This window comes from Loxodonta africana, chromosome X, assembly GCF_030014295.1.
Source record: "Loxodonta africana isolate mLoxAfr1 chromosome X, mLoxAfr1.hap2, whole genome shotgun sequence".
NCBI lineage: Eukaryota > Metazoa > Chordata > Mammalia > Proboscidea > Elephantidae > Loxodonta > Loxodonta africana.
The window spans coordinates 122,275,010-122,347,098 of NC_087369.1; the positions used below are offsets into that span (position 1 = coordinate 122,275,010).

The window sequence follows — 72,089 nt, forward strand, 5'->3', positions numbered from 1 at the left end:
TAGAAATCCAAAAGATTAACAATAAAATTACAGAATTTGACAACGCAATAGAAAGTCAGAGGAGCAGACTCGAGCAATTAGAATGTAGACTGGGACTTCTGGAGGACCAGGGAAACAACACCAACATAGCTGAGAAAAAATCAGATAAAAGAATTAAAAAAAATGAAGAAACCCTAAGAATCATGTGGGACTCTATCAAGAAGGATAACTTGAGAGTGATTGGGGTCCCAGAACAGGGAGGGGGGACAGAAAACACAGAGAAAATAGTTGAAGAACTCCTGACACAAAACTTCCCTGACATCATGAAAGACGAAAGGATATCTATCCAAGATGCTCATTGAACCCCATTTAAGATTGATCCAAAAAGAAAAACACCAAGACATATTATCATCAAACTTGCCAAAACCAAAGACAAACAGAAAATTTTAAAAGCAGCCAGGGAGAAAAGAAAGGATTCCTTCAAGGGAGAATCAATAAGAATAAGTTCAGACTCAGCAGAAACCATGCAGGCAAGAAGGGAATGGGACGACATATACAGAGCACTGAACGAGAAAAACTGCCAACCAAGGATCCTATATCCAGCAAAACTCTCTCTAAAATATGAAGGCGAAATTAAGATATTTACAGATAAACACAAGTTTAGAGAATTTGCAAAAACTAAACCAAGACTGCAAGAAATGCTAAAGGAGATTGTTTGGCCGGATGACCAATAATATCAGGTACCAGCACAATACAAGGTCACAAAACAGAACGTCCTGATATCAACGCAACTCAAACAGGGAAAGCACAAAAACAAACAAATTAAGACTAATTCTAAAAAATAAATAAATAAACAAAATAATACACACAACAGGAAATCATGGAAATCAATAGCTAAACGATCAAAATAATCAAAAAGAGGGACTAAATATAGGAGGCATTGAACGGCCATATGGAGAGTGATACAAGGCGAAATAGAAGGATACAAGTTAGGGTTTTACTTAGAAAAATAGGGGTAAATAAAAAGGTAACCACAAAAAGGAATATCAATCCCATAACTCAAGAAAAAAGCCAAGAAAAACGTAACGACTCAATAAACACAAAGTTAAACATTATGAAAATGAGGATCTCACAAGCTACTAAGAAAAACGTCTCAGCACAAAAAAGCATGTGGAAAAATGAAATGGCCAACAACACACATGAAAAGGCATCAAAATGACAGCACTAAAAACTTACTTATCTATAATTACGCTGAATGTAAATGGACTAAATGCACCAATAAAGAGACAGAGAGTCACGGACTGGATAAAAAAACACGATCCATCTATATGCTGCCTACAAGAGACACACCTTAGACTTAGAGACACAAACAAACTCAAACTCAAAGGATGGAAAAAAATATATCAAGCAAACAATAAGCAAAAAAGAAGAGGAGTAGCAATATTAATTTCTGACAAAATAGACTTTAGACTTAAATCCACCACAAAGGATAAAGAAGGACACTATATAATGATAAAAGGGACAATTGATCAGGAAGACATAACCATATTAAATATTTACGCACCTAATGACAGGGCTGCAAGATACATAAATCAAATTTTAACAGAATTGAAAAGTGAGATAGACACCTCCACAATTATAGTAGGAGACTTCAATACACCACTTTCGGAGAAGGACAGGACATCCAGTAAGAAGCTCAACAGAGACACGGAAGACCTACTTACAACAATCAACCAACTTGACCTCATTGACTTATATAGAACTCTCCACCCAACTGCTGCAAAATATACTTTTTTTTCTAGCGCACATGGAACATTCTCTAGAATAGACCACATATTAGGGCATAAAACAAATTTTTCCAGAATCCAAAACATCGAAATATTACAAAGCATCTTCTCAGACCACAAGGCAATGAAGCTAGAAATCAATAACAGAAAAACTAGGGAAAAGAAATCAAATACTTGGAAACTGAACAATACCCTCCTGAAAAAAGACTGGGTTATACAAGACATCAAGGAGGGAATAAGGAAATTCTTAGAAAGCAACGAGAATGAAAATACTTCCTATCAAAACCTCTGGGACACAGCAAAGGCAGTGCTCAGAGGCCAATTTATATCGATAAATCCACACATACAAAAAGAAGAAAGAGCCAAAATCAGAGAACTGTCCCTACAACTTGAACAAATAGAAAGTGAGCAACAAAAGAATCCATCAGGCACCAGAAGAAAACAAATAATAAAAATTAGAGCTGAACTAAATGAATTAGAGAACAGAAAAACAATTGAAAGAATTAACAAAGCCAAAAGCTGGTTCTTTGAAAAAATTAACAAAATTGATAAACCATTGGCTAGACTGACTAAAGAAAAACAGGAAAGGAAACAAATAACCCGAATCAGAAACGAGAAGGACCACATCACAACAGAACCAAATGAAATCAAAAGAATCATATCAGATTACTACATAAAATTGTACTCTAACAAATTTGAAAACCTAGAAGAAATGGATAAATTCTTGGAACAATACTACTTACCTAAACTAACACATTCAGAAGTAGAACAACTAAATAGACCCATAACAAAAAAAGAGATTGAAACGGTAATCAAAAAACTCCCAACAAAAAAAAGTCCTGGCCCAGATGGCTTCACTGCAGAGTTCTACCAAACCTTCAGAGAAGACTTAACACCATTACTATTGAAGGTATTTCAAAGTATAGAAAAAGACGGAATACTACCCAACTCATTCTATGAAACTACCATCTCCCTGATACCAAAACCAGGTAAAGACATTACAAAAAAAGAAAATTTTAGACCTATATCCCTCATGAACATAGATGCAAAAATCCTCAACAAAATTCTAGCCAATAGAATCCAACAACACATCAAAAAAATAATACACCCTGATCAAGTGGGATTTATACCAGGTATGCAAGGCTGGTTTAATATCAGAAAAACCATTAATGTAATCCATCACATAAATAAAACAAAAGATAAAAACCACATGATCTTATCAATAGATGCAGAAAAGGCACTTGACAAAGTTCAACACCCATTTATGATAAAAACTCTAACCAAAATAGGAATTGAAGGAAAATTCCTCAACATAATAAAGGGCATATATGCAAAGCCAACGGCCAATATCACTCTAAATGGAGAGAACCTGAAAGCATTTCCCTTGAGAATGGGAACCAGACAAGGATGCCCTTTATCACCGCTCTTATTCAACATCGTACTTGAAGTCCTAGCCAGGGCAATTAGGCTAGACAAAGAAATAAAGGGTATCCAGATTGGTAAGGAGGAAGTAAAGCTATCACTATTTGCAGATGACATGATCGTATACATGGAAAACCCTAAGAAATCCTCCAGAAAACTACTGAAACTAATAGAAGAGTTTGGAAGAGTCTCAGGATATAAAATAAACATACAAAAATCACTTGGATTCCTCTACATCAACAAAAAGAACACAGAAGAGGAAATAACCAAATCAATACCATTCACAGTAGCCCCCAAGAAGATAAAATACTTAGGAATAAATCTTACCAAGGATGTAAAAGACCTATACAGAGAAAACTATAAAACTCTGCTACAAGAAATTCAAAAGGACACACTTAAGTGGAAAAACATACCCTGCTCATGGATAGGAAGACTTAACATAGTAAAAATGTCTATTCTACCAAAAGCCATTTATACATATAACGCACTTCCAATCCAAATACCAATGTCATACTTTAAGGGAATAGAGAAACAAATCACTAATTTCATATGGAAAGGAAAGAACCCCCGGATAAGCAAAACATTACTGAAAAAGAAGAAGAAAGTGGGAGGCCTCACCCTACCTGATTTCAGAACCTATTATATAGCTACAGTAGTCAAAACAGCCTGGTACTGGTACAACAACAGGCACATAGACCAATGGAACAGAATTGAGAATCCAGATATAAATCCATCCATGTATGAGCAGCTGATATTTGACAAAGGACCAGTGTCAGTCAATTGGGGAAATAATAGTCTTTTTAACAAATGGTGCTGGCATACCTGGATATCCATTTGCAAAAGAATGAAACAGGACCCATACCTCACACCATGCACAAAAACTAACTCCAAGTGGATCAAAGACCTAAACATAAAGACTAAAACGATAAAAATCATGGAAGAAAAAATAGGATCTACCCTAGGAGCCCTAATACAGGGCATAAACAGAATACAAAACATTACCAAAAATGATGAAGAGAAACCAGATAACTGGGAGCTCCTAAAAATCAAACACCTATGCTCATCTAAAGACTTCACCAAAAGAGTAAAAAGACCACCTACAGACTGGGAAAGAATATTCAGCTATGACATCTCAGACCAGCGCCTGATCTCTAAAATCTACATGATTCTGTCAAAACTCAACCACAAAAAGACAAACAACCCAATCAAGAAGTGGGCAAAGGATATGAACACACATTTCACTAAGGAAGATATTCAGGCAGCCAACAGATACATGAGAAAATGCTCTCGATCATTAGCCATTAGAGAAATGCAAATTAAAACTACGATGAGATTCCATCTGACACCAACTAGACTGGCATTAATTCAAAAAACACAAAATAATAAATGTTGGAGAGGCTGCAGAGAGATTGGAACTCTCATACACTGCTGGTGGGAATGTAAAATGGTACAACCACTTTGGAAATCTATCTGGCGTTATCTTAAACAGTTAGAAATAGAACTACCATACAACCCAGAAATCCCACTCCTCGGAATATACCCTAAAGATACAAGAGCCTTCACACAAACAGATATATGCACACCCATGTTTATTGCAGCTCTGTTTACAATAGCAAAAAGCTGGAAGCAACCAAGATGTCCATCAACGGACGAATGGGTAAATAAATTGTGGTATATTCACACAATGGAATACTACGCATCGATAAAGAACAGTGACGAATCTCTGAAACATTTCATAACGTGGAGGAATCTGGAAGGCATTATGCTGAGCGAAATGAGTCAGTTGCAAAAGGACAAATATTGTATAAGACCACTATTATAAGATCTTGAGAAATAGAAAAAATGGAGAAGAACACATACTTATGTGGTTACAAAGGGGGGAGGGAGGGAGGGAGGGAGAGGGCTTTTTATTGATCAATCTGTAGATGGGAACTGCTTTGGGTGAAGGGAAAGACAACACTCAAAACAAGGAAGGTCAGCCTAATTGGACAGGATTAAAAGTAAAGAGGTTTCCGAGATAAAAGGAAAGCTTCAAAGGTCAGCGAAGCAGGGGCTGGGGTCTGGGGAACTTGGTTTGAGGGGACTTCTAAGTCAATGGGAAAACAATTCTATTATGAAAACACTCTGCATCCCACTTTGAATTGTGGCGCCTGGGGTCCTAAATGCCAACAAGCGGCCATCTAAAATAAATTAATTGGTCTCAACCCACCGGGAGCAAAGGCAAAGGAAGAACACCAAGGTCACACGACAACTAAGAACCCAAGAGACAGAAAGGGCCACTTGAACCAGAGACCTACATCATCCTGAGGCCAGAAGAACTAGTTGGTGCCCGGCCACAATCGATGTCTCCCCTGTCAGGGAGCACAACAGACAACTCCTGAGGGAGCAGGAGACCAATGGGATACAGACCCCAAATTCTCATGAAAAGACCATACCTAATGGTATGATTGCGACTAGAGGAATCCCAGAGACAATGCTCCCCAGAACTTCTGATGGCACAGGACAGGAACCATCCCCGAAGACAAATCATCAGGCATGAAAAGGACTGGTCAGTGGCGGGGAGAGAGATGCTGATGAAGAGTGAGCTAATTAAATCAGGTGGACACGGGAGAGTGTGTTGGCAACTCTTGACTGGAGGGGGGATGGGAAGATAGAGAGAGAGGGAAGATGGCAAAATTGGCACGAAACGAGAGACTGTAAGGGCTGACTCAATAGGGGGAGAGCAAGTGGGAGAAGGGAGTAAGATGTATGTAAACCTACATGTGACAGACTGATTGGAATGGTAAATGTTCACTTGAAGCTTAATAAAAATTAAAAAAAAAAAAAAAAGAAAGAGAAAAAAAAAAGTTGAACATAGAACTAACATATGAACCAGCCGTCCCGCTTCTAGGTACATACCCAGAAGAAGTGAAAGTAGGAACGCAAACTGACCCCTATACACCAATGTTCATTGCATTACTTTTACACTAGCCAAAATGGGTAAACAGCTGAAATGACCATCAACAGATGAATGGATAAAGAGAACCTGGAACATGCATACAATGGATTGTTCCTCAGCCATAAAGAGAAATGAAGCCTTGAAAACATCACGCAGAGCTCAATAAAAAGGCAGTGGCAAAAAGACAAACACTGTATGATCTCACTTATATGAAATAAGCAAATATATAGAAACTAAAGATTATTAGTGATTACCGGGGGGAGAGGGAGGGGGAAAGGGGAGTGCTTTGCTTTGGGGGCACTGAGTTTATGTCAGTGGTAGAGGAGTAATTTGGAAAAGGATAGTGATAATGGTTACACTGCAAGAAGAATGCAATCATGTCACTGAGTTATACCTGTAGAAATTGCTGAATCGGTGAACGCTTTGGTGTGTATATTTTCACCAAAATAAAAGAAAGCCCTATGGATCACAACAACAAAACATCAGCAAGGAAGTAGAATAACTAAACATCATCATGAACCAACTGGATCTAACTGACATCTATAGAACACTCCACGCAACAGCAGCAGAATGCACGTTCTATTCAAATGCACATGGAACGTTCAGCAAGACAGACTACATCCTAGGTCATAAAACAATCCCTAATGAATTTAAAAAAGAATTGAGATCAGAGTGTTTTCTCTGACAAAAACAGTATTAAACTACAAATTAGTAATAGAAAGATAAGAGGAAAATCTCCCAGAACACGGAAGTTAAACAACAAATATCCACTTAATCATGGGTCAAAGAGCAGAATTTCCAGCTACTTCATATCCAGACAAGGGAATTGGGGCTATGGTCTCAGTGACTTTTATCCTCCCTTAGCTGGGTCCATAGCACGGCCTGGACCTCATGAAGGATTTGCTGCTCCCCAATCACGTTCACCTAGCTCAACAAGTCACTGGGATGGGGAATCAGGAGAGTGGCAGACCCTGAATCACGGGCCCGCCTTCTCCCCACCAAGTCCTGCCACATGACCCCATCACTGCCTCAGTAGCCTTACCTCAGGTTTCCATAGGAAAAAGGACATGCTCCTATCACCTCAGCAGAAGAAGCTCCATCCACAAGGCTGCTCCTCATGGCTGTTCCACTCTGTTCCCAAGGAAGTATGGCATTTTGACCCTCAGAGACCAACACAATTCAGGCTGGAAAAAGCAAGCGGGACCACATGTGTTTGCCAACTCTCCAGTGCCTTCCCAGAGCTGAGCAGGTGAAATGTAACTCCTGACCATGTCCTACAAGGCTCGGTGTCCTCTGGCCCCTGCCTTCCTTGCTCCTTTCATCTGGAGCACGGTCCCCTCCTGCACTCACTCTGCTACACTGCCCTTCCTCCTCCCAAATGTGCCAAGTTACTTCCCACCCCAGGGCCTTTGCACATGCTGCTCCGCCTGGGACATGGGAGGCTCTCCTGTCATGAGCTCTCTCTTGTTCACATTTGAGGTTGCAATCTGGGTGTAATTTTTCAGAGGAGTTTTCTGTGCTCCCACCAAAACCACTGCCATCCAGATTAGAACCCCAGTGCTATTCTGTCTCATAGGAAACCAAATTTTAGCCCGTGATGCTACTTGAGAAAATGTGCTTGACAAAAATGGGGAAGTTCAAGTAAAGCAGATGGCACACTGCCTGGGACATAGTGGGTACTTGCTCAGTCCCGGTACCAAACCCCCACTGGCCTGGCTCCCTTGTGCAATCCCCTTGGGCAGCTGAGGAGAGAAGAAAGGAAATGACTCACCTAAGTCCTGTCAGCGGTGAGTCCTCAGGCACTAGGACTCAGGCAGAGCTCCGGAGAACTTGCTCCGGTGTCCCTCCCTGTAGGCCCACAGTCACCGAGTGCCTCCTCTTTCAGCAGTTCCAAGAAGGTCAGGAGTCCCAGGTCATGTGCACACCTGATGTGAACCCACTAGGCCCAATGACGCCACAGGAAGGCACAATCATTCAATGGGGAAGAGTGAGCACTTTTCCCCACCAAAACTCCATCAGAAAACTCCTTTCATGCCACTCTCTACCTCAGACACGGCCCCGAGTCTGTTAACCTGATGTGCATGAGTGGTTTGTTCTCCATCTTGGAACATTTCCAAAATGCTATGACACAGTGATGATCTTAAGGTTAAAATAAAATCTCTGTTAAAGAAGGAAAAGAACAGAATGGGAAGGAAACAAACATTTGCTGCCTCTCTACATGTTCTCCCCACACATCTGGAGTGTGCCCCTTCCAAGCGGAAGTGTTAAGAGCCATTGAGGGGTTCCACCAGCACTCTGTTCCCCCTCATCGTCCTCTCCGGAAGACCCATCATCATGTTGTGTGCTTCTCTGGGAACCACAAGGACAACCCAGACACCCAATTCACGGGCACTCCTGATGTTAACTCTCCAAGAGGGGCCCTGAAGGGGTAACTAAAGACACACTGACTCTATGGAAATGGGGTGACAACTTTTCCCCTGTCCCATCTGCATTAGACAACTCTACCACACAGAAGTGGCACTGAATCTTATACACAAGGTGAGTTTACTTTCCTTCCTGCTGTTACGTTTCCAGAAGCTCTTTAGGACAGAGTTATACTGCTTAGGGCTAGATATACATTTCCGGTGGGCAGTTGAATATATGTCTTTGGAACCTAGGAGAAAGTTCTGAGATGACGACACGGTGTGTGGGCTTGCAGGGCCTGGCACAAAATAGACAATCCATTAAATATTTGTTAAATAAAGGCATAGGGCATGTAGAATACAGACTCATCAGCCTTTTTTCATCCTTACGTATTTCTCTAATTCTAGGGAAGATCATTCTGTAGAAACTGTATGAAATACTCCATTTTCAACCCAACAACCAAGGCACAGAGGTATTAAAAAACTTGCCCAAGATCACACAGCTAACGTACGGGAGAGGCAGAGCCTTAACCACGTCTGTATTGTGTTGAAGCCCATTGGTACTAACCTCGAAGATAGTTTACTATGCAACAGTGGATCTCTAGAGCCTCCCCCAGGACTGGGCACTCAGTGAATTCCTCCCGCCCTTAACAAGCTGTCCAGCATCCCCCAAAAAGGACAGGCAGGAAGCACTGGACTTCTTGTGGTCTTTGGTTGCAAGAATATCCTCACTACCTTCACCCTGTCACATCTGGTTTGGGACCTCATTGAAGAATGCCTGAGATCAGCAGTCCGGAGGGACTGGTTTAATTCTGGGATCCTCCAGGAATTTGCTCTAAGGCTCAAGCCAGGTCACTTAACTGCTCTTTGCATTTTATGTATAAACCAACAGAACTGCTTATATATGCCTAGACTTTGCCTTTCAAGCAGTCTCAGCTTTGTTGCCATGGAAACTAAGAGATGGAGTCAAAGAATTAAGATTTAAAATTTGGGCTTCCTTGAACTTGGAGAGGCAAACATAAATCGCATGCAATAACATTCCATGTTTTGCCTGTTGTTTCTTTGTTCATTTTTGCTTTTCAGTAGAAAGCGGTTTTATTTTCTCATTTGCACATTGAAATATAATAAATTATTACTGCATTGTGATGGTGTGATTTTTTTCAAGTTCACAGACCTCTGAAACATTTACACAATTCAACAGATGAATCAAAGGATTTGAATAGAACAAATAGCAAAGTTGATTTAAGACCTATAATTAGAACTTTGTTTCAGAAGAAGAAAGACCACACATTCTTCTTGTGCATCCATACAACATTTTTAAAAAAATCAGTTTCCTGGCCACAAAGAAAACATAAAAAGATTCCCCCCCCAAAAAAATTAAACAGGCTATACTCTGTAACTATAATTCAAAAATCATCAATACAACTACAGACACACAGATTTTATGGAAAAAAAAAGTCCTTGGTATAAAACAGGAAACCTGTACTTAAATTACAAATTATTTAGAGATTAATAAAAACAACCAGATTTCCTATCACAGCCCATAAGAAGTCATAGCCTTAATTGCTTTTCCTACTAAATATGAAAGAGAGAAAATAAACTAGTCATTCAATCCAAGAAAATAAAAAAGGAATGCTTTTAGAAAATAAAAGTAAAGCAGAAAGTAAATTCATTGAAACACCAAAATGAATAAGCCAATAAAACCAAGAACTGATTCTTTGAATAAATAAAAAACACTAACCTCTACCAAGCCGGATGGACTGAAAGGAGCAAGAAGAAAACCAAAACATACAACACAGAGAACACAAAGAAGGTGAAACCACAGATTACAGCTAAGATTAAAAGTCTTGTGAAATAATATAATTTGCAATTTGTGCCAATAGTATTTAAAATCTGCATGACAAAATATTTTTGAAAAAATTTAAATCACCAAATTTAAAATCAACAAGAGGTAGAAAAGCTAAACATGCCTATGTTCATAAAACATATTGAAAAATGGCTGAAAAAACTACTAATAAAATAAAACCTGCTATAGACTTTAACCACCAGTTTTCTGACAGTTTGTCGTACTGTGATGGCTTGCGTGTTGCTGTGATGCAGGAAGCTATGCCACCGGTATTTGAAATGCCAGCAGGGTTACCCATGGTGGACAGGTTTTAGCTGAGCTTCCAGACTAAGACAGACTAGGAAGAAGGGCCTGGCAGTCTACTTCTGAAAAAACTGGACAGTGAAAATCTTTTGAATAGAATCAAACCATTGTCGATATAGTGCTGAAAGATGAGCCCCTCTGGTTGGAAGGCATTCAAAAGATGACTGGGGAAGAGCTGCCTTCTCAAAGGAGAGTTGACCTAAATGCCGTGGATGGACTAAAGCTTTTGGGACCTTCATTTGCAGATGTGGCACAACTCAAGCTGAGAAGAAACAGCGCCAAACATCCATTAGTACTTAGAACACGAAATGTACAAAGTACGAATAGAGGAAAATTGGAAGTTGTCAAAAATGAAATGGAAGGCTTGAAGATGGATATCCTAGACATTAGCTAGCTGAAATGGACAAGTATTAGCTATTTTTAATCAAACAATCATATGGTCTACTATACTGGAAATGATAAATTGAAGAATGAAAAGAATATATCAAGATCTATCTTGAAGTACAGGATAATATCTATATGCCTACAAGGAAGGCCACTTAATATGACTAATATTAAATTTACACACCAACCAGTAATGTCAAAGATGAAGAAATTGAAGATTTTTACCAACTTCTGCAGTCTGAAATTGATCAAACATGCAGTCAAGATGCAACGATAATTAAGAGTGATTGGAAAGTGAAAGCTGGAAACAAAGAGGAAGGATCAGCAGTCGGAAAGTATGGCCTTGGTGATGAAATGACGCGTGGTAGAAATTTGCAAGACCAATGACTTATTCATTGGAAATACCTTTTTTCACTAAGTAAACGATGACTACACACATGGACCTCGCTGGATGAATATACAGGAATCAAATCAATTACATCTGTGGAAAGAGATGCTGGAGAAGCTAAGTATCATCAGTTAGAACAAGGCCAACTACAGAACAGACTATCAATTGCTCATATGCAAGTTCAAGTCGAAGCAGAAGAAAATGAAAACAAGTCCACAAGAGCCAAAGTATAACCTTGAGTATGCCGTTACCGTCGGGTCGATTCCGACTCGTAGGGATGACCCTAAAGGACAGAGTAGAACTGCCCCATTTGGTATCCAAGGAGAGGCTGGTGGATTTGAACTGCTGACCTTTTGGTTAGCAGCCGTAGCTCTTATCCACTATGCCACCAGGTTTTCTGACCCTCAGTATATGTCACCAGAATTTAGAAGCCATATCGAGAATAGGTTTGATGTATTGAACACTAATGACTGAAGACCAGAGAGTTGTGGAATGAAATCAAGGACATCAGATAGGAAAAAAGCAAAAGGCCATTAAAAAGACAGGAAAGAAAGAAAAGACCAAAATGGATGTCAAAAGAGACTCTGAAACTTGCTCTTCAGCATAGAATAGCTAAAGCAAATGGAAGATATGATGAAGTAAAAGAGATGAACAGAAGATTTCAATGGTCGGCTCGAGAAGACAAACTAAAGTGTTATACTGAAAAGTGCAAAGACCTGGAGTTAGAAAACCAAAAGGAGAAAACATTCTCAGCATTCTCAAGCTGAAAGAACTAAAGAAAAAATTCAAGCCTTGAATTGCAATACTGAGGGATTCTATGCGTAAAAAATGGAAGGACGCAGGAAGCACAAAAGAAGGTGGAAGGGATGCACAGAGACACTATATCAAAAAGAATTGATTGGCATTCAGCCATTCCAGGAGGTAGCATATGATCAAGACCCTATGGTACTGAAGGAAGAAGTCTAAGATGCACTGATGGCATTGGTGGAAAACAAGTCTCCAGGAATTGTCAGCATACTAATAGAGATGCTTCAACAAACAGATGCAAACCTCGAAGTATGCATTCATCTATGCCAAGAAATTTGGAACACAGTTACCTGGCCAAGAGACTGGAAGAGATCCTTGTTTGTTCCATTCCAAAGAAAGGTGATCCAACGGAATGCGGAAATAACAATAATAAAAACATTAATATCACATGCAATTAAAATTTTGCCAAAGATAATTAAAAAATGGTTGCAGCGGTACATCGACAAGGAACTGCTAGAAATTCAAGCCAGTTTCAGAAGAAGACATCGAACGAGGGATATCACTGCTGATGTCAGATGGAACTTGGCTGAAAGCAGAGAATACCAGAAATATGTTTACCTGTGCTTTATTGACTATGCAAAGGCATTCCATTGTGTGGATCATAACAAAGTATGGATAACATTGCGAAGATGGGAATTGAAGAACACTTAATTGTGGTCGTACAGAACCTATACATGGATCAAAAGGCAGTCATTCAAACAGAATAAGAGGATGCTGCATAGTTTTAAATGAGAAGGGGTATGTGTCAGGGTTGTATTGTTTTCACCATATTTATTCAACCTGTGTCCTGCGCAAATAATCTGAGAAGTTAGACTATATGAAGAAGAATAGGGCATGAGAATTGGAGGAAGACTCATCAACAACCTGCGTTATGGAGAAGACACAATCTTGCTTGCTGAAAGCGAAGAGGACTTGAAGCACTTACTGATGAAGATCAAAGACCACAGCCTTCAGTATGGATTACACCTCAACATAAAGAAAATAAAAATCCTCAGAACTGGACCAGTAAGCAGCATCATGATAAACAGAGAAAATATTGAAATTGTCAAGGATTTCATTTTATTCAGATCCGCAATCAACAGCCATGGAAGCAGCAGTCAAGAAATCGAAGATTGGGCAAATCTTCTAAAAATACCTCTTTAAACTGTTAAAAAAAAAAAAAAAGCGAAGATATCAGTTTGAGGACTAAGGAGCACCTCACCTAAGCCATGGTATTTTTGATCTCCTCATAATCGTGCAAAAGCTGGACAATGTATAAGGAAAAATGAAGAAGAATTGATGCCTTTGAAAGTTGGTGTTGACAAAGAATTTTGAATATACCATGGACTGCCAGAAGAAGGAACAAATCTGTCCTGGAAGAAGTACTGCCAGAATGCTCCTTGGAAGGGAGGATGGCAAGACTTTTTCTCGTGTACTTTGGGCACGTTATCACTAGGGACCTTTCCCTGGAGAAGGACATCATGATTGGTAAAGTAGAGGGTCAGCAAAAGAGAAGATCATCAAGGAGATGGATTGAAATTGTGGCTGAAAACATGAGCTCAAGCACAGCAACAATAATGAGGAAGGCGCAGGGCTGGGTAGGGTTGTACATAGAGTCACTGTGAGTTGGAACCAACTTGATAGCACCTAACAACAACAAGGAAGGAAGGCAGGGAGGTAAAGAGGGAGGAAAAAAGAAAGGAAGGAAGAAAAGAATCTCTATTGAAGTCAAGGGATTATTTTAATTGTGGACAAAATAGTTAAGAAAACCAAAATAATAAAAATACATTCTGTTGTTTACTCTAATTTATTGACAGAAAGAAAGACGGTGTGTTGAGTGCAAGGTGCACCATCAGCTCTTATTATTAAAAAGAAGTGTTTAACTGCTAGCTGAATGGTTGGCTGTTTGAACGCACCCAGAGTTGCCTAGGAAGATAGTCCCAGTGATCTGCTTCTGAAAGGTCACAGACTTGAACACCGTATGGAGCAGTTCTACTCTGCAATGTATGGGGTCACCGCGAGTCATAATCGACTGGAGCCAACTGACAACAACCAAATCGCCTTGATGAGGGAAGATTCTTCCTTGCCTACATACATACGTGGTTCACTTGGAGGACTGCTGTAAACTTTGGCTCACCTACATTGACATCTCTCCATTGGCGATGTTTTGTGATTTCTAGACTAATGTTGGTGCATGAAATTGGACTGTGCATCTTGCGCCAATAATAATTTTCATTCCTAAAGAAGTGTCACCTAACTAATATTTTCTTTGTGACTATATGCACATCTGTTTGTAGAACACGGTTCCCGATCAGGTCTTCTTTCTTACATTTATATTTTTATTACACAAGTGTTATCAATTCACCTAAGAAAAATTGAAATAAGTAAAAATAATTTTAAAAACCTCATTCCTTCCAGTAGTTACAGTTAGCCTTTTTTCTAAGTCATTCCTATTTTCCTCTTTGCATTTAAACCATTATTTCTCAAAAAGGAGATGATGCTTTAGTACATATAGATATGATTATTTTAAACTAATGTATAATATCTCATGTGATGGAAATATTGTAAATTATTTAACTAATATATTCATGTACATTTGGGATATTTCCATTTTCTGTTATTACAAACAATATTGCAATGAACATACACATATACCTTTGCTCACTTTTATGGATTTTTCTGTTGTATAAATAGAAAATAATTCATTTCTCATTCAAACGTATGGACATTTATATATTTTTAACGGATATTGGCAAATAACCATTCAAAGGGTTTATAGGAAATGATTCTCCTAACTGCAATAGTAGATGAGATTGACTGATTCTCTACAACAGTGGTTCTCAAATTACACCTCACATTAGAACTACCTAGGGAGCTTTTCAAAATATTTCAAGGCCCAAGTTCCTCTCCAGATTATTAAATCAGCATTTCTGGGAGCAGGGGCCTGAGTAGGAGTATTTTCTCAAAGTCCCCCAGGCGATCTTAATGCAACCCGGGCTGAGAATCACTTTTTATGTAGAAACACTTGCACAAACATGTGTGTCTGTGTGCATGTGTGTATGTGTGCAGACTTCTGGCTTTGGAAGAAAGAAAATAAAAGCCAGGGAGTCGAGAACCCTGGCACTAAAATCACAGCAAATAATAAAGTTGGGGCTTGTATTCAAAACGACTGTTTACTTTGGCCTGCCCTGTGGGTGACCTACTTCTTCAAAAGTGGAATTTATGTCAATTCTCAGGCTATATATTGGAAAGTTCTATCCAGGGCCTTCAATAAATCGTGCGAAGCCTGATTGAATCTTTTGAGTAACAATTTTTGGATCTCCTTCAACTGGAAAAAGTCAGTAGACACTGATATTGTCAGTGGTAGCGATATGCACAAAGGCAGTGTAGTCGTTAGACATAAAGTTCCTCTGAAAGACAGAAGTGGTCTCACAACTTTTAACAGGAGAAAACTTTTTCCAAATACACCCTTCCACAAAACCCCAAAACTAAGCTGCTTTGATTGAAGGTGGATGGAGCACACAGATCCAACCCACTGAGCCTCCTCCTGAACCTCTTCAGTGCCCTATAAGCCATTTCCAAGGAGTCCTAGGACTTGAAGGAACACAGATTGGAAACCACTGACCTGGAGCAGAGCCTCCCACTGGTATGCTGGGAATGGGTTACAGGTGTGCCAGATTGCTGCTTCCCGAGGTGCTCAGAGTGGTTGCCGTGGGGACTGGGGTGGCTAGAGGGGCTGGGGCGGCTGCGTTCAACGGGGAGCAGACCTGTCTGTTTACCCCAGTACAAGACTTATCATTTTCTATGTATGCCCTGATGTGGTCAAGGTTGGGCAACACTGATCTAGAGAGCAGAAATATCAAGTATATAAGCTGTGGCTATGAAGTAATGACCCTGGTGTCTTTTTTTGACTCAGAAACTGGTTTTAAAGGTGGTTTCTAATGTTTTGATTGTTTACAACTTAAGGGTATGGCTTCCTACGGGGACTATTGTATAGTGTTCATGTGCACTTACATTTTGATGTTTGTTGAGGAGTACAACCAATCTCATGACACACTGTCACATTTGGTAGACTACAGATGGTTCTTATAAAAGATTAATGCCTTCTATTCATAATAAGAACATTATTTTTTTATTATTCACAATAAGAATGGATGCCTTTGAATTATGGTTTTGGCAAAGAACATTGAATATCTCTGGGTGGCCAAAAGAACAAACCAAATTGTCTTGGAAGATGAACAGCCAGAAGGCTTCTTAGAAGGGAGGATGGAGAGACTTTGTCTTCTGTACGTTGCATGTGTTATTAGGAGGGACCGGTCTCTGGAGAAGGACATCATGCTTGGTAAGGGAGAGCGTCAGCGAAAAAGAAGAAGACCCTCAACGAGATGGACTGACACAGTGGCTGCAACAATGAACGGGCTCTAGTGTAACAATGATTGTGAGAATGGTGCAGGATCGGGCAGTGTTTGGTTCTGTTGTACATAGAGCCGCTATGGGTCAGCACGAACTGGACGGTTTGGTTTTGATTTGGTTATTTTGGGTGCTCCAACCCAAGAATCACTGCGTTTAGTTTGCTAAACGAGGTGTTAAACATACACAAGTGGCTGTCCCATTTTGCAAGTTTCTGAAGTAGTCCTCTCTTTCAGGGAAACCTTGGCAGTGGCTATTAAGAAGGGCATGAAACCTCTAGGAGAGAGGTGGGCAGAACACTTTCGGAAGACCTATTGACAGAGGACAGAAGAGCGCCCAGCTGAGAGTAGGCCTCTAGAGATAAGCTAAGGGGGCCCTAAGATCTCTCAAAGCAAAATTTGCATGTTGCTTGACTGAAGACTTTTATCAGCTCATGATTATGATCCTGCTCTGGAGCCTATTGTCCGGAATGACGACCAATCTCTTTAATCTGAAGAACTAGAAATACTTTTATATGATCTTCATAAAACTGTATCTGGGAAGCAGCTCAGCTCACTGCAAAACTTGCACTTGTCTCACAAATAACCCCCCATTCTTCGGTCTCATGTTGTACCTACCATTTGCTAGTCTACTGACTGTGGTTGTTGCTCGAGTGTTGGTCCCTAACAGAGTTCACGTCCTGAACTCTGTAACATCCTGTCAGCACGGTTAACTCCTCCTCTTCTTTCTTTAAATCTAGTTCACAAAATATAAAGTGGTACAAATTTTCTGGTTGTCAGTTTGTAATACTTCCACGGGCCTTAAGTTGGAAAGGGCAGCAGCAATAAGGGGGTTAGGGCTTAGAATTTAACCTTACTCAAAGAATCTAATCCTTGCTTGAGGTTCCTGAGAGAGAACGCCTGAAACCTTGAAATTTCCCTAATGGTTAAAGAGTCCTCAATAAGGACTCAAGACCTGGAAGGTTATACCAGAGAGGAGATTCAGGGCTGGGAAATGGCTAGGTCAGAGGGACTCCACCTCGTGATAATGACCTCAGGAAGACATGATCCGAGAATCTCACCTCATGATCACCTCCTGATATCAACCAACCTCAGGCGAGAGGGGCTGGTGTTTGCATTACGTAAGGAGACCACCAATAGGAGCTCTGGACACTAAATTTCCACCAGCTTCCTGGTTGGTGAAAAACATCTGCTCTCAGTGACGTGCCCTGTTTGGGACATGGAAACTCTATGTTGGAAACCTTCCCAGGCCTTGCCCTGTCTCTTCTTTGTGCTGATCCTGCTTTGTATTCTTTATTACAAAGCTGAGATCATAAGTATAGCGCTTGGTATGAGTTCTGTGAGTTGTTCTAAACACTCATCACCAACGGACTGATTAAATGTGGTATAGCCATATAAAAGACTTGTTTTTTTTTTGCAGCTGTTAGAAAGCATGGTGCATGACAACTCCAAATTTTCCTGACAGAAATTAAAGAAGGTCTAAAAAAAAGGGGGGAGATATATTTCGTTCATGGATCAGGAAACTCAATATTGTTAAGAAGACAGTTCTCCCCCAAATTCATCTATTGATTCAAATCTAATGCAACCAAGCACCCTGCACGTGTCTTTGTAGAAATTGACAAGCTGATTCTAAACTGCATATGGAAATGACGAGGTGAAATAGCCAAAATAACTTTGAAAAAGAAGAAAGAGGACTCACACTGTCTGGTTTCAAGACTTATTATGAAGGTACAGGAATGAAGACAGTGGGGCACTGGCATGGAGATAGACAAGTAGGTGAAAGGAACATAGGAAAGGGTCCAGAAATAGACCCTACATACATGGACAACTGATTTTTGACAAAGGTGCAAAGGCAGCCCGGTGGAGAAAGAAGAGTCTTTTAAGTAAATGTTGCTGGAACAATTGGATATCACCATGCAAAAAATGAACTTTGATTCATAACTCACACCATGTACAAAAATTAACTCAAAATGGGTCATAGACCTAAATGTCAAACCTAAAACTATAAAACTTTTAGAAGTAAATATGGACAAAAGATTTGCACACAGTCTTCACTGGAGATACATGGATGGCAAACATGCATATGAAAAGATGTTCAACATCATTACTCACTAGAGAAATGCAAATTACAACCACAATACCATATGGCTAAAACGAAAAAAGACTGACCACATCAGGTGTTAGCAGGGATGGAGAGGAATGGGAACCCTCACACACAGCTTGTGGTAATGTAACATGGCACAGCGACTTAGGAAAATGTAAAAGTGAAATGTATACCTACTATATGAGCCAGCCATTCCACTCCTTGGCATTCACCCAAGAGGAATAAAAGCATATGTCTACCAATGTTTACAGTACCTCTATTAATAATCTCCAAAAGCTGGAAACAACCCGAATGTCCTTCGACAGGAGAATAAACAAAATGTGGTATAACCACGGAATGGAATACTACTTGGCAATTTGAAGCAATGAACTATTAACACATACAACATGGATGAATGTCTAATAATTATGCTGAGTGCAAGAAGCCAGACACACCCCCTCCCCCCAAAAAAGAAAAAGAGTACACGCTGTATGAATCCATTGATATAAAATCATAGAAAATGAAAACTATGTGGATACAAAGAAGATCAATGGTGGGCGGGGGTGGGGGGAGGAGAAACAAAGGGAAGGTTGGGAGGGAGGGATTACCAAGGGGCATGAAGTAGCTGTTGAGGGGAGACAGATATGGTGACTATCTTGATTTTGGTGATGGTGACATGCATGAATACATATGTCAAAACTTACCAAATACATGCAGTTTAGTATCTGTCAGTTATACCTCAATGAAGCTATTAATAAAAAGCATGTGACAGATCTCTACAATAATGAATTAGGAAAATAATGACGAGGGAAAGGCAAGTTGCAGAATACCACTCTCCCATTTTTGCAAAAGAATAAATGTGTTCATATGTATACTAGAAAATATGCAAAGAAAAAATCGGAAGCCTACATACCAAAATATTACACGATTCAAAAATATGCTGTATAAGTACATTTATTGACATGGAAAGATTTTCACAATATACTGCTAGGGAAAAAGCATGTTACAAACAGTACTGAGAGCATGATTTCATTTAACTGTGTAAAAGTCTTAAAGCGTATAACCCGATACTTTCACACACAGAATCTTTCTCTTTAGCTCAGACCATGGGCTGTACTTCCTGCCATAAGACTTACAGAACTCAGCCACAGGCCAAACTCCTGGGAATACTTTCTGGGCCATACAGACTTCCAGAAATCACTATCTTGTGGGTTGAGACAGCTGCCATTCTAGGTCGACTGTCGCAGACACTGCTGGGCCAAACCCATCTATTCATCCCAGACTTTTCTCCTGACCTCCAGCCAGGTGGAGCCAAAAGCCTAACTGACATGGCCAGATTGGAGAAATTTAAATGTTAAGAATTGCAAGCCCGGCAGGGACATCATCCACAGCAGAATTGAGCCATTCAAACCAAATAGTCCCTGAGCTTTGAAGACCACCATGGGAAAAAGTGAAGGGGGACTGTAAGGTAGTGTGGTGAGAGTGGGTTTTGGTATCAGACAAAGATGGTTACCAGACAAAACAGCTATGCCACCTGCCAGCTGTGGGGATGTAGGAAAAAATTAAACCCCTCGGATTCTCATTGGAGAGTACCCAGATTAATGACTTACGATAAAAAGAAATACTAGTAGCCTATCCAACAGGATCATCGGGAGAAAGAGACAGAAAAAAAAAAAAAACCTGTAAATTGTGGTGCCAACAGTGTCTGACATAGAGTAGGCACTCGGGGAATGTTTCCCCTGTAAACCTCCTTCCTTTCTGTAAGAGATGACACTGACATAAACCAAATAGCCTGACAATATGAGAACTCCAAATGTGGTACCGAGATAAAAAATTAAATAAACTAACATGACATTTTGACTGAGACTCAAGTCCATTTATGTGTTGTAGAATGAGTTGTGTCATGCAGGTGGAATAGGGAAAATAGTTTTTCCTTTTACATTAAACAGTCTACACTGTAGCAATCCCTGCTCCCTTTAAGGATCAAGAGGGCACGTTTGGCTATGAGCATATATACGCTGTCGGTACTGGCGCTTATATTTCTGTGTGTATATGCCTTATTTCTAAAACTAGACTATAAACTCAAGGGTTTTTTTGTTATGTTTTGTTTTGTTTTGCTTTTCATTTTTTGCCATGTGAAGCCACAAATGGATCTATGTAGATACTAATGAACAAGCTAGCTTACTTCCAATGTTGGTTCACGATCTCCTTACGGAAAATGCTACACATCTCCCAAACTAGACAGGATGAAGATCAACAGGTATTTTCAGCTCAAGGGGTAATATTCATTTGATATCCAAATATGATCTAGCTCAAACCCAGAGGCTGTCACAAGTAACATCACGTTAAAGATGCAATTTATAATGTGCACATGGTGATAACCACAAGGCTCTTTGGGAACATACGGCCTATTAAAGTTTGGAGATTGTTCCAAGTTTTCTCTTTTATTTCTGGCTCATTTTACAATTTTTCAATAATCGTTTTAACTTCACGGAACACGGCCTTGAGTTCATTATAACTCACGGGATTAACAACTACAATCGATCCCCTTCTGATATGCTCCTTTATATTAACAAATATGGCCACGGCAGTAACAAGATTGGCTTTTGCCTCTTTCTGGTGAAAGATGAGTTTTAATGCTGACAATACCTCAATATTCATCATGTCTCTTGCTGCAATGGGATTTTCAGACATATTCAAAAGTACTTTCAAAACCAGATTTCTGGTTTTATGATTTCCCAGGGATAGCATACGGGAAAGCTCTGGAAGGTAAGCGGCAACAATGAAGTGATGGTCACGGTCAGCACTCAGCTGCCCTAATTCCTTTAATCCAGATCGCTGACCAGGTGAGTTCAAGGGAAAAGACACGGTTTCCTTACACATATGCACAACATGTATTATATTCCTGCGTTGTCTTTCCTCCACAGAAATGGGATTCAGAGTAATTTCAGCCTTTCTTGTCATGTCTGGGAATTGAAAATCGAGCAAGCTTTCAATAACAGTCAGCACACCCATCTCATTAATGAGCTCTTGGGCAAGGGGATGAACCTTGATGATACCCATTGCAATTTGAGCTATTTTATGAATGACAGGATCAGCATTTGACTTAAGTAAGCTAACAAGTTTTTCAAAGTCCTCAGAATTCAGGCGGCATTCCATTTTGCAAGGGCAAGGAAATGGCCTAATCCCATTCAGCTCCCTGATCCTGATCTGCCCTCTGATCTTCTCTATGGCCTGAGTGCAAGTCTCAGAATCAAATGGGTACGCGTCTATAGACTGTAGGCATACGGAAGTGCCCTCATGAAGACCGGCTTCTGCCGCAGGCAGGGAACCCGTGTTTTTCTCACCTGAGGACTGGGCAGTATATGAAAGAGGCCTTGTCCTCGACGGGACCTGGTATCTAGATGCCAACAATGCCGGAATTTCAGCAGGGGCGTTGGGCCAGATAGTTACCTCAGACCAGTCCTTGGGCCTATTTCTTTCATCAATTTCACACGTTACCCGGGGCTTAACTATCCTGTACACGGGTCTAGGATTAGGGTCAAAACTAATTTTATCTCCACCCCAGAACCACTTCCCAATAACGACTTCCCCCTCCTCCTCATTCTCCTCCTGTTCATAGTCCTCCCACTCCTCATCTTCGTCCTCCTCCCCCTCCTCCTCTGGCCTAGGCTTCCAGCTGGCCCCAGTAGCAGCCTCTATTCCCAACTCCTCAGTATTGATTGAGGCACCAATATCAGTTTCACCTTCGTCCTTAGCGTTCGTCTGATCACCACCAGCCTCTTCCCCATTCCAGAACCAGGAACCGATACTGGCCTCTTCCCCAGCCCAGAACCAGGCATCAGTATCAGTCTCATCTTTGTGTGTGGCCCCAGATGCAGCACTCTCCTCAGCCACACAAGAAAAACCAGATACCACAGCGGCCTCATCCTCAGCCCTGGGACCAAAGTCTGTATTCATCTCCTCCCCTGACCTGGCCCAGGATCTAGGCATGGCCTTAGCCACGCCTTTGACCAGAGCCGTAGGCTCTGACAGGGCTCTTGCCTTCATCTCAGTTACAACCTTAGCCTCAGACACTCCCTTCCTCTCTGCTACTGCATCTGTCTCAAACCCTGCCTTGGCCTTGACTATTCCAGTAGCCTCCCTCTCTCCTTCAGCCTTTATGCCAGTCCCCTTCCTAGTTTTAGCATGGGTTCCACTCTTATTCTCAGGCATGGCTGAAGTCTCGTTATGTAGCCCTATTCGGTATCGGCCTTAGAACTCAAAGTGTCTCAGGTCAGTGTCTTAACACTCTTTCACTGGGTCAGCCTATAGCCTTGGAAGCAACAGTCAGAGTCAATTGCTGGTTCAACGGTCACAGAGTCTGTGACACACAGCCTCTGTTAATGATACAGACAGAGGGCAGAGGCACACTCAGGCTGGAGGAAGATGACGGCTCCTGGGTGCAGACCTGCTCAGAGGGATGGTCTTCTGCCACTCCAAGGCCACCACAGCTACCACTGCAGATGGACCTGAGTTGGAAGAATGAAATGCGGCTCTGAGTCTCTTCCCACTGTACTGCTCTATGCACAAAGTCACAAAGACATGAAAGAAAGAGCAGAGACTGACTGTGTGGTACAAGTCGATCAGTAGAAAACCTGTGTCCTCATTTTATCCCTTCCACACTCTCACTACTCCCAAACGATACCCTGCCCAGGCCCTACACACTCTTTCCTCTGCATCAAACAGGAGCATGGACCATGGGAAAGCTTGCTGAGATGAGAGCAAGAGAGGCTAAGAAGCACCCAGCCCTTCTGACCCCATGCTGGTGTACACCACTCCCCTACAGGTCTACCCAGGCAGGCCTCGTTCTCACGTCAACTTGCACTGATGCGGTGCGATTTTCTCCTCCTTCCTTGCTTCCAAAGTAGACAGGCTGTACAGCAGATCTATGGGCAAAAACACAAAAGGGTGGTCTCTCAATCCAACAAACATCTGCCTTTCCAAATCTACAGCACTGGTTATGGAATATAGCCGACGTCCTTGGACCCTCTTGGCATCACTTCCTTCCCCATTTCCAACCCCAGTACCTACCAATTACTCTATAGGCATGATCCTGGTTCACCCAACCCCATTTCCTGTACACTAATGGCGAGGGCAGAGGTGTCTGGAAAGCTGGAAGTCAATGGTCCAAGATAGGATCTGGTCTCACCCGACTGCCAACAGCCAACCCCCACCCACAGTCAACAGGGTACTCATGTTCATACCGACTTTGGATCCAAGTTAATAGTTAGTCTTCTTTCTTAACGTCCAAGAGAACAGCTCCCTACAGACATCTATAGGAAAGGGACAGAGCTATTGATAGAAAGACAGGGCACAAAAAAGAAGAAACAGAGGGATTAGCAGATGACCCAACACCCATGACAAGGGGTATAACATTAGCTTTTCTATATTCAAGGCCATATTAAATGCCTACCACCTGTCTGGGTCTCCTCCAGTGATTCCCTAGCCATCTCCCCCCCAGACACACAGCCTGTCTGAATACCCCTCCCCCCAACTCTGAAGTCAGCCATTTCCCAGGAGAGGGCACACCTCTTTCATTGACAAAAGTATGAGGTGTAGGAGTGGGTAGTAGAACACGGGCAACTATATTTAGAAAGCATGCAGAGAAGATAGTGGGAACTATTATTTCAATAATAGCATTATGTGCCCCCTCACCTTCCCCATGTGCTTCATACCTAGATCCTACCTCACTTACCTATGCGAGCCTGCCCACACAGCGGGGGTCCTCAGAAGATGTCCACCTCCTTACCAAAGGAGAGCTTCCTCCTAGAGAATCAATACATAAAAAGCACTTGGCACATTATAAATTTTAGCCATTTTTATGCATTCTTATTGGCCATTAGTATTTTTACAGCCATGAAAATATATGATACAGGCTGATGTTTATTCACCAACAATGAAATTTGAGGTATTCTATAGGGTAGCTATGAGTTGGAATTGACTTGATGGTAATGAGTTTTTTTTTTTTTTTTGGTGAGTGAGACAAGAAGTTTACAAAACTCAGTGTAAGATGACATCTTATTTTTTATACATTAAATATAAATACATGCACACATGTATAAATATATAAATATCTGCATAAGAAAGCTTTTGGAAGAATGTGATCCTGAAGAAAACATTACCAGGGCTTATTTGTGGGTGGTATGTGTGGTGCAGTGAATTATAGCCATGTGCCACATAATGTCAGTTCGGGCAATGTCCAGCTGCATATAGGTCCATGGTCCCATAAGATTATATAGCACCAGGAGGAGGAGCCTGTGGCCCTTCCTGGATTGGAAGGCTACTGGAGGCAGCGAGTGGGTCTGCTGCTACGCTCACGTGAGTTGGCCAATGGGGTCCATGAAATGGACAGATATGGGGGTGCTGCAGCAATACAGAGATGGGCTGAATCTAGACACATCCCTCTTGCACCCTCTGAGGCACAAAATGCCAATAAGGACTGCTCTGTCTGCCAGCATGGAAGACAGAGGTTGCAGATACCTATGGGGCAGATTTCCTGGGGGGAAGGCCCTGCACATAGCTGGCAAGTTTGTTATATTGGACCAATGACACTGGTTTCATCAGGTGGCTACAAATGGGTCCTCACAGGAATAGATAGATACTTACTCTGGACTGGGTTTTGCATATCCTGTGACAGATGCAAATGCCAAAAACACCATTAAGGGATTGGAACAAAAGATACCGTTTCAAGAAACACACTTTACAGCCCACAGGGTGTAGCAACGGGCCAAGAAACATCATAGTAAATGGACATACCATGTTGCACACCACTCTCAGAGTAATGGTTTGATAGAGAATTGGAATGGGCAACTCAAACATTTGTTATCTAAAACAGAGGGAGATAAAGGCATGAAGGGCTGGCTCACATGCTTTCATGAGTATGTGCTCACAGTTAACATGTGGAGGGCAAAGGGTGGATCACCACTGGACAGATTGCTACGATTCTCTGGGGGATCTGGGGAAGAGGGATTGGGGGAGGACGCTGGTGCCACTGTACAGTTTTTCCCCATGTCACCTAAAATTACTTATTTCCAGCTGGTTGCTACAGCCCCAGGACCAGGGATGCAGCTGCAGGCGCTGGAAGCAGGGGTGATCCCTAAGCAAGAGACTGTAACTATACCCCTGAACTTGTATGCCAGAATTCTCAAGGGCCTGATGGGATGGATTGTACCTTCCCCCATCTGGCAAAATTGGGGTTGACAGTGAATACTGCTGTATTGCCTAGTGGCTGAGATAGCCCACTAGTGTTATACCCAGGTAACCCCACCCAACACGAATGGGAGTGGATTGAGGGGGAAGCACTTGCTAGACTTGTGTTGCTACCAGCAATATGGACTAGCACAGCAGCTAAACCTGATGTTCTTTCCCAAGGTCAAAAAGTTTGGGTAAAAATAAATGACAAATGGAAGGAGGGGAAATAATAACTGAAGGTAAAGGAAGGAATAAACGGGTAATGCAGTAGGGGAAATCTAAGATTATACTGATACCTCAAGAGATACTCAGAGCAAGGGAATAATCTCTCAGGTAGATTTTATCAGAGGCCAGAAAGGGTTAATCTGAGATGACTTTTGGAGAACCTGACCAGAGCAAATGGATACCTGCTGCAGACCTGAATGGCTGCTACCTGAGTAACCTCACCCTGAGTACTCTGTGCCCTACTGAAGGACTGATTGTTAATGACTATTTGGGACTAGCAAAAGGATTGGGAGGGTGTCATGGATTGAATTGATGTCCCCCCAAAATAACTGTCAACTTGGCTACGTCATAATTCCCAGTATTGTATGATTGTCTACCATTTGGTCATCTGATGTGATTTTCCTATGTGTTGTAAATCCTATGACTATGAGGTTAATGGGATGGATTAGCAGCAGTTATATTGATGAGATCTACAAGACTAGATAGTGTCTTAAGTCAATCTCTTTTGAGATACAAAAGAGGGAAGTGAGCAGAGAGACATGGGGACCTCATACCATAAAGAAAGCAGTGTCATGAGCAGAGCATGTCCTTTGGACCTGAGGTTCCTGCGGGGAGGAGCTCCTAGGCCAAGGGAAGATTAATGACAGGGACCTTCCTCCAGAGCCAACAAAGAAAGCCATCCCTTGGAGCTGACATCCTGATTTTGGACTTGTAGCCTACTAGATTCTGAGAGAATAAATTTCCCTTTGTTAAAGACATCCACTCGTGGTATTTCTGTTATAGCAGCACTAAGTGATTAAGACAGAGGGAGAGGTTAATTCTTCAAGTATGAAAGGGCCAGTGGCTGGAAGAGCCAGGGGGTGGCCTGCGGTGCAGTGAATTACTTAATATCACCCTTCTGGCCATAATCTTTGTGACTCCCACACTATGATTCGGCGGGACTATGCAAATAAGGTACTTATGGCCCCTCAAGGGGATTGGACTGCTTGCTGCTCATGCAAATAAGGTGAGTGGAGCACTTGTGAGGGTGGGACCATGCAAATAAGACATATGAAACCCTAACAAGGATATTGGTCAGCTTTGCCATACCGCTAGGCTTAAAAGGAGGCGTGAGAGAGAGAAAGAGAGGAGGAGCTGGAACACAGAAAACAGCAAGATGGCTGCACAGCAGTAGCAAGAGCGATAGCAGCATGAGACTGCAGGAACCAGGAGACTGGCGCCAGACAGCTGAGGTGGGGCTTCCCTACCCACGGAGCTGAGAGTTTTAACACTTGCCCGAGAAGGCCCTGAACAGGGCCCAACAGCAGAGGGCAAGATGAAGCTATCCTGATCAAGAACTGTATCCTGAGTTGTTCCTGTTACTTCTGAGTTGTTCCTGATTCTGAGTTGTACCCTGTTACTTACTTAATAAACCACTTAACTCTATGTATGGTTTGTGAGTTCTGTAAGATGTTGCAGTAAATTACAGAACCCAAAGACCAGAGGAAGAGTACTGAGGGGAGGAGGAGTAGATGATGTTAGACATGATGGGGTGGTAAAGTACTTTACAAAATTTGGACATTTGGGATATCTTCAACCTCTGTCTCATAGGAGCCAGTTTGTGTTAATCCTTATAAAAGAAATTATTTAGTATATTTTGGGGGAGTTATTTTATTTCCTTTTCTATGTTATCTATTCTTACATCTATTATAAACACCTATTGGTCTTGCAATTATACGGAATAAAAAAATGGCAGGGAAACCTACGTGTTCTCATTCCCACCCATAGGAAAGCAACTCATCTTTCAAATGAGGAACATCCCCAAGGTACAGGAAGGGAGACATGATGTCAGGGGATCCCCTTTCACAGTATAACCAGGCCCATTTTCTCCATGTTCTAAACCACAGTGATTATTATCAAGATTTTAAATTTATGCCTAGTAAACTGACAAAAAACAAACAAACAAACATGGTAGCTGCCTTAGGCTGGGTTCTCTAGTGACACAAAACCAGGAAAGTGCATATATATATATTCATAGATTTATATCAAGAGAATGGCTCATGAAATTATAGAAGCTGGAACGTCCCTGGTGGCGTAGTGGATAAGTGCTACAGCTGCTAACCTAAAGGGTTGGCAGTTCCAATCCACCAGGTGCTCCTTGGAAACTCTACGGGGCAGTTCTACTCTGTCCTATAGGGTCGCTATCAGTCAGAATCGATTTGACTGTACTGGGTTTGGTTTGGTTTGGTGGAACATCCCAAGTCCATGGGTAAGGATAGATGCTTCTTCTGATTCATATAGCTGCAGGGGCTGATGAATCCAAGATTGGCAGGTCAGACAGCAGGGCTATTGCTCACAGGCTGCACAGATGGGTGAATCCCAAGATCAGCAGGGAAGACAGCAGGTAAGCTGCTAGCTCAAGTCCCAAGAAGTGGAGGTCAGATGAATGGGAGCCAGGTGCAGGATCTAGAGTAAGCAAAAGCCCACGAACCTTGCCAGGAAGTCCACTTATATATTCAATGCAGGTCACACCCCCAAGGAAATGCCTTTTCAACTGATAGGCTACTCACAGCAGATCCCATCATGGAGGTGATCATATTATATCAAATCTCATCCTGGAAGTGATCACATCATCATACGACTGCCAAGCTACATCATAACTGCCAAACCACTGAGGATCATGGCCCAGCCAAGGTGACACATATCCTTAATGATCACACTACCTCGGTTTCTGTTATTGTGCTTTGCCCTGATTAACAGTAAGCTCTTACAAGAGGAGGTAGTGTATACTGTGTAGCTGTATGGACTCGGGAGCCACACAGCCTTGTTCAAGTTTTGTCCTTGCAAATTGCTTTCTGTGCCTCAGTTCCACTATGATTAAAGTCGGTTACAAAGTACCTCCTCACAGGCTGTTGTGAGGATTGAATGAGTAAGTATAGCTTTGGCATATACAACAGTGTTGGGCACAGAGGAAGTCAGCAATAAATACTAACCATTTTCAACATTATTTCTATTCTAAAATTTACCGTTAGTGTTTCTACTGCCACTTTTATTATTGTGTGGATTTATCTTGATAGACATGGACTGACTTTCAGAATATGATGTTTATTGGAAAAAAGCAGTTCAGAAAATTGTAAGTAATATCATCTCATTGTTGTCCTTAAGTATACAAGTGACATTTATATAGTAAAATTTCTGAAAACAATATCTATATTCAACTCTTAACGGTGCCTACCCATGTGTAGTAGACTTTTACAAGTTTTAACTACTTTTTTCCTTTCTTGAATTATCTGTTTTTACCTACATCAAACATGTATTGGTTTTGAAAGTGAAAAAAAAGGGTAAGAACAATTAAATATCTCAGCTTGCTATGGGTCAGAATCAACTCGATGGCAACGGGTCTGGTTTTTGGTTTTCTACCCATAAATAGAAGGAGCCCTGGTGCTGCAGTGGTTAAGTGCTTGGCTGCTAACTGAACGGATGGTGTTTTGAACCCATCATCCAATCTGCAAGAGAAAGCTGAGAGCCAATTAAAAAAGCACTGGGAAAAATATTTGTAACTTATATCTCCCACAAAGTGTTGACTCACTTCTATATCAAAGCTTAAAATAGAAAAGCATAAAAACTAATTACCCTTTCAAAAACGTGTAAGGACGAACAGATATATGCAGACCCATGTTCATTGCAGCACTGTTTACAATAGCAAAAACATGGAAGCAACCAAGGTGCCCATCAATGGATGAATGGATAAATAAATTATGGTATATTCACACAATGGAATACTACCCATTGAAAAAGAACAGTGAGGAATCTGTGAAACATTTCATAACATGGAGGAACCTGGAAGGCATTATGCTGAGTGAAATTAGTCAGTTGCAAAAGGACAAATATTGTATAAGACCACTATCATAAGAACTTGAGAAATAGTTTAAACTGAGAAGAAAATAATCTTTTGTGGTTACGAGAGGGGGGAGGGAGGAAGGGTGGGAGAGGAGTATTCACTAATTAGATAGTAGACAAGAACTACTTTAGGCGAAGGGAAAGACAGTACACAATACAGGGGAGGTCAGCACAATTGAACTAAAACAAAAGCAAAGAAGTTTCCTGAATAAACTGAGGGCTTCGAACGCCAGTGTAGCAGGGGCAGGGGTCTGGGGACCATGGTTTCAGGGGACATCTAAGTCAATTGGCATAATAAAATCTATTAAGAAAACATTCTGCATCCCACTTTGAAGGGCGGAGTCTGGGGTCTTAAACGCTAGCAAGCCGCCCTCTAAGATGCGTCAATTGGTCTCAAACGACCTGGATCAAAGGAGAATCAAGAACATCAAGGACACAAGGTCATTACGAGCCCAAGAGACAGAAAGGGCCACATGAACCAGCGACTACATCATCCTAAGACCAGAAGAACTAGATGGTGCCTGGCTACAACCAATGGCTGCCTGACAGAGAACACAACAGAGAACCCTTGGGGGAGCAGGAGAGCAGTGGGATGCAGAACCCAAATTCTCATAAGACCAGACATAATGGTCTGACTGAGACTGGAAGGACCCCGGTGGTCATGGCCCCCAGACCTTCTGTTGGCCCAGGACAGGAACCATTCCCGAAGCCAACTCTTCAGACATGGATTGGACGGGACAATGGGTTGGAGAGGGATGCTGGTGAGGAGTGAGCTTCTTGGATCAGGTGGACACTTGAGACTAGGTTGGCATCTCCTGCCTGTAGGGGAGATGAGAGGGTGGAGGGGGTTAGAAACTGGCGAAAAGGACACGAAATGAGAGCGTGGAGGGAGACACCAGGCTGTCTCATTAGGGGAAGAGTAATTGGGAGTGTGTATCAAAGTGTATATGGGTTTTTGTGTGAGAGACTGACTTCATTTGTAGACTTTCACTTAAAGAACAGTAAAAATTATTTTTAAAAAAAGTGTAAGGAATCTCAACAGCTAACAGAAAAAATGTAAATTGCCTTAAACATGCAAATTGTCTTTAAACATATATAGAGAGGCTCAAACTTGCTTTTACTAACAGTGATGCAATTAAAACTACACTAAGATAACGTTAGGAAGCCTAGGTGGCACGATGGTTAAGTGCTCAGCTGCTACCCGAAAGGTTGGCAGTTTGAACCCACCCAGTGGTTCCCTGGAAGAAAGACCTGGCGATCTGCTCGCATAAAGATTACAGCCTTGAAAACCTTACGGGACAGTTGTATTCTGTCACATACGGTGACTATGAGTCGGAATCGACTCAATAGCAATGGGTTTAAAGATACGTTGAAGTCCTAACCTCCCGTACCTGTGGGCGTGACCTTGTTGGGAAATAGGATCATTAAAGATATTATTAGTTTACATGAGGTCATACTAGAGTGGGTGGGCCCTAATCCAATATGACTCGTGTCCTTATAAAAAGAAGAGAACGGACACAGAGGGACCTACAGGGAAGCGGCCACGTACAGTTGGAGGCAGACATTGCAGTGATGTACCTACAAACCAGAGAACACCAAGAATTGCTAGGAACCATTAGAAACTAGGAAGAGGCAAGGAAGGGCCTTCCCCTAGAGCCTTCAGAGAGAGCATGTCCCTGCCGACAAGCTGAATTCAGACTTCTAGTCTCTAGAACCATGAGACAATAACACAAATGCTTTGTGCCTGGCTGCTAATCTACAGGTTGGGGGTTCAAACCTCCCCAGTGGCACTGCAGAAGAAAGGCCTGGGGATCTGCTTCCATAAAGATTACAGCCAAGAAAACCCTGTGGAGCAGCTCTACTCTGTAACATATGGGATCACCATAAGTAGGAAGCAGTTCAACGGCAATGGGATGGTCCTCCTGCAAGTTAATCCTTGGTGCATATTTCCCTGAGCCTTGAAAGGTGATTTGCTACACACAGGGTTGAAAGCTAACACTGCATATGAGGGACAGACAACTGGATGAGAGATAGGAGATCTACCTAGGCCCCAGTGCCACACCTAACCCAGTAAGTCTAGGGAACCTTGGGTAAGGCACCTGGGCTCATCTGGCCTCACCTGCCCAAGGGGCGCAGAGTAGCCCTGCTCCTAACCAGCAACACCTCAGGGACAGGGGAGTGGGATTCCCATCTGAAAAAGCGCTCCGAGCTCCTCAAAAGGAAAGTAATTCACCATGGAAGTCCAGGGAATGATTTTAACACCCAAGCCATCTACTGCATAGTAACAGTGACGATCACTACCTTTTCATTTTTATAATTATTAACTTTTTGTTTTAATTACAGAAACATCCTCTGCTACATGGCAAAATCACTACTGAGGCATAGTTTCCACCCAGAGAGCTATGATTGCTGCCTAACATCAACCACCATGGGTTGCCATCATTCAACAGGTGCCTTTTTCTTCTTCCTAACTGGACTGGCTAGGAGTACAGTACTGGAGACGTGCTCAGTTCAACCCCTAGCTGTGTCACTTACAAACAGTGTGACTGAATACTTTACTTCACCTTGCAGTATCTCAATTGCCTCATCTTGAAAACTAGGATTATATAATACTCACCTATAGAAGAGAAAAAGTTTTAAAAAATAAATGGTCAGACTGCGGCGGGGAAAACGGTGGACCAGAAGGCAGGAGAGGAGAAGCCGGAGAATCTGCAACGAGCTGGAGCCACAGGAGGACCTGAAGAAGAAACGGAAAAACCTGTGAAAACTGTTTCTTCCAGTAATGGAGGGGAAAGCGCCAGTCACAGAGAGTATTGGGAGGAAAAGTGTTACTGGACCATTGCCTGAAAGTAAATTTAGATAAAATTAAATACAGCTGGTTTTGTCATGGGCATTTGTTTTGTTTCAAGCCATAAAGCAGTTTTGCATTGCTATCAGTAGATACAGATGCTTAGCTCTTTAAATGTAACCATTTTTTTGAAATTTTAGGTAAACAAATATTTGATATAGCTCACGTCATCTTAATGGATCTTGTCTCCCTTCACTAGTCTTCAAAGAACAACCATTTGCTACCAAAGTAAATCAGTATTTTGAAAATAAAAATAAATGGTCAGGAATAATATTATTCTCAGAATTCTACTACAGAGAACATTGGGACACAGTGAAATGTGGGTTTATCCCTGCTTGCTGGTACATTTCCGTCTATGCTCTCTGCTAGCTCTGCTATTATGCTAACGTCAGAAGCATGGCGTTCACAGAAAGACGGAGGCAAAGGCAGAAGGAGGAACCAACATTTGCTGAGGTGCACAGATGCCACACACTGTAGGGTTTTATTTTCAGACTTGTTCTCTCCAAATCCTCAAAGCAATGATCTGGGGCAGGCATCATTACTTCCCTTGCAGATGGGGAAATGGGCTCAGAGAGCAAAGTGCATTCTCATCTCTAGGGAGTTGTCAAAAGGACACAGAGGGCAACTTGAAGGAGCTTCCACTGGCCACTTTGGGGACAAAACGAACATGAAAACAATGATAGCAATAGATGGTAAACCTTTGAGTAAAATAGGAATCTATGAGTTTTACTGATAAAAATTAATACACACATGAAAAGAGAGGTATACGGATAGATGAGGGAGAAAGGGAAGCTGTAGTCTACATTCGAAGGATAATTAGTAAATCTAGACAGAATTAGGAAAGCAACACTTGACAACTGTCATAGTTATAAGTGGTTCATGGGAGAATCATAAATGGGGGCTCAGTCTGCACCAAATCCCACAGCAGTCATGGAGCCCTCTGGTACCCACAGAGGCCACGTAAACCCAGGGAAACAACAAGCCTCACTTGGTTCTTAATATCCCCTAGGAACTCAATGGGACCGACATGATGCACATTAACTGCCTCAAGTATTCCTCACCATAAACGCTCCCCGCAGCTGCGGTGACACACACACACACACACACACACACACACACGCTCTCTCTCCAGCTGCAGAGATGCACACACATACATGCACACATGATCTCTTCCCCTCTCTGTCCCTTTCCTCCCAAGACCCTCCCTCACCGCCCCTACCTGTGTATGGAAACACCTCCAGGACACCCCTGGAGAAGGACACCAGGCTCCCTCAGGCCGGCAGGGACCACAACAGCCCGTCTCTCTCTCTGACGACACAGCAGGACACCGAGTCCCAAAGCAGGAAATCACCCCTTGGCTCTGGGGCCCCTTGTCTCCCCACACCCACGGCGGAGCACCCACCTCCTCTGCTGAGTCCCAAACACCTGATGGCGGGAACCTGCTCCTCTTACCGGGTCTTCTCCTTCTCTATTGAAAAGTCGTCACGGTCGCCATCTTTATGTCGGTTTCTATGGCAACCGCGAAGCACCGGAAACGCCTCCGCTCAGTTGTCCCCCCCCTTCATCTGTCGCTGAAAGCAGAACACCTGGGCCTTTCAGACCGCCACCTGACACAGCGTTCTAATTAGAGCACTAGACAGGGGGACCCTATGGGGCAGTTCTACTCTGTCCTGTAGGGTCGCTATGAGTCGGAATCAACTCCATAGCAACAGGTTTTAACAGGTACAGACAGGGACCCAGGTGATCGGTGAAGTCTGCCCAATGTGGTGGAAGAAAGCACGCTCCTGTTGTCAGAAATTTTGTTTGCTTCATAAAGAGACCAAAAGCAAACCCGTTGCCATCCCGTCAATTCCGACTCATAGAGACCCTATAGGACAGAGTAGAACTGCCCCATAGGGTTTCCAAGGAGCGGCTGGTGGATTTGAACTGCTGACCTTTTGGTTAGCAGCCGAGCTCAGTGAGGTGTCCCAGGGTTACCTGGCGATAAGCTAGCCCTCTGAGGGTGAGCATATAAAAATCACGCACCATGTAAAGCAGTGACCCATCTGTGGCAGAAACCTAAGAGACCGTCTACAATCATGTGACTTAATGATCTAGGAACATCTACAAATGCCAGGTAAGGAATGTCAGAGTTATTTCAGGGAGGCAGGCCTAGAATATTAGAGTCGTTTAGTAGGCAAAAACCCAGTCAATTGAACCATAGGAAGGTTTGTCTAATTGCTCAGCTAATGGTCTCAGTTTATGCCTCAGAAAATGCCCTGACATAATATTAGGGTGTGAGAAGGAAGCCTGGTGAGTGAGCATGTGTGTATGCTCCATCCCATTCAAATGGGAAATGTGGGGCCGGAGAACACCATACACTGCTGGAGGAGTACAGATTGGTACACCCTGTTTGCAGAGCCCTTTGGCACCATCTGTTGGAGAAGAAAGAAGTCACAGTGAGCTGTAGCATTCTTAGGTATGGAGCCTAGGGGGGCATGGCTAATGAGAGTAGGATAGTGGAGAAGTCACCTGATTCAATAAATCTCAGAAGCACTATTTTCAGAGGGAAGACGATAAGTTTCAATAAGTGATATAGAAAGATATTACTTATATACTTAAAGTTAAAAATACACAGAGAGATTGTGTTTTGTTTAGGGATGTATTCATGGGTAGTAAAATATGGAGCAAAGCATGGGAGTTGTAAACAAATTCTGGACGGTGGTTCCTTCTGGGGGTGAGGCAGCCAGAGAGGTTACACAGGGGCATCCACGCTACAATGTTTTACTTCATAACCTTGGTTGTGTGTACATATTTGCCTATTATACTACTTACTACACTTTTTTAGGAACCTGGTGGTGTGGTGGTTAAGAGCTATGTCTGTTACTGAAAAGTTCGGCAGTTCTAATCCACCAGCCATTCCTTGGAAACCCCAGGGCGAAGTTCCACTCTGTTGTATAGTTGTTATGAGTTCGAATCAACTAGATGGCACTGGGTTAGGTTTTGTGTATTTTATACCTGTTTAGGAATCCTGGTGGAACAATGGTTAAGAGCTACAGCCACTAAGGAAGAGATCGGCAGTTCAAATCCACCAGCCGCTCCTTAGAAAACCTATGGGGAAGTTTTAGGCAAAAAAAAAAAAAAAAAATTTTTTTTTTTTATGGAGTTGGTATGAGTTGGAATCAACTCAACAGCAATGGGTTTGGTTTTTGGTTCTGATACCTTTTTAAAAGTCCGAAATAAAACATATTTTACATGAATAAAGCTCAAATGGTCTTTATCCCTGATGAAAAATTAGTAACCCGTCATCTAACACTGCTATGAGTATACTGATAACCTTTAATCCCACCATACAAGGTAAAAACTGCTTCCAGGGGGATATATTTCGTCCCATTTTTTATTTATACATGGGATTGCGTGCACGCGCACATGCGGGCACACAGACACACGCATTGCATATGTGTTGAATATGGATTCTACCTAAATAAAGTGTATTCGTTTTCTCTTGGAGTGTAACCACAGCTTAACAACTGAAAGCCACACCCAGTTTTAGCTCACAGACCTTTCGGACCCAAGGTATGGCACAGTATGGCTGTCTTCTCTGTTCAAGGTTTAACAAGGCTACAATCAAGGTGTTGGTGTCAGCCGGGCTGCATTCCTCTCTGGAGGCTCCAGGGAAAAATCAGCTTCCAAGGTCATTCTTGTTGTGGGCAAAATTCATTTCCTGTGGCTATGGGACTGCAGTCCCCTGTCAGATGGGGGATGCTCTCAGCTCCTAGAGGCCGCTCCTATTCCTTGCCATGTGGACACTTCTATCTTCAAGTCAGCAAAGGCACGTTGAATCCTTCCGGTGCTTTGAGTCTCTGACCTCCCTTCCTGTGTACAGCCAGAGAACTCTCTCTGCTTTGAAGGGACTCATCTGATTAGGTCAAGCCCAGCTGGTTAATCCCTACTTTTGTTGAAGAAGATGATGGTGAAGATGAAATCCTGTCCCTTGGGCCAGGAGGCCTAGCTGTGGGGTCAGATGGATCAGCTGGTCCCTGAAGTGGTGTGGGGGCCCAGACAGAAGCACAAATGTGGCCATCTGGAAAGATGATCCAGACGGAAGGAAATGAACATGTACAAAACAGCTATGGCAAGAGGCACTGTACATGTTATCATCCTTAATCCTCACAGGTATTCAAGTTAACTATTATTGACCCCATATTCAGATCAGGGTATGGGAGTTAGGAGATGGTTAAGTAAATCAGAGGAAGAGCCTAGTAAACTGCTCCTGAGCTAAACCTAGAATTACTTATAAGTTCGCCCATTGAGTCCTGAAGCCTCGCCTGCTGCAAATGATCTGATCACCCTGGGCACTGGCACTGGATCCTCTCCAGGGTATTGCTAAGTATCAGAGGCTGTGCTAGGTGCTGGGATAACAGAGACAAAGATCCCGTGATTATTCCATTAGTGATGTGTCCGCTATGTTTCAAGTGCCACTTAGAAAGAGACAGCAGTGTAAGCCCCCTTATTTCATATCTGGACAGTTATTGTATGACTCCCCCCCTTCTGCTCCTCACCCTCTTCTCTACCATCCTCTCTCTAGTTCACTGTGCACACAGCTGCCCAGAACAGTTTCCCGAATCCAGGTCTGATCTCATCACCCAGATGCTCTCCGAGGCAGCCCACTGCCTCCCAAGAGAATTACAAACTCCTTGCCCCCAGCTGGCGTCCAAAGCTCCCCACTGCATGGGCCCAGCCTGCATTTCCAGCCTCATGTCCTGTGTCCTCCATGCCCTAGTCGAGCCTCACTGTTATCTATTATTCCTTTAACACACGCGGGGCCTTCCCAGCACTTTACTACTAATCATAACACAGCGCCCACATGGTGTATATACAGGAGGGTGACACTGAGAAATCACGTTCCCACCAGAGCATGAGGGGTGAAAAGGCTATTATAGGGTGATGTAATTGGACAGTTTATTTTTTCCTTATCTCTCATTTTGTAAACTGTTAACAAAAAGCATAAATAACTGTGTAATAATAACCAGGAAAATACTCAAATGTGGCGTGAGGGCAGAAATAAACACCCCATCCTTTCTGAATCAGCTTCACATCAGAGGCCATCCCTAAACCAACAAAGGGACTCAGGTGGCTGCTCACAGTAATTTTTGGACCTGTTCTTTCTCTCTAGCTTTTTTTCTAGAGAACTAACTCTCTCAGTGCTGTCGAGTCCATTCCGACTCATAGCTACCCTACAGGACAGAGTAGAACTGTCCCACAATTTTATAATTATTCAAACATATTAATTGCCCCTGACCACTAGGTCCTTTCCTGCCAGGCCCACTGACCCCCCTCCACTGACATCCGGCTTGGACATGTGACTGTTGTGGTTGCAGCACTGCGCCGTAGACTTTTCAGGTCACTGGCCTTTTGAAAGCGGATTGGCAGACCTTACTTTCGAGGCACCTTTGGTTGGATTTGAACCCCCAGCCTTTCAGTTAGTAGTCCAGTGCTTCGCCATTTGCACCACCTAGGGACTCGCCATGTGACTAGATGTGGCCAGTTAAATCGGGGAGGAAATGGAGTGTGCCCATTCCAAGCACAAGTGTTAAGAGCCATTGAGGGGTTCCACTAGCACTGTTTCTCCCTTGGTCTCATCAATGCCCCAGATTTCTTGTAATGTGGTTGAACTCATTTTACCCTCAGTAACATGAGAATGAAAATACCAAACCCATTGCCATCGAGTCGTTTCTGACTCAAAGTGCCCCGTAGGGTTTCCAAGGAGTGGCTGGTGGATTCAAACCGCTGACCTTCTGGTTATCAGCCTAAGGTCTTAACCACTATCCCACCAGGGCTCCATGAGAATATAAACACTGAAATGATGACAGAAATACTTCAGAAGAGGGAGGATAAATGCTTTTGGTTGTAAAGACTGGGAGGTACCAGTTATCCTTGGACCCCTGTTGCGAGTGGCTGGTTGACCTGAGTGGCGCCACCAGTCTTTAGGCCCCTGATGTGGGTAGGTGAGGACCCTGTTAAATAGGCAAAGTGGTGGTAAATATCAAACACCTGCCTCTCCACCGCACAGCTTAAACAGTTGTAGTCTGCCAGCAAAGGTCTATTCTCCTGAAATAGGCCCACACAGGTCCATTCTGGTGAGGAAGGTATTCAAATTCCATGGACCGCTTATGCCTGGACAGGAGCTGCTTTTGTCCTGAGCTCCCCAGGTTAGTGGAGCTGGCAAATTATCTTTTCACCCTGTTGTGAATTTATTCCTTCTCCAAGTCCAGGAGCATGGCTCAGGGCGCTGAAATGGGCCTATCTCAGGCTGAAGGTGGCTTGGCGGGCGGGGGGGTGGGTAAGTAAAATATATGCAAATACTTAGCTTTTCCCAGAGCACCGTTCTTCCCTGTGTCCAAAGGTATGAATAGGCTGTATGGCTGGCTGCTTCTCCCTGAGGAAACTGCGGTCAAACGCTACTACCAGCCTACTGCAGCTGCTCCTGGGTATGCTGCCCGAGGGATCCCAGCGATTCAGGTCCGGTAACTCCTCTCTGCTTCTGAACTGACTCTCCCTCCCCCTGCCACTCAGTCGGTTTTCTAACTTTGCCTTTGATATTCAGGGCTCCTAACTTACCATAAATGTAATTGTTTCACTTGATTTTTCAGGTCTTTGTTGTAACAGGGATAGCCAGAAGCATCTGGATATACCACCATCTTGGCCCCCCCAGGCCATAAATCTTTTCGGATGCACACTGCCACACCTTTCTTCTGCAGAGCAATTGGCGTGTCTGAATTGCTGATATTTCCGTTAGCAGCCAAGCACTTTAACCGCTGCACCAGAAAAAAAAAAAACAGAAGGGCACCTTAATTGTGTATAGGCATACATGAAAATAACAGGACTTTCAACAAAAGGTAAACAGTTATTTTTTGATCAATTTTCTGATTATATTTTCATCTCCGTATGCGTGTCTATTTTAAACATTTATAAAACCAAGTGTGAATTACTTTGATGATCAGAAATACAGCCCCTAAAATCTTTCTTTGTAATTTAGTAAATATTCTAAACATACAAAATGGTACACAGAAAAAAAAATAAAAATTTTTATTTTATTTTTATTTTTTTTGAACAACATAAAAAGAACTTGTTCCCCCTAGGCAGGTACAGAAATGAGCTTTACCAGGAGATGTGCACAGGTTTCACTAGGTGTCATTGTGGGCCTTGAGCTTTTTACAACACTCGCTGGTTTTGAGATTCATTGCATCCTCATTCCTATAGCCTTATTTCATTCATTTTTATTTCCGTATTGTATTCCACTATACGATTATACCAGAATTTGTTATTCAGAATAATGTGTCAATGGGCATTTGGGTTCTTTTCAGATTTGGAATATTAAAAGGAGTGCTGCAAAGGCCTGTATGTAAACTTGTCCTCGTGCACACCTTTTGGGGGTTCTGCGTGTACCCCTGTGGGTCCACGTGGAGTGTGATCAGGGAGGCACAATCTGCTAGATAGTGTTTAACTGCACTGCAAAGTCATCGTACCAGTTTACAATCCGACCAGTTTTCTATGGGAGGTCCTGTTTCTCTACATTGTCCATCTAAAAAAGGGAAGGTTAAATGCCTGGGTCCAGTCATGAACATTGACTGAAGCACATGTGGGTTTCTGTTGCAGCTCTTCCTCTTAGCTGTGTGACCCAGGAGCATGTACCTAACCTCTCTGGGACTCAGTCTTTTCATCTGTAAAAGGAAGTCCTGATACCAAGCAGAATACCTAGAACATGTAGTTGTTGTTGTTAGGTGCCCTCGAGTCAGTTCTGACTCATAGTGACCCTATGTACAACAGAACAAAACACTGCCCAGTCCTGTGCCATCCTCACAATAGTCGTTATGCTTGAGCCCATTGGTGTAGCCACTGTGTCAGCCAATCTCGTTGAGGGTATTCCTCTTTTTTGCTGACCCTCTACTTTACCAAGCATGTCATCCTTCTCCAGGGACTGGTCCCTCCTGCTACCTTGTCCAAAGTACATAAGACCAAGTTTCGTCATCCTTGCTTCTAAGGAGCACTTTGGCTGTACTTCTTCCGAAACAGATCTGTTCATTCTTCTGGCAGTCTGTGGTGTATTCAACATTCTTCACCAGCACCATAATTCAAAGGCATCAATTCTTTTTTGGTCTTCCTTATTCATTGTCCAGTTTCACATGCATAAGAGGTGATTGAAAATGCCATGGCTTGGGTCAGGGATACCTTAGTCCTCTAAGTGACATCTTTGCTTTTCGGTTCTTTAAAGAGGTCTTCTGCAGCAAATTTGTCCAATGCAACACGTTATTTGATTTCCTGACCTCTGCTCCCATGGGCATTGATTGTAGATCCAAGTAAAATTAAATCTTCGACAACTTCAATCTTTTCTCCATTTATTATTATGCTGCTTATTGGTCCACTTATGAGGATTTTCATTTTCTTTATGTTGAGGTGTAATCCATACGGAAGGCTGTGATCTTTGATCTTCTTCAATAAGTGCTTCAAGTTCTCTTGACTTTCAGCAAGCAATGTTGTGTCATCTGTATATTCCTGGTTGTTAAAGAGTCTTCCTCCAATTCTGATGCTGTGTTCTTCTTCCTATAGTTCAGCTTCTCAGATCTTTTGCTTCTCATACAGACTGAATAAGTATGGTGAGAGGATACAACCCTGATGCCCATCTTTCCTGACTTTAAACCATGCAGAATCCACTTGTTCTGTTCAAACAACTGCCTCTTGGTCTATGTGCAGGTTCCTCATGAGCACAATGAAATGTTCTGGAATTCTCATTCTTCCCAATGTTATCCATAATTTGTCATGTGCACAGGTTGAATGCCTTTGCATAATCAATAAAACACTGGTAACATCTTTCTGGCATTCTTTGCTTTCAGCCAGGATCCATGTGACATCAGCAACGATATCCGTTATTCCATGTCCTCTTCTGAATCTGACTTGAGTTTCTGGTGGTTCCCTGTCCATATACTGCTGCAGCCACTTTTGAATGATCTTCAGCAAAATTTTACTTTTGTGTGATATTAATAATATTGTTCTATAACTTCCGCATTCTGCTGGATCACCTTTCTTTGGAATGGACACAAATGTGGATGTATTTCAGTTGGTTGGCCAAGGAGCTGTCTTCCAAATTTCTTGGCATAGATGAGTGAGCACTTCTAGTGCTGTATGCCATTGTTGAAACATCTCATTTGGTATTCTGTCAATTCCTGGAGGCTTGTTTTTTGGCAGTGCCTTCAGGGCAGCTTGGACCTCTTCCTTCAATATCATTGGTTCTTGATCATATGCTACCTCCTGAAATGGTTGAATGTTGACCAATTAATTCTTTTTGGTACAGTGACTCTGTGTATTCCTCCCATCTTCTTTTGGTGCTTCCTGTGCTGTTCAATATTTTTCCCTGTGGAATCCTTCCATATTACAACTCGAAGCTTGAATTTTTTCATCCATTTTTTTCTGCTTGAGAAATGCCAAGCATATTCTTCCTTTTTTTTTTTCTAACTCCAGGCCTTTGTACATTCCATTACAAAACATTACTTGTAAATCCGCTGTTCAGTTCTTTTACTTCATCATTTCTTCCATTCACTTTAGCTACTCCACATTCAAGAGCAAGTTTCATAGTCTCTGCGGACATCCATTTTGATCTTTTCTTTCTTTCCTACCTTTTTAATACCTTTCTTTCTTCATGTTTGATGTCATTCCACAACTCGTCTGGTCATTAGTGTTCAATGTGTCAAATCTATTTCTTGAGATGGTCTCTAAATTCAGGTAGAATATACTCAAGGTCATACTTAGGCTCTCATGGACTTGTTCTAATTTTCTCTACCTTCAACTTGAACAGGCATACGAGCAATTGATGCTGTGTTCCGCAGTCAGCCCCTGCCCTTGTTCTGACTGAGGATATTGAGCTTTTCCATCTTCTCTTTCCACAGATGTATTCAGCAAATGAAGGTCCTGAAAGCTTGACTCCATCCTCGTCATTAGGGCCAACTCTACTTTGAGGAGGCAGCTCTTCCCCGGTCGTATTTTGAGTGTCCTCCAACCTGGGGGGCTCATCTTCGGGCACTATACCAGACAATGTTCCACTGCTATTCATAAAGCTTTTACTGGCTAACTTTTTTCAGAAGTAGACTGCCACACCCTTCATCCTGTCTTAGTCTGGAAGCTCAGCTGAAACCTGTCCTCCATGGGTGACTATGCTGGTATTTGAAATACTGGTGGCTAAGCTTCCAGCATCACACAGCAACACTCAAACCTCCACAGTATGACAAACTGACAGATGTGTGGGGAGAACATGTAGAGACAGCAAATGTTTATTTCCTTCCCATTCCATTCTTTTACAGAGATTTTATTTTGACCTCAGATCATCACTGTGTCTTAGCATTTTGGGAATGTTCCAAGGTGGAGGACAAACCACTCATGCACATTAGATAACAAATTTGGGGCCATGTCTGAGGTTTTGAGTGGCATGAAATGAGTTTCTGATGGAGTTTTGGTGAGGAAAATGCTCACTCTTCCCCACTGAATTATTGTGCCTTCCTGTGGCCTCTTTGGGCCCAGTGGGTTCGCATCAGTCGTGCACATGTCCTGGGAGCCCTGACCTCCTTGGAGCTCCTGAAAGATGAAGAGGCACTCGGTGACTGTGGGTTTGCAGGGAGGGACACTGGAGGAAGTTGTCAGGAGCTCTGCCCGAGTCCTAGCGCCTGAGGACTCACACTTGACAGGACTTGGGTGAGTCATTTCCTTTCTTCTCTCCTCAGCTGCCCAAGGGGATTGCACCAGGGAGCCAGGCCAGTAGGGGTTTGGTACAGAGACTGAGCGAGTACCCACAACGTCCCAGGCACTGTGCCATCTGCTTTACTTGAACTCTCTCCTTTTTGTCAAGCACATTTGCTCAAGTGGCATCATGGGCCAAAATCTGGTGTCGTATTAGACAGAATAGCACTGGGCATCTAATCTGGATGGCAGTGGTGTTGGTGGGAGCACAGAAAACTCCTCTGAAAAAATACACTCAAACCGAACCTCAAATCTGAATACAAGAGAGCTCACGGCAAAAGAGCCTCCCATGTCCCGGGGGAGCAGCATGTGAATGGTCCTGGGGTGGGAAGTAACTTGGCACATTTGGGATGAGGAAGAGCAGTGTAGTAGACTAAGTACAGGAGAGGAAAGTGCCCCAGATGAAAGAGTGAGGGAGGCAGGGGCCAGTGGACACAGGGCCCTGTAGGACATGGTCAGGACTTACATTTTACCTGCTCAGCTCTGGGAAGGCACTGGAGAGTTGATAAACAGGCATGGTCCCACTTGTTTTTGCCAGCCTAAAAAGTGTTGGTCTCTGAGTGTCAAAATGGTGTACTTCCTTGGGAACAGAGTGGAACAGCCATGAGGAGCAGTCTTGTGGATGGAGCCTCTGCTGCTGAAGTGACAGGAGCATGTCCTTGTTCCTATGGAAACCTGAGGTAAGACTAGTGAGGCGGGGATGGGGTCATGTGGCAGGACTTGGTGGGGAGAAGGGGAGCCGGTGATTCAGGGTCTGGGACTCCCTGATTCCCCATCCCAGTGAGTTATTCAACTAGGTGAACATGATTTGGGAGCAGCTAATCCTTCATGAGGTCCAAGCCGTGCTATGGACCCAGCTAAGGGAGGATAAAAGTCCCTGAGACCACAGCCCCAGTGCCCTTGTCTGGATCTGAAGTAGCTGGAAATTCTACTCTTTGACCCATGATTAATTAGATATTTGTTTTTTAATTTCCTTGTTCTGAGAGATTTTCCTCTTATCTTTCTCTTACTAATTTTGTAGTTTAATACTGTTTTTGTCAGAGAGACACTCTGATCTCAATTCTTTAGGGATTTTTCTATGACCCAGGATGTAGTCTGTCTTGCAGAAACTTCCATGTGCATTTGAATAGAACGTGCATTCTGTTGCTGTTACATGGAGCATTCTATAGATGGCGGTTAGATCCAGTTGGTTCATGATAATGTTTACTTATTCTACGTCCTTGCTGATTTTTTTTGTTTGTTTGTTTTCGTTGTGATCCATAGGGTTTTATTTTATTTTGGTGAAAATATACACACCAAAATATTCACCAATTCAGCAATTTCTACAGGTACAACTCAGTGACACTGATTGCGTTCTTCATGCGGTGTAACCATTATCACTATCCTTTTCCAAATTACTCCTCTACCACTGACATAAACTCAGTGACCCCTGAGGAAAGCATTCCCCTTTCCCCCTCCTTCTCCCCCCTGGTAATCACTAATAATCTTTAGTTTCTATGTATTTGCTTATTTCATATAAGTGAGATCATACAGTATTTGTCTTTTTGCCACTGCCTTATTGAGCTCTGCGTGACGTTTTCAAGGCTCATGTTGTGGCATGCATCAGGGCTTCATTTCTCTTTATGGCTGAGTAACAATCCATTGTATGTATGTTCCAGATTCTCCTTATCCATTCATCTGTTGATGGACATTTCAGCTGTTTACCCGTTTTGGCTAGTGTAAAAAGTAATGCAACGAACATTGGTGTATAGGGGTCAGTTTGCGTTCCTACTTTCACCTCTTCTGAGTATGTACCTAGGAGCGGGATGGCTGGTTCATATGTTAGTTCTATGCTCAACTTTTTGAGGAACCACCAAACTGTTTTCCACAGTGGCTGTACCATTTTACATTCCCACAAGCAATGGATGGGGGTTCCAGTTTCTCCAAAATCTAGCCGACGCCTGTTGTTTTCCAGTTTTTTTCTTTGCTTTTTTTTTTTTTTTATCATTGCCATTCTAATGAGGCTGAGGTGGTATCTCATTGTAGGTTTGATTTGCATGTCTTTTTTTTAATGGCTAATGACATTGAAGATCTTCTTATGTACTTGTTGGCCATTTGGATAGACCCTTTTGTGAAAAGTCTGTTCAAGTCCTCTGCACATTTTTTGATTGGGTTCTTTGTCTTTTGGTTATTATCTATTTTGGATATTATACCCTTATCAGATTTAAGGTTCCCCAAAATTTTCTCCCAATCTATAGGTTTTGTTTTGTTTTTTATATTGACCTGGTGTTACACTGTGCGGAAGCCCACGTTTGTTTCACCAGTACCATCCTGCTGAAAATTTCCTTCCTGTATCAGTTTTTCTATTACAAACAACAGTATACTTAACACCCTTGCTTATATATGAGCAAAAGTAAGTTCCTGAAAGTATTGTTTCCAAACAATGGAGCCTATAGAATTTTATCTAAATACATTACATTCAAAAATGCTATAACTAATTCCCATTCCTCACAACACCGTATGAAAGTGCCTTTTCTCCACTCACGGGAAAGAATGTGAAGTGTTGCTAATCTGACAGGCAACAAATCGTCTCTCATCATCGTTTTCATGACAACGTGCCTTTAATGCCTGACTGCAATGCCATCCTATGGATGTGGCCGCATCAATTTTTCAACTCCAGGTTGTTTGGGATTCACAGTGTTTCAGATACTCCCTGTTGTACACAGTGTGTGGATGGCATCCTTTCCGTCTCTGTAGACTGCTAAAGGGTGCGATTCTGGGCGCACTTCACAGGGCCGTCTGTCAGCACCTGTGAGCTGCACGTGTCCTCTTGGCCCCAGCCAACCGTCTCGGGAGAATTCTCGTGTTGTAATAACAGAATGTGAGGAGTGTATGAGTGTGTGTGTGTGAGAGAGAGTATGTATGTGTGAGTATGAGTGTGTATGTGTGAGTGTGTATAAGTGTGTGTGTTATGTGTGAGTGTGTATGTGTGAGTGTGTGTGTGGAGCATGTGTGTGTGTCAGTGAGTGAGTGTGTGTCATTGAGCCACTTCGCCTCGCGGGCCTCAGCCGTCACACAGAGCAACACTCCACATAACTGGTCACGGTGAGGTCTTTGATGTCTGATAAACTAGAACTTGGACCTAGGCTCCACTAGGTGCTGGTTGCATAATGTTAGCAAGCTTTCTTTTTGTTCTGAATCGCATTTCTTCCTTTCTAAAATGAGGATGAGAATGAGATCCACCCCAGGTCTGTGGTTAAGATTAAATGAGATAATACTTGGAAACCAGTATGGTACCCGAATAATACTTTGTAAGTGATAAGTAGGCATTCACTTCTTTTTACCAATAGTGTTATTATTAGACTTTCCATCCATCAACAAAGAGCATAATATGGGTGTTTACGTGTAGTGTGTGATGATGTTTCCCATCAGATATATCCTTCAAAAAATGGGGCTCGAGCAACTGTAAAGTGTTCTCAAAAAGCAAAGTCACTTTCCTCATACCATGAGATTTCATGTTACAAACGAAAATAAAAAAAAAAGTGTGTGTGTACATATATATATATGTATAAGATGGTCATATAAATGCACATATAAATATGCATATATAAATGCATATATAATGTATATACAGGACAATTGTATATCAATCCAAACCCACTTCTGTAGAGTCGATTCTGACACATAGCAACCCTATAAGACTATTTGAGGCAGTAAATCTTTTTTTTTTCTAATTTTTATTGTGTTTGAAGTGAAAATTTACAAATCAATTTGGACTCTTATACAAAAATGTATAAACCCCTTACTATATACTCGGAATCGACTCGATGGCACTGAGTTTTTTTTTACATACTCCTAATAGCTCTCTCCCTAATGAGACAGCACACTCCTTCCCTCCACTCTCTTATTTTGTGTCCATTCAGCCAGCTTCTGATCCCCTCTACCCTTTCATCTCTCCTTCAAACAGGAGATGCCAACATAGTCTCATGTGTCTACTTGATCCAAGAAGCTCATTCTTCACCAGCATCATTGTCTATCCCATAGTCCAGTCCAATATCTGTCTGAAGAGATGGCTTTGGGAATGGTTCCTGTTTTGGGCTAACAGAAGGTCTGGGAACCATGACCCCCAGGGTCATTCTAGTCTCAGTCAGACCATTAACTATGGTCTTTTTACTAGGACTTGTTGTCTGCATCCCACTGTTCCCCTGCTCCCTCAGGGGTTCTCTGTTGTGTTCCCTGCCAGGGAAGTCATCGGTTGTAGCTGGGAACCATCTAGTTCTTCTGGTCTCAGGCTGATGTAGTCTTTGCTCTATGTGGCCCTTTCTGTCTCTTAAGTTCATAATTACCTTGTATCTTTGGTGTTCTTCATTCTCTTTTGGTCCAGGTGGGTTGAGACCAATTGATGCATATTAGATGGCCGCTTGCTAGCGTTTAAGACCCCAGACAGCACTCTCCAAAGTGGGATGCAGAATGTTTTCTTAATAGATTTTATTATGCCAATTCACTTAGATGTCCCCTGAAACCATGGTCCCCAAACCCCCGGCCCTGCTACGCTGGCATTTGAAGCGTTCATTATTCAGGAGACTTCTTTGCTTTTGGTTTAGTCCAGTTGTGCTGACCTCCCCTGTATTGTGTGTTGTCTTTCCCTTCACCTAAAATAGTTCTTATCTACTATCTAAGTAGTGAAAAACCCCTCCCCCTTCCCTCCCTCCCCCCTCTCATAACCATCAAAGAATATTCTCTTCTCTGTTTAAACTATTTCTTGAGTTCTTATAATAGTGGTCTTATACAATATTTGTCCTTTTGCAGCTGACTGATTTCGCTCAGCATAATGCCTTCCAGATTCCTCCATGTTATGAAATGTTTCACGGATTCATCGATGTTCTTTGTTGATGCATGGTATTACATTGTGTGAATATGCCATAATTTATTTATCCATTCTTCCATTGAAAGGCACCTTGGTTGCTTCCATCTTTTTGCTAGTGTAAACAGTGCTGCAATGAACATGAATGTGCGTATATCTGTTTGTGTAAAGGCTCTTATTTCTCTAGGATATATTCCAAGGAATGGGATTGCAGAATCGTAGGGTGGTTCTATTTCTAGCTTTTTAAGGAAGTGCCAATTCGATTTCCACAAAGTGGTTGTACCATTTTACATTCCCCCCAACAGTGAATAAGTGTTCCAGTCTCTCCACAACCTCTCCAACACTTGTTATTTTGTGTTTTTTTGGATTAATGCCAACCTTGTTGGAGTGAGATGGAATCTCATTATAATTTTGATTTGTATTTCTCTAATGGCTATGGCTAATGATCGTGAGCATTTCCTCACGTATCTGTTAGCTACAGAATGTCTTCTTTAGTGAAGTGCCTGTTCATCTCTTTTGCCCATTTTTTAATTGGGTTATTTGTCTTCTTGTAGTTGAGTTTTTGCAGTATCATGTAGATTTTAGAGATCAGACGCAAATCGGAAATGTCATAGCCAAAAACTTTTTCCCTCTCTGTAGGTAATCTTTTTACTCTTTTGGTGAAGTCTTTGGAGGAGCATAGGTGTTTGGTTTTTAGGAGCTCCCAGTTATCTGGTTTCTCTTCTGCATTTTTAGTAATGTTTTGTATACTGCTTATGCGCCATGTATTAGGGCTCCTAGCATTATCCCTATTTTTTCTTCCATGACCTTTATTGTTTTAGATTTTCTATTTAGGTCTTTGATCCATTTTGAGTTAGTTTTTGCGCATGGTGTGAACTTTGGGTCTTGTTTCATTTTTTTGCAGATGAGTATCCAGTTATGCCAGCACTGTTTGTTAAAGAGACTGTCTTTTCCCCCATTTAACTGACTTTGAGACTTTGTCAAATTATTAACTGATCATATGTGGATGGATTTATGTCTGGATTCTCAGTTCTGTTCCATTGGACTATGTAGCTGTTGTTGTACCAGTACCAGGCTGTTTTGACTATTGGTGATTTGTTTCTCCATCTCATTAAAAAATGTTGTTGGAATTTGGATCAGATTTGCATTGTATCTATAGATCGCTTTTGGTAGAATAGATATTTTTACCATGTTAAGTCTTCCTATCCATGAGCAAGGTATATTTTTCCACTTATGTGGTCTCTTTTGATTTCTTGCGGTAGTGTCTTGTAGTTTTCTATGTATAGGTCTTTTACATCTCTGGTAAGATTTATTCCTAAGTATTTTATCTTCTTGGGGGCTACTGTACATGATATTGATTTGGTGATTTCCTCTTCGATGTTCTTTTTGTTGGTGTAGAGGAATCCAGCTGATTTTTCTGTGTTTATCTTGTGCCCTGATACTCTGCTGACGTCTTCTATTAGTGTCAGTAGTTTTTTGAGGATTCTTTAGGGTTTTCTGTGTATAAGATCACATCATCTGCAGATAAAGATACTTGGACTTCTTCCTTACCAATCTGGATACGCTTCATTTCTTTATCTAGCCTAATAGCTCTGGCAAGGACCTCCAACACAATGTTGAATAAGAGTGATGATAAAGGACTTCCTTGTCTAGTTCCTGCCCTCATTGGGAATGCTCTCAGACTCTCTCCATTTAGGATGATGTTGGCTGTTGGCTTTGTATAAATGCCCTTTATTATGTTGAGGAATTTTCCTTCAATTCCTATTTTGCTGAGAGTTTTTATCATGAATAGGTGTTGAACTTTGTCAAACGCCTTTTCTGCATCGATTGATAAAATCATGCAGATATTGTTTTTTGTTTTATTTACATTCATGATGGATTACATTAATTGTTTTTCTAAGGTTGAACCATTCCTGCATACCTGGTATGAATCCCACTTGGTCATGGTGAATTATTATTTTTTTGATATGTTGTTGAATTCTATTGGGTAGAATTTTGTTGAGGATTTTTGCATCTAAGTTCTTGAGGGATATAGATCTGCAATTTTCTTTTTTGGGGGTGTGTTTACCTGGTTTTGGTAACAGGGACATACTGGCTTCATAGAATGAGTTTTGAAGTATTTCATCCTTTTCTATGTTCTGGAATACCTTTACTAGCAGTGGTATTAATTCTTCTCTGAAAGCTTGGTAGAACTCTGCAGTGAAGCCGTCCCGGCCAGGGCTTTTTTTTTTTTTGTTGGGAGATTTTTGATTACCTTTTCAATCTCTTCTTTTTTATGGGTCTGTTTAGTTGTTCTACCTCTGTTTGTGTTAATTTAGGTAGGTAGTTTGTTTCTAGAAATTCTTTCATTTCTTCTAGGATTTCACATTTGTCAGAGTACAATTTTTCGTAGTAATCTGATATGATTCTTTTAATTCAGTTGGCTCTGTTGTAATATCGCCCATCTCATTTCTTATTCTGGTTATTTGCTTCCTCTCCTGTTTTTCTTTTGTTAGTTTAGCCAATAGTTCATCAATTTTGTTATTTTTTTCAAAGAACCAGCTTTTGGTCTTGTTAACTCTTTCAATTGTTTTTCTGTTTTTTATTCCATTTAGTTCCACTCTTATTTTTATTATCTCCTTTCTTCTACTGCCTAAAGGTTTCTTTTGTTGCTCTCTCTATTTGTTCAACTTGTAGGGATAATTCTTTGACTTTGGCCCTTTCTTCTTTTTGGATGTGTGCTTTTATTGATATAAATTGACCTCTGAGCACCGCTTTTGCTGTGTCCCAGAGGTTCTGCTGATAGGCAGTGTTTTCATTCGCATTGGATTCCATGAATTTCTTTATTCCACCCTTAGTGTCTTCCATAACCCAGTCATTTTTGAGCAGAATATTGTTCAGTTTCCAAGTGTTTGATTTCTTTTTCCTGCTTTTTCTGTTCTTGATTTCTACTTTTATGGCCTTATGGTCAGAGAAGACGCTTTGTAATATTTTGATGTTTGGGATTCTGCTAAGGCTTGCCTTATGACCTAATATGTGGTCTTTTCTAGAGAATGTTCCATGCGCACCAGAAAAGAAAGTATACATGGGTGCTGCTGGTGGAGCGTTCTGTATATGTCTATAAAGTTGAGTTGGTTGATTGTGGCATTTAGATCTTCCGTGTCTTTACTGCGCTTTTTCTGGATGTCCTGTCCTTCACCAAAAGTGCTGTGCTTATGTCTCCTACCGTAATTGTGGAGCAGTCTATTTCACTTTTCGATGCTGTTAGTTTGTTTCATGTATCTTGCCGTCCTGTCATTGGGTGCATAAATATTTAATATGGTTATATCGTCCTGATATATTGTCCCTTTAGTGATTATATAGTGTCCTTCCTTATCCTTTGTGGTGGATTTAACTTTGAAGTCTTTTTTGTCAGAAATTAATATCGCCACTCCTGCACTTTTATGATTGTTGTTTGCTTGATATATTTGTTTCCATCCTTTGAGCTTTAGTTTTTTAGTGCCTCTAAGTCTAAGGTGTGTCTCTTGTAGGCACCATATAAATGGATCTTGTTTTTTTAATCCATTCTGCCACTCTCTGTCTCTTTATCGGTACATTTAGTCCATTAACATTCAGTGTAATTATGAAAAGTTATGAATTTTTTGCTGTCATTTTGATGTCTTTTTTTTTTGTGTGTGCTGTTCTCAGTTTCTTTTTCCCACTTAATTTTATGTGCTGAGTAGTTTCTCTTTATATATCGTCTTTTCTTCTTCGTTTTTGTTGATTTTGTTTCTGCAGAGTTTCTATTTTTTCTTGTATTTTATTTTGATGAGTAGGATATTTAGTCTCCTTTATGGTTACCTTAATGTTTTCCCCTATTTTTCTAAGTTTAAACCTAACTTTTATTTCTTTATATCGCCTTGTCTTCCTCTCCATATAAAAGATCTATGACTTCATTTCTCAGTCCCTCTTTATTATTTTAATGTTGTCTTCTTTTACATAATAACATAGCTGTTTCCCTGTTTTGAGCTTTTTTTTATCTTGATTTATGTGATTTCCCTGTCTGAGGTAACATCTAATTGCTCTGCCCAGTGTTCTAGTCTTGGGTTGATACCTGAAATTACTGATTTTCTAACCAAAGAACTTCCTTTAGTATTTCTTGTCATTTTGGTTTAATTTTTACGAATTCCCTAAACTTCTGTTTATCTGGAAATATCCTAATTTTCCCTTCATAATTCAGAGACAGTTTTGCTGGATATATGATTCCTGTCTGGCAATTTTTTTTCTTCAATGGTTTATATAAGTCACGCCATTGCCTTGTTGCCTACATGGTTTATGCTGAGTAGTCCGAGCTTATTTTTATTGACTCTCCTTTGTAGGTGACTTTTCATTTATCCCTAGCTGCTCTTAAAATTCTCTCTTTATCTTTGGTTTTGGCAAGTTTGATTATAATATGTCTTGGTGATTCCCTTTTAAAATCTACCTTATGAGGAGTGGGATGAGCATCTTGGTTTGATATCTTCTCATCTTTCATGGTATCAGGAAGTTTTCTGCCAACAAGTCTTCAACAATTCTCTCTGTATTTTCTATTATCCCGCCCTGTTCTGGTACTCCAAGGACTCGTAGGTTATTTCTCTTGCTAGAGTACCACATGATTCTTAAGATTTCTTCATTTTTTAAAATTGTTTTATCTGATTTTTCTTCAAATACACTGGTGCCAAATGCTTTATCTTCAAGGTCACCAATTCTGCCTTCCACTTCCTCGATTCTACTCCTCTGACATTCTACTGAGTTTTCCAATTCTGTAATTTTATTGTTGATATTCTGAATTTCTGATTGCTGTGTATGGATTCTTGCAGCTTATTAAATTTTTCCTTATGTTCTTGAATAACCTTTTTAATTTCTTCAACTCTTTTATCTGTGTGTTCCTTGGCTTGTCCTGCATATTGCCTGATCTCCTTCCTGATGTCCTGAAGAGTTCTGTATATTAATCTTTTGAATTCTACATCTGAGAATTCCAGGAAGGCACCTTCATCCAAAAGATCCTTTGATTCTCTGTTTAGAGAGCTTGTAGAAACGATCATGGTCTGTTTCTTTATGTGGTTTGATATTGACTCTTGTCTCTGAGCCATCTATAAGTTATTGTATTAGTTTATTTTATGTTTGCTTACTGTATCATAGCTTCCTGTTTTTTTTTTTGTTTTGTTTTGTTTTAATATGCCCAAATGGGTTGCTTGAGTGAGCTAGCTTGATTATTTTTGCCTTTGGAGCTCTCACTGCCCTGTCACCAGATGGCTAGAGCTGTTATCACGTATATGAGGTTATGAGTCTATTCACTTTTCTTCTGTGAATTCAGCTCAGGTAACTGGTCTTAAAGTCTCTGGCACAGGCTCAGTCCTACAGCCTTAGAGGGTCATGGGTATTTGGTGTAGGCTCCGGTATCTGGTTGCAGCAGGGTCCACGCTCTAAACAAAGCAGGGTGCTGACAACCATCCCCTGAGTGTCTCTGAGGAAAGAGCATCCTTGTTCCCTAGAGTGTACAGGCAGGTGAGTTCTGCAGATGGACCATGGGCACCCAATGCTTTTGGTTGTAAGGACTGGGAGGTACCAGTTATCCTTAGACCCCTGTTACGTGTGGCTGGGTGACCTGAATGGAACCACCAGTCTTTAGGTCCCCAATGTGGGTAGGTGAGGACCCTGTTTAATAGGAAAATGGTGTCAAACATCAAACACCCACCTCTTCACCACACAGCTGAAACAGTTGTGGTCTGCCAACAGGGCCTATTCTCCTGAAATAGGCCCACACAGGTCCACTAAGGGGGGAAAGTTACTCAAGGTCCATGAACCGTTTATGCCTAGACAGGAGCTGCTTGTGTCCTGAACTCCTCATGTGAGTGGAGCTGGCAAAGTATCTTTTCCCCCGTTGTGAATTAATTCCTTCTCAAAGTCCAGGAGCATGGCTCAGGTTGCTCAAATGGGCCTACCCCAGGCCCAGGGAAATCAACAACTGCTGAAGCTGGCTTTGCGCTGGGGGAGCAGTAAAATATATGCAAGTACTAAGCTTTTCCCAGAGCACCGTTCTTATCTGGGTCTGGAAGTGTAAGTAGGCTGTGTGGCTGCCTGTATAAGTCAGGGATTACCTGTATGTCAATATGTGTGTATAGGTATGTATATATACTATGTATATTGGAAGCCCTGGTGGCATAGTGGTTAAGAGCTACAGCTGCTAACCAAAAGGTCTGCAGTTCAAACTCACCAGCTGCTCCTTGGAAACACTATGGGTCAGTTTTACTCTGTCCTATAGGGTTGCTATGAGTCAGAATCAACCCGACGGCAGTGGGTTAGTATGTATATTACGTACATGGATAAGTATATTAAGAAAGTAATACATCAAAATATAAATAGCAGTCACCTCCAGGTGATGGGATTATGGGTGATTTTAATTGCTTTTCCTATTTCTGTTTTGGTGAACGTGAATTACTTTGATAATCAGAAGGGGTCTCAGGAAATTGATTTTCCAATAGAATTGGCTTTGAATCCCCTTGATTCTCTCTTTCATTCTGTACATGGGTGAGGACTGGCCCTGTGAGAAGATATAACCTCCACTCCAACCAGGCATTGAGGCTCTTCTGTCATTTAAAAACTACCTTTATTTCAGGAAAATTCATTTATTTTGCACTGTTCACTTGTCCAGCCACCTGGACTTTATCATGCACAGATCATTCACCCCCCTCCAAAAGAACCACAGAGACACAATAATCCACCTAATGTCACCTCCTCTGACACCCAAGAGGTGCTTCTCCATATCCCTGTATCTCCCACATGCTGGCAGCAGATGCTGCGACAGGAGGGGTCCAATGAGAAACACCATGTCTGAAGCTGAATAAAACTAGTGGGAGCAAGAGTGTTGATGGCAAGGGGCTACAGAGGGACGTAGGAGATATGACCATCACCACATGCTGCCACACTTCCTGTGTCCCTGTATCTGTGGATATCACTAGGCTGACACTCCTAGGAGCCATGTCCACACTCCTCTTCTTTTCCCACCACCTTCTTTTCTAGCACCAACACTATCCATTGCGATTAAGTCAGACTCTTGTACAACCTGCACCAAATATGTCTTACCAGATTTCTTTCATGACTCTGAGGTCCCTCGTTGCAGTCAATTCTATAGGTCAAGGTTAACTGCTGTTACTTGATAAGGTTAAAAGATTAAGGCAGTATAGAAAGAGCACTCAGTTTGGTGATAGACAGATTGGGTTCGAACCCAGGCTTCAGCAACTCCAAACTGAAGGGCTTTGGGTAAGTTCCTGAGAGGCCACATCTGTAAAAGTGGAGTAAAAAAGCCCTCCCTGAAGAACTACTAATAGGGGTATCTGTTATACCTAAGATGCACTGATGGCAAGTGGTTAAGCACTTGGCTGCTAATAGAAAGCTTGGTGGTTTGAACCCACTGGATGCCCTGCTGGACAAAGATGCGGCATTCAGTTACCGTAAAGACTACAGCCTTGATAACCGTATGGGGCAGTTCTACTCTGTCCTGTAGGCCCACTATGAGTCAGAATCAACACGATTGCAACAAGTTATTATACTTACACTTGAAAGAACCGTCACAGTCACCAAACGGGATAATGGACTTTAAAGCACTTAGTAGGCACTCAAGCTGGCTTTTATTATCCTAAGAATCTATTACACCCATTACCCTACATCACAGAGCAGAACTCTAAGGGTCGGGGAAAGGAATCAGCACGCGCTGGGGCTCAGACAAATTCAGTAACTTGTTCAAGGTCACACAGCTAGTGAGTGGAAGAGCAGGTATCCAGCCCAGGTCTCTCTGCCTCCAAATCGCAGGCTTTTCCCACAACAACTTACTGTGTTTACTTACGTGTGCCCAGCCCAGAACAAAGGAAAAATTGACAGCCAACCTCAATGATTCAGGCCTAAACATGTAGGTGGCTGTGAAAAAAGTCAGCCCTCTATTGTTTTTTAATAGTGCTTTAAGTGAAAGTTCACAGTTCAAGTTAGTTTCTCATACAAAAATTTATATACATGTTGTTATGTGACCCTAGTTGCTCTCCCTGTAATATGACAGCACACTCCCCCTTTCCACCCTGATTTCCCGTGTCCATTCAACCAGCTCCTGTCCCTTTTTGCTTTCTCATCTCACCTCCGGACAGGAGCTGCCCATTGAGTCTCATGTATCTACCTGAGCTAAGAAGCACCATCTTCACGAAGTCAGCCCTGTATTATTGGGCTGTGTACCGGAATGAGTCTGCTTTCGCGCAGACCTATGGACATTCCAATGGACAGCAGAGTTTACGGGTGAAGGCCTAAATGAAGCAACCACAGTGAGATCTAGGGTGATTTCTCCACATTACATTGTGGATTCAAACAAAGGTTCTCAAACTTCAGCATGCATCAGAAACACCTGCTGGGCCCCAGCCCCCAAACTTCTCACTCTGGAGGTCTCATGTAGCAGCAGCTAATTTGCCTTTCTAGCAAGCCCCCAAGTGATCCTGATGCTGTTGGTACGGTAACCACACATTGAGAACAACTGGATTTAAAATGCTTCATAACATTCCCAAGTCTCATCTGTGTCCCATCTTTCCAAAATTCCAGGGAGCGACCAGCACACACAAAAGTACCACAAAACCAGTGCCCAGCCCAGAAAACAGCTTTGAGTTTGGTGCCCCTGAGGGTCTCCTTCCTGCCCAGGGCTCCTCTTCCATGTGACCGTCACTTTCATTCTCTGTCCTCATCCCTGTCCCTATACCAAGCAGGTCACCAGCCTCCACCCCCTTTGCTCATGGAACATTTGTTAACGCACAGTCTACAGCCTGGCTGCTTTCCAGAATCCTGACCCGCTTGAGAGGATTATCATAGTAGAGAGAGGGGAGAGTGCCCGGGAAGGCAGAAAGACAGGAGGCAAATTTCTACTTCTGAGACCTCAGCCGGCCTCAGGGAGACAGCACCTCAGGGGATTGGCTTCTTGGTGCACGTAGGGGGTGTGGACCCCAGGCACTAGGGCTCCCGGCCTGGGCAGAGATTCCCCTCCTACCCATGCCCCACCGACTCTAGAGCACAGAGATGCCCACCTCAAGGGACCCTGTGGACATGGACAACGAGGGTAGCAGTGGCAAACATGATGGTTTGAAGGCCTCACAGAAGCCCCCCAATTCTTGGATAACTCGCAGGAAGAGGAGAGGCCCTCTGATAGTGAATGAGATTGAACTTTGCTTCACCTCAGTGGGATGGAGGGAAGATGCAGGATTAAGCTGTCACTGCTCGGTAAACCAGTCCTGAGATACACACTACACAGAAGACACAGCAGGTAAAGGCACACTCTTTATTAGAAGTTAGGGCTTTGGAACAAGCCCCAGGCAAAAGTGGATATTGGTAAACTGGGTGGAATCTCATGGGGGAATCAAAGGCTTCCTTTTGTTCAGACTGGAGGCCGACCTAACCTACCACCTGGGCTCCCTCCTGGTTCCCTCCTTGCCTTGCAGCAGCTGCCTTGGGGGAGCAGAGAGCCTGCAGAGAACACACCACTTGGAAGAGAAGGGGTCCAGGAGCATTCCCAAGAGGGCTTGCCCCAGTCTAGTTCTCTTACTCCAATTACTTCTCTCAGAGAACCAGCATCTCATAGCATTGTGGCCCCATTGTGTGCCCTTGGAATCCAATTTGTCTTTCATCCACTCTTGAAAGGAGGCTGGGATGGGGCAGCCCAAGGCCGAGGGATCAAATTGGTAGCCAACACTCCCCTAGACCAGTGGCCTTTCAGCCAGGCTGGTGGGCAACCGGGAACATAAGTGTCCCTCTCAAGGGAGGAAATCAGCAGAGTATCAGAGAAGGCCTTGGTGATCTTTACTACTGCTCATTTTTCTCACTTGGGATCAGTGAGATGAGCAGCTCAGACAAGTCCTTTCATGAAAGTCTCTCTTTGATGTTGCCCCCAGGACCACGTAAGTGAATCTCGATGTTATTTCAATTGTGTTTACCTGAAGGCCACACTACGTGTAAGGCAAGGGAGACACCCCTCATCCACTCTGCACCTGAAATTAGGCTCTCTCCTGTCATCTAACGAAATGCCCCAAATCTTGTTATAATGTGTGCACCAGATAATAACAGCTAATTCTAACTCCTAACACATACTAGGCAATCGGTAACTATTTGTTCAACGATTTAATGAATGAAATTCAATGACCTTGCTATAACCTGTAAAATTTCACACTACCCTCCCCACCCCCTTGAACTCTGCTAGGTCAATCCCCTTTCCCCATCAGAGGGATTGACGTCCTAACAAGATCTGTGCGCTCTCCCTTGTTCCCAAAATGTGTGCCTGAGCATCTCCTCCTTCCTTATTCCTTTGCACTCTTTTCGGCTCCAGCCAGTTGAGGTCTCACTGTGGTGCAGGCAGTTGAGAACCAGGGGGCATTTCCTGAGGATCACATCCTGGAGGCCTGAGCTTCTTCAGCATCATGCAAAGTTTCTGGAGCTTAGAGACACAAAGAACAAGCCCTTACCTGTGAATCTTATAGAAATAAAAAATTTAAAACATTAAACTGCAAACACTGATGTACTTTATGTTTTAACATTAGCATTCTCAAAGAAAACAGCATTCTTAGACAATAATGAATGTTACACTCATAAAGCCTGGCCTTCCCCAGTCAAAGGCTGGTTTATATGCAGAAAAAAAAAAAAAAGCAGAGGCAGTTAAAGAGAAGACAGAAAGAAGAAAAAGAGCGAGGTTCGTAACTTCGGCCTCTCCAGGGTGTCATCCAAGTGGTAGCAGCCCTCCAGTGTCCACCACCTGAGAACTTAAATACAATTGGAGAATTTCTCCACTTAAGGATTAGTTGTGATGTTCAAGGAAATCCCAACTTTCTTTAAAATAACAAAAATGACACACACACATATACATGTATAATATGAAACTGGGGAAAGCGGTCCATATGAGGAAATTGTTACATTGTGTTAAAAATGGTTATTGCTTGATGGATGATAATTTTTTTGTTTGATAGGCAGATTTTCTTGCATGTTTAGCAGTCCAAGTGCCAGGAAAAATTCATCGCACTCTGCCCCACGGGCCATCCCAATCCCTCTGTCTGAGTCTGACGCAGATCTCCCCTGTTGCTGGAATTCAAAGGCTTTCTTACCTTTGGGTGGCCAGGTCTTTGGCTCCTGAGATTGTTTCCTTGAGTCTCCTTGGCTCCAGCTGTGCCCAGAGGAGTTTATGTATTTGGGCCTCACAGTAGCTGCCTGCTTGCCATGGCCCCTGCTGTCGACCAGGGCGTCTATCTCCTCCGAACGCACGGCACCTTCCTCCTCGCCTTGGCTTCTCTGGTCCCACAGAGGGCCCATCTCCTTTTGTGACCCCGCTGCAGCCTGCACACCAGGGGTGTAGATCATTCTCGGAGGCATCTGGGACAGGACCGCTGCAGCTGTTTCTGCCTCGGTGACAGCTGCGGGTGGGGGAGGTAGGGTGCATTGGAACGCTATTGGGAATGGTGTGTGCTATGGAAATGGGTGTGAGTGAGGCATTGGCAGAAGGGGTGGAACGACCTGGGCCCAGGGACTCGGGGATCCTGGCACGTAAATGTTGCCCGCCTTACCTCCCCCCTGTGCCTCTTTCTCCTGGACCTCCGCATCCCGCCTGCCCTTTGCGCCCGCGGCCGCCACCTTGCCTTGCTCCTCTGCGTGCCAGGGCCACGCAGTAGCACACTGCTGCTGGGCTCGCGACCCGCGATCGACCTCCTCGGGCTGTGGATCGAACTGGGCCGACCTCTTGGCCTGGAGCAGCTGCCCGCGCAGCACTTCGCTCTCGTCCAGCGACTGCTGCAGGTCGGCCTGCGTTTGGCGCAACTGCAAAATGATGTCTACGCACTCCTTACGCAGGTGCTGCAGCTCTGAGGCCAGGGCCCAGGTGGCCGCCTCGCGCTGAGACGCCAGCTCCTGCAGGTGCCGCACCCGACGCTCCTGCAGTACCCGCCGCCTGGAGACCACACGTACGCTCAGGGCCAGCGCGCTCCAGGTGCAGGCCCTCTTGAAGGTGCGGGGCACCCGCGGGTCGGAAACGATGGCCCGGAGCTGGTCCTCCACATGGTTCCAGGGCTTCCAGCTGTAGGCCACGTAGAAGTCCGGGCTGCCGCCGTTGCTGAGGACCTCTTCATTGATGAACTCGACCACCTCGCTGTGGCGGAATCCGCACCTGGGGTCTCTGAAGTTCACGGCCATGGCTGCTTCGGCCTAGTCTGCAGGCTGCACTTCCGGAGTCGCTGCCACCACCGTTTCAGATGGCGTTCGCCACCTGGCCAGCCCCTCACCTCCTCACTCAGTCCCAACTCTGCCCTCTCGTTCGGTCCTGGCCTCTTTCGTGGCCTGCTTTCCCCCTTACTCCCTGGTTCTCCTCACAAAGACTGAAGCCGATTCCCTCAGCACTCCAGCTCCTGCTGAGGCGAGACGGCGTCTCACGTCACAGGGAGAAGCGCAATCTCGCCGCAGCGCCTGCTGGGGCCTACTTTCCTTGGCAGAGCGCCCCCCTGCGTGGCGGGTTGGCAGTGGGACTGGGGGACGGGGGCGCAAAGAAGGCAGAAATCACTCTTGTTTCCAATCGATTTTCAAGGACCACATCTGGCTACCAAGAATGAATTCCTAACCTGGTGGTGGCTGTGGGTGGGTGGGTGCATGAGGGCTGCTCTTGGCTCAGCTCTGCCTCCCCTAACTCTCGGTTGCTGTTTCACACCTTCTACAGGGTCTCATGTAAAAGACCATATTGGGAACACTGGTGGTGTAGTGGTTAAGTGCTACCGCTGCTAACCAAGAGGTTGGCAGTTCGAATCCACCAGGCGCTCCTTGGAAACTCAATGGGGCAGTTCTACCCTGTCATCTAAGTTTGCTATGAGTCAGAATCGACTCGATGGCAAGGGTTTTTTTTTTTGTTTTGTTTTGTTTTTAATATGGTCTCAATAAGGAGCCCTGGTGGTGCAAATGTTAAGCCCTTGGATGCTACCTGAAAGGTCGGCAGTTTGAACCCAGCCGCTGCTCTGTGGGAGAAAAGGCCTGGCAGTCTGTTCCTTAAAGATTACAGCCTAGGAAACTGTATGGGGTAGTTCTACTGCCTTACAGGAATCGACTGGAATGCGCACAACAATAATGTAGTCTCAAGCTGTCTGCACAATTCATTCCTCTCTCAGTCTAAGCGTGAACCCTGGTGGCTTAGTGCTTAACTTAAGTGCTACAGCTGCTAACCAAAAGGTCCGCAGTTTAAATCCACCAGGCGCCCCTTGGAAGCTCTATGGGGCAGTTCTACTGTGTCCTATAGGGTCACGATGAGTCAGAATCCACTCGACAGCAACGGGTTTCTCAGTCTAAGCAGATGGCCTTGGAGTCCCTGTCGTGGAGAAAATCAAGCGCCTGAGTCATGAAGCCCTTCAGCTCGCCTAGCAAGACCCTCTCTTCTTGCTCTAGATCACAGGTCCTCCTGTTCTATTTCCTTATGGACTTCACACCATGTTATTCCCCCTGTGTTTCTTTCATCTTCCTCTCTTCTATGCTACTGGATATTTTCCTCTCATACAGTAAGCCTGTTCAGCTTCCTTCCATGCTTAAAACCATGTTCTGCTTTTCTCAATGCCTCCTTTTCTCCCTTCTCATGAAAGCATAGTCTACACTATGCCCCCTTTCTTCTGCTCCAATCAACCTTCTGCACTTTGCTTCTTGTTCCCAAAACATTAGTGAAAATTCTCTGATAAGGTCACTAGCAGTCCCTACCTTGGTACAAAAGCTAGTGGGTAATTTGTAAGTTAATTTTCATATGATCTTTCAGTAGGGTTTCATTCTGTTGACCATTCCCTCCTTGACACTCTATCCTGTCTTGGTTTCTGCAACACTGAATTCTATTGATAATTCTCCTATCCACCTGACTTCTCTTTCTCGGTGTCTTTTGACTACTTTTTCTTCTTTGCATCGTGCCTCAATGTTAGTATTCCCCAAGTTTTGTCCTCAGATGCCTCCTCTTTTTATTCTGTGTGTTTTCCTTGGGTGCTTAATCACTCCCATAATTTTAAATACTACCTCTGTCCCAAATATCTATTTCCAACTTATACTTCTCTCTTGATCATCAGATCCATACTTTTTTCCTTTGACAGATAGTTACTGAATACATAGCATGTTCATTTGACAATAAGTGGTGATAAATAGTGAACATTTCTTTAGCCTTGTGCAGTTTACACCCGTTTGGAGGAATAATAAATGAAAAAGTAAATAAATAAGTAAGGTAATTATAAGTTGTGATTTGCGTTACCAATATACAAGTTGATGTGAGAGATAGGAACTCCACAGAGGTTTGAGCTTGTCCCCTTTACATAAGGAGGTTAGGGAAGGTCTTTTTGAGAAGGCAGCATTTGACCTGAAACCTGCACTCCAGTGGCAAAGGTCTTGATGTAGTAAAATCTTAAAATTTTCCGGAAGTAGAAAAGATCCCAATATGGCTGGAGTATGGTGAGTTAGAGAGAGAGTTGAATGAAACTATGTTGGCGATGTAGACAAAGGTGCCATTTTGCACATGTTCGAAAGCAATATCAAAAAGACTGGCTTTTATGCTAGGTGTAAGGGAGAGGTTTGTTCTATTTCTAGTGGTGGTGTCATCAGCTCTGTAAAGTTCCACTCTGTCTGTTGCATGGACTAGAGATTATAGCAGGTCAAGAATGTAAATAGGGATGAACAGTTTGGAAGCTGTTTCATTTGACCAAGCAATAAATGATGCTAGTTTGGCTTGCCTAAGTGAATTTTTTTAAAAACAGAATTTAAAGCATTTTACTTAAACTCATCCTCTACCATCAAGCCATATTTCAATAATGGGTTTAGAAAAATCCAAAGAATTAAATGACACTGGCCATAGGCAGTATCTAAATCTAAATCTGTATTTATTTATACCATTATATTTAAATATGCATGTAACTCAAATTATATATATAATAAATAATCTGAAAAATTAAAACCTATCTTGGTAAAAATGGTCATCCAATTCTTTTCATATTCACCAAGACATATAATGGAAACCATACATACAGATGGATTTCATTCTTTTCCTGGTTGTTCCAGAAAATATTTTCACGGAACATCTTGACATAGGTTTTTTTTTGTTTTTCCTTTTCCAAAAAAATTTATTTTGTTGTTGTTGTCGAGAATATACACGGCAAAACATACACCAATTCAAGTTACTACATGAATAATTTAGTGACATCGATTACATTTTCTGAGTTGTGCAACCATTCTCACCCTCCTTTTCTGAGTTGTTCCCCCTCCATTAGCATAAACTTACTGCCCCTAAGGTTCCCATCTGATCTTTTGAGGTGCTGTTGTCAGTTTGATCCCATATAGATAATTGTTAAAAGAGCATAATAAGCAAGGCTGACATTGTTTACTAGTTAAACTATTGTCTGGTTTTAAGAAGACTTCAGGGGATATTTTGGTTTCAGATTTAAAGATTATGTCAGGGCAATATTTTCAGGGATTCATCCCACTTCCATGGCTTTAGAAAGTCTGTAAATAAAAGAATAGAAGATTCTTTAGTCCATGAAAATTTGGAACTCCATTCTGCATTTCCCCACTTTTGATCAGCATACTTCTATAGAAACTTTGATTGAAATAGCCACTGATTGCAACTGGGCACCATCCAGTTCTTCTGGTCTCATGACAACGGGTGCAGTTGTTCATGGGGGCAATTAGCCACACGTTCCATTTCCTCCTCCTAGTCCTGACTCTCCTTCTTCCTCTCCTGCTCCAGGCTAATAAAGACCAGTTGTTGTGCCTTAGATGGTTGCCTGCAAGCTTTTAAGAACCCAGGCACTAATTAATAAATGAAGAAGTGAATCCGTCAACTCATAGGTTCTTCTCAAGCAGACTAGTGAATTGAAGTCAGCTAGATACAGGGTTGGAAGAGCAGAAAGGTTTATTCACAGTTTGCAAACTGGCGGACAGGCAGAGACTCGTGACCGAAGGCTTCCAGCTCCCTGAACCAGGGCAGATTTGCTCCTTTTATAAGGAGTGACACACATATGCATGAATAGTGAGGGGAGGATCTTCAGTCCTTTGATGCCTGTGCAGTCCGCGTAATTTTAGTGAATGGGTTTTTGCACATGGCTCTAAAAATACTGCGCACAGCCCTGAAAAAATGGCGCCGGCTCACTACTGCCACCCCAGGAAGGTCATATAGCAGGTAGATTTGGAGTCCGTGAGCCTGCACCTCGGCCTCCTGCCAGGAGAAGACAAGAAACCTGGGGATTCAACCAATCATGGTGAAGTACTGCAAAAATTGTAACAAAAATGTAGCAAGAGTAGGCTTTTCTGAAAAACAGCTATTATGGGGTAGTTAATAACCTTTAATAACCCTTCATGACTGCCTGCTTCAGAAGTAGAACAGAAGCACTGAACACGTTCTTAGGCCAATTAACTGGGATGTCCCATGAAATCATAACCCTAAACCTTCAAATCAAGGAACCTAAATGATGTTAGTGGAGACTGATGCAAGGAGAGAGGTTGAGAATATATTTTTAGAGTAAAATTGAAAGATACTACAGGTAGTTTGGACGGAGGGAGTGAATATTGAAGGAAAGAAAGGAGAAAAGGCTGACTCCTAGTTTCTAGGTTTGATCGAGTGGGTTTGTAGTGGTGCCATTTCTGAGATGTAGAAGACTGGGTAAAGAAAAGAAAAGAAAAAAGGCAAGCATACTGTTTCAGAGGTGTGGTTTGTGTTGTCTCTTAGAGACCAGGGTGGAGGTAACAAATAGGCCTTCTGGGATATACAGGTCTAGAGCACAGGGGAGAAATTGGGTTAAAAATATAAATTTGGAAATCAGCAGTGAATTAGTAATATTTAACAACCATGGGCCTCAATGAGATGCTTTAGGGAAAGAGGGTCATATAGAGATGAATAGAAAACAGAGGACTGAGCCCTGGGGCACTCCAACTTTTAGAAGTATAGTTAGAGTATAGGCAGTCCTTAAAAACACAAAATAAATTTCATTCTAATTTCTATTTAACCTTTCAGAACAGGTAGATAGACTAATGTATACTATTTCAGCCATAGAAACATAGGAAAATCTCTCCAGATCATTTTTTGTAGCCATTATAGTATAATACCAAATGTCTTAGTTATCTAGTGCTGCTATAACAGAAATGCCACAAATAGATGGCTTTAGCAAAGAGAAATGTATTCTCTCACAGTCCAGTAGGTTACAAGTCCAAATTCAGGGTGCTGGCTACAGGAGGGAAACCCTGGTTGTGTAGTGGTTAAGTGCCAAGGCTGCAAACCAAAGGCTCGGCAGTTCGAATCCACCAGGAGCTCTTTGGAAACTATGGGGCAGTTCTACTCTGTCCTCTAGGGTTGCTACGAGTCGGAATCGACTTGACGGCACTGGGTTTGGTTTTTGCTTTGGCTACAGGGGAAGGCTTTCTCTCTCTGTGGGCTTTGGAGAAAGGTCTTTGTCCTCAATCTTCCCCTGGTCAAGGAGCTTCTCAGGTGCAGGGACCCCGGGTCCAAAGGACACACTCTGCTCCTGGGGCTGCATTCTTGATGGTATGAGGTCCCCATTCTCTGCTTGCTTCCCTTTCCTTCTATCTCTTGAGAGATAAAAGGTGGTGCAGGCCACACCCCAGGGAAATTTCCTTTACATTGGACCAGGGATGTGATCTGGGTAAGGGTGGTGTTACAATCCCACCCTAATCCTCTTTAACATAGCATTACAATCACAAAATGGAGGACGACCACCAAATACTGGGAATCACAGCCCAACAAAATTGGCATATTTGGGGGGGGGGGACATAATTCAATCCATGACAATGAGTCATGTGTTTCTAATCCATTCTGTCACTCTCTGTCTCCTTCTGGGTGCATTGAAGCTATTTACATTCAGTGTGATTATCGATAGGTGTGAGTTTATTGCTGTCATTTTATAGTGATTTTTTTGTTGTGCTGACGTTTTCTTTGTTCCTCTTACTCTCCTGTGCTGAGTTCCTTTTGTTTGTGAAATTTCTTTTCAGTTCTTTCATTATTATAGATTTTGTGTTTACTGAGACTTTTTGTTTTTCTTCTTTATTTTGATGAGTAGTTTTGTTAACTTTCTTTGTGGTTACCTTGAAATTCACCTTTATCTTCCTAAGTTTGAACCAGTCTTTTATTCCTTGATATTGCCTTGACTTCCTCTCTATTTGAAAGTTCCATACCTACACAGTATATTCCCCCTTTTATTGCTCTGACATTGCGGTCATTGCAGATGGACGTCTCCAGTTCCCTGTTTTGAATCTTTTAGTTTTGTTTTATCCTTGAGAGTTCATCACCTAGGTCGGTATTTGGCTGATATTGGCCTGTGTCCTAGATTCAGGTTTTTGTCTGATATTGTGGGTTCTCTAACGAAAAGACTCCCTTTAATAATTCTTTTGGTTTGTTTTTTACAAATTCCCTTAATTTCTGTTTATCTGGAAATGTCCTAGTTTTGCCATCATTTTGAGCGAGAGTTTTGCAGAATGTATTACTCTTGGTTGGCAATTTTTTCCTTTCAAGGTTTTATATAGATCATCCCGTTGCCTTCTTGCCTGTGTGATTCCTGACCAGTAATCAGAGCTCAGTCTTATTGTTTCCCCTTTGTATGTGACTTTTCGTTTTTCTCGGACTGCTCTCAGGATTCTTTCTCTTTCATTTTGGCAAGTGTGATTATGATATATCTTGGTGACTTTCTTTTGGGGTCTACCCAATCTGGGGTTCGTTGAGCTTCATGGATGGTCAGCTTTTCATCTTTCATGGTATTAGGGATGTTTTCTGTCAGAAAATCTTCAATGATCCTCTCTCTGCTTTCCATTTTCTTCCCCTATTCTGGAACTCTGATCATACACAAATTTTTGCTTTTGATTGGATTCCACATAGTTCTGAGGTTTTCTTTATTTTCCTTGATTTTTCCTCATGCAAATTGGCATTCATGGAATTGTCTTCAATTTCACTGATTTTGACTTCCATTGCTTCCAATTTGCTCCTAAAACCTTTTTTCCATTGCCCATTTCAGAAATTTTGTTGTTTATCTTCTGGATTTCTAATTGCTGTTCTTGTATGATTTCTAATTGTTTATTTTGATATTTTGTTCCTGTATTATTTTCCTGAATTTTTCTGTTGCTTTTTCTATGTTTTCCTTGATTTTGCCTATGTTTTGGTTTTTGTTTTTCTGTGTTTTCCATGATTTTGTCTGCAATTTCCTTGATCTCTTTCCTAATCTCTTGGAGAGGCTTGAATATTAGACTCTTGAATTCCCTATCAGGTAGTTTCAGTGCCTTTTCTCCTGCCGGAAGGTCAACTGGTGCTTTACTTTTGTCACTTACTGGAGCCGTCTTGTCCTTGTTTTTTTTTTGCATGTTTTGATATCGTCTGCTGTCTTCAAGACATTCAGGTATTATTTTCTTTATTGATTGTTGGTTTGTTTGTTTTGTCCTGCTTTTTTGATTAGTTTTGTCATGTCTGGGCAGGTGGGCTGGGCATGTTTGTTGCTTGCTCATCTGTGGGCTCAATAGTTCTCGCCACTTTGTCCAGGTGTGCAGGACCAGTGGCTCAGCTCTGTCTCGTATTAGGAATTCCATGGAGGTGGCTTTCTGCATGTAGGGTTGTTGGCTTTACTCCAAGATGGCCATGCCAAGTCATATGGTTTCGGTGGGAACCTCCACTCTGTGTTTCTATTCCTTTGCCATTTTCTTCCAGTTTCTTCTTCTCAGTGACTTCCGATCTAATACTTTATCCCTTCATCGAAGGTTCAGGTTTCCAGGATTGACATCTATATCTGTTTTACTTGGTTTCTTGGGTTTTCTTGTGGCAGGATGGCTTGATGTGTCTTACTAGTCCACCATCTTGGCTCTGCCTCCTCAATTGCTGTTTCTTCACAGTTTCAGGAATGGAGTTGTCCTCAGTTTACCAAATCATTTTCAGGAATTTAACAGAGGTAGTGGGGCCTTGCACTATGAGTGAGGCAATGACTCCTCCATATTTTGTGAGTTTCTTTGTGAGTATGTGTATGTCCTGAATGAATGTGTCAAATAAATATCCTCAGAGGAGGATGCCATCAATATAATGTCATACCCGTACTCCTGAGGAAGTTGGATGTAGTTAAGATCTTGCCTGAAAAGATTGTGTGCAAGACTGTTGAGATACCCCATGGTAGCCAGATAAAAGTATACCATGTTCCTTAGGAGGGGAAGGCAAATTGTGACTGAAGTTGTTATTGTTGTTGTTTGGTGCCACCAAGTCAATTCTGACTCATAGCGACCTATGTACAACAAAAGAAACACCGCCCTGTCCTGCGCCATCCTTATAATCGTTGTTATTCTTAAGTCCTTTGTTGCAGCCACTGTGTCAATCCATCTTATTGAGGGTCTTCCTGTTTTTCACTGACCCTCTACTTTACCAAGCATGAAGTCCATCTCCAGGGACTGATCCCTCCTGACAACCTGTCCGAAGTACGTAAGACACAGTCTCTCTGTCCTTCCTTCAATGGCGCATTCTGGTTGTACTTCTTCCAAGACGGATTTCTTCATTCTTTTGGCAGCCCATGGTGTATTCAATATTCTTCTGCAATACCACAATTCAAAGGCATCAATTCTTTCTTGGTCTTCTTTATTCATCGTCCAGCTTTCACATACACAAGAGGCGATTGAAAATACCATGGCTTAGAGCAGGTGTCCCTTAGTCTTCAAGGTGACATCATTGCTTTTCAACACTTTAAAGAGGCCTTTTGTAGCAGATTTGCCCAATGCAATGCAACCCTTGACAATGTCAATCTTTTCCCCATTTATCACAATGCTGCTTATTGGTCCAGTTACGAGAATTTTTGTTTTCTTTATGTTGAGGTGTAATCCATACTGAATCCTGTGGTCTTTGATTTTCATCAGTAAGTGCTTCAAGTCCTCTTCACTTTCAGCAGCAAGGTTGTGTCATCTGCATGACACAGGTTGTTAATGAGTCTTCCTCCAATCCTGATGTGCCATTCCTCTTCATATAGGCCACCTTCACAGATTATTTGCTCAGCCTGTAGAATGAGTAGATTTGGTGAAAGGATACAACCCTGACACGCACCTTTCCTGATTTTAAACCACGTAGTATCCCCTTGTTTTCTGTTAGTGACTGTCTCTTGATCTATGCACAGGTTTCTCATGAGCACAATTAAGTGTTCTGGAACTTCCATTCTTCGCAATGTTATCCATAATTTATTATGATCCATACAGTCATATGCCTTTGTATAGTCACTGAAACACAGGTAAACATCTCTCTGGTTTTCTCTGCTTTCAGCCAGGATCCATCAGACATCAGCAATGATATCCCTGGTTCCACATCCTTTTCTGAATCTGGCTCATATTTCTGGCAGTTCCCTGTTGATATACTGCTTCGGCCATTTTTGAATGATCTTCAGCAAAATTTTGCTTGTGTGTGATATTAATGATACTGTTTGATAATTTCTGCATTTGTGGGATCACATTTCTTGGGAATAGGCATAAATATGGATCTCTTCATTTGGCCAGGTAGGTAGCTGACTTCCAAGTTTCTTGGCATAGACAGAGTGAGCACTTCCAGTGTTGCCTCCATTTGTTGAAACATCTCAATTGGTATTCCATCAATTCCTGGAGCCTTGTTTTTCACCAATGCCTTTCAGTGAAGCTTGGACTTCTTCCTTCTGTACCATTGTTTCCTGCTTATATGGTACCTCCTGAAATGCTTGAATATTGACCAATTCTTTTTGGTACAGCGACTCTGCGTATTCTTTCCATCTTCTTCTGATGCTTCCTGGGTCTTTTAATACTTTCCCCATAGAATCCTTCACTATTGCAACTCGAGGCTTGAATTTTTTCTTCAGTTCTCTCAGCTTGAGAAATGCAGGGCATTGTCTTCCCTTTTGGTTTTTTAACTTCAGGTCTTCGCACATGTCATTATAGTACTTTACTCTGTCTTCTCGAGCCGCCCTTTGAAATCTTCTACTCTTTTACTTCATCATTTCTTCCTTTCACTTTAGCTACTCGACATTCAACAGCAAGTTTCAGAGTCTAGTCTGACATCCATTTTGGTCTTTTCTTTCTTTCCTGACTGATGGGCTATTGAAATAGACACTGAACAGCATATATATATATATATATATATATATATAGTCAAATATATAAGAGCAGAGTATTTACCAATAGCTGACTAGATGGAGTCAGTAATTTCAGTATTAGGTATGGGGGCCTTAATGGGTGGTCCATAACTTCGACGTTGTAGTAATCCACCATGAGGGGTCATTCATTCTCTCTAAGTTTAAGACCAGGCCAAACTGGGCTGTTAAATGGAGAAGTGTGGTGATATTCACACCTTCTCTATATAGGTCTTATGTAGTGGGTTTCAGTCCTTGGAGACCCTGTTTTAATTTACATTAGGCCATATTAACAACTTTAACTGGGTGAAGGTCCATGTGGTTCCATTTTTTAAAAAATTTTTTATTGTGCTTTAAGTGAAAGTTTACAAATCGAGTCAGTTTGTCGTACAAAAACTTATATACAGCTTGCTGTATAATCCTAATTGCTCTCCACGTTAATAAGACCACATTGTCCTTCCCTCCACTCTCTCTTTTCATGTCCATTCAGCCAGCTTCTGACCCCCTATGCCCTCTTATCTCACCTCCAGACAGGAGATGCCAACATAGTCTCATGTATCTACTTGATTCAAGAAGCTCACTCTTGACCAGTATTATTTTCTATCCCGTAGTACAGTCCAATCCCTGTCTGAAGAGTTGCCTTTGGGAATGGTTCCTGTCTTGGGCTAACAGAAAGTCTGGGGATCATAACCTCCGGGGTCCTTCTAGTCTTAGTCAGACCATTAAGTCTGGTCTTTTTACGAGAATTTGGGGTCTGCATCCCACTGCTCTCCTACGCACTCAGGGGTTTCCTGTCAAGATAGTCATCGCTTGTAGCCAAGCACCATGTAGTTCTTCTGGTCTCAGGCTGACGTAGTCTCTGGTTTATGTGGTCCTTTCTGTCTCTTGGGCTCATATGGTCCCATTTTTTAAAGTCAATTTGTGAGTGACAGAGACTTAATTGAATTTTAATTTATTGCTCATTATGCCAGAGCATAATTCTCAGTATGGGATATTTTAGAGCAATGGATGCTATGATCATGGGGAGCTTGGGCAAGGCAATTTTTCTGTTAGTTAAGGTAACACATAATCATTTGTCCTCTGTTTTATGCTTAGGAACTCCCCTAGGATTATAGGAGATGCTTTGTTCAAATTTAGTTGGATTCCCAGTCATTGCTGTAAGTTGAGCCCCAGTATTGATTAAGGCCAGGAAGCTTTGCCCACTGGTGCCTTTCAGCAGATTTTAAAGTTCATTCATATCCTATGTTGTAGAGGCACAAAAATCAGCACATTTGGCTTCTGTTCTACCTCTAGTTCACTGTGTAGTACCTGGAGTCTTAAAAGCTTTCAAGCAGCCATCCAAGGTATGGTAATTGATCTCTATTTGCCTAGAGCAACAGAGGAAGAAGGAGAGTCAGGAATAGGAGGAAATGGAATGTGTGGCTGATTGTCTCAATGAAAATTGCCTCCTTTGCC

General features: G+C 42.4%; 1 protein-coding gene across 3 annotated transcripts; it reads right to left on the minus strand.

The window, feature by feature from the left end:
- Window positions 1-19,329: 19,329 nt before the first annotated feature.
- On the minus strand, window positions 19,330-34,501 carry LOC100676947 (G protein-coupled receptor associated sorting protein 3-like). Of its 3 annotated transcripts, XM_023541148.2 has the most exons (6): window positions 34,315-34,501; window positions 32,682-32,801; window positions 24,465-24,535; window positions 23,974-24,061; window positions 23,583-23,655; window positions 19,330-23,238 (listed from the first exon to the last, which is right to left on the minus strand). In XM_023541148.2, exon 6 carries the CDS (start codon window positions 22,940-22,942, stop codon window positions 21,188-21,190), a length of 1,755 nt encoding a protein of 584 aa, XP_023396916.1. In that variant the 5' UTR covers window positions 22,943-23,238; window positions 23,583-23,655; window positions 23,974-24,061; window positions 24,465-24,535; window positions 32,682-32,801; window positions 34,315-34,501; the 3' UTR covers window positions 19,330-21,187. The 3 variants fall into 3 exon arrangements, with proteins under 3 accessions (XP_023396916.1, XP_023396915.1, XP_064134697.1); XM_023541147.2 differs by having other exon boundaries at window positions 19,330-23,655; XM_064278627.1 differs by lacking the exons at window positions 24,465-24,535; window positions 32,682-32,801; window positions 34,315-34,501 and having other exon boundaries at window positions 23,974-24,218.
- Window positions 34,502-72,089: the final 37,588 nt, after the last annotated feature.

Bases quoted from the DNA above. Each gene is read 5' to 3' on its own strand.
- LOC100676947 (XM_023541148.2), bottom strand. From the start codon at position 22,942: ATGCCTGAGAATAAGAGTGGAACCCATGCTAAAACTAGGAAGGGGACT.